The 72,089-nt window shown below is 42.3% G+C and overlaps 1 protein-coding gene across 3 annotated transcripts; it reads right to left on the minus strand.

Annotated features, from left to right (window-relative positions):
- Positions 1 to 3,594: 3,594 nt before the first annotated feature.
- Positions 3,595 to 34,922, minus strand: LOC105464855 (CDC42 effector protein 3). 3 transcript variants are annotated; one of them, XM_011712955.2, is made up of 2 exons: positions 33,553 to 34,922; positions 3,595 to 8,546 (listed from the first exon to the last, which is right to left on the minus strand). In XM_011712955.2, the coding sequence occupies exon 2, from the start codon at positions 8,309 to 8,311 to the stop codon at positions 7,547 to 7,549; it is 765 nt and encodes a 254-aa protein (XP_011711257.1). In that variant the 5' UTR covers positions 8,312 to 8,546; positions 33,553 to 34,922; the 3' UTR covers positions 3,595 to 7,546. The 3 variants fall into 3 exon arrangements, with proteins under 3 accessions (XP_011711257.1, XP_011711258.1, XP_011711256.1); XM_011712956.2 differs by having other exon boundaries at positions 33,529 to 34,922; XM_011712954.2 differs by lacking the exon at positions 33,553 to 34,922 and adding an exon at positions 32,895 to 33,148.
- Between the last annotated feature and the right edge of the window lie 37,167 nt (positions 34,923 to 72,089).

Consider the following 72,089-nt stretch of genomic DNA (forward strand, 5'->3'; position numbering starts at 1 on the left):
TGGTCTCACACAATCAGGTCTGCTGCTTGTCTATATTTTGCTATCATGACGCTTTTACAATTTTTTCTCTCAATTACCTGAGGTACCTGATGAATATTCAACATGTTTATGAAGTCCAGAGTGCCAGATGTGTTGAAAATGAGCAATTTTAATCAACGGTGAACCTACCACTATTTTTTTTTTTTTTTAAAGACAGCGATTACTGAAGCTTCACAAACAGTGCTTTATTTAGTCATAGGAGCCATGGTCTGGTACTAGGATGGGAGGACTTTATTGGCTGCTAATCTAATATCTAAGATTGTGTTTGTCTGCTTTTCCTTCTTGCCATTTATGGTGAAAAATCTGCCAGAGCATCACAAGTGTTTTGTTTCTTGTTTCTAGTCCCATCCCAATTTCGTTTTCATGCAATGGGAGTCAGGTTTGGAAGATAATTGTGATTTCCTTCTCCTACTTTTAACAATGCCCTGCTTACTGTACAAAGTTATGTCTGAACCTTACTGTTTATTCTGAAAAACTCAATATGCAATTTTTAATGTCGTTTCAAGCCTTCTGAAGTTTTATCTGTTTCTGGGGCATTGCTAATGGTTTACCTTAGAACGCAAAAAGAACTTATAAAGGAGATGTCAGGAGAAAATAATAATCTCCTCAATGCAATCATGTCATTAAGATGCTATTGTTAAGAGTGGGGGATGAGGCAGAGGAAAAGACCAGATAGTGACTTAGAAACATGAGCATTTGGCATTAAAGGCATTACTGTCTTGAAGCCTTCTAGCCTATAGGGTGTATGGAAACTTGTCAGTTATGGAGAGTTTTATATTAATCTCCTGTACCATCTAATTTGGTTGATTCAAAATTAGGTGTAATTGCAAGTACTCTTCTGGCACTAGGGAGACCAGCCAACAATAACCTTCATTATCTCTTCTGGTGAAGGCCACATTTGCTCCCAGGTAAATATCTTAGAAAAGCTCATCACTTCACTGCCCGTTTTTCTTTGGTCCCAGGCAAAATTATGTATTACATGAACTCACTCTTCATGCTTTTCCTGGTCTCTCTTGCTACCTTGTCCCAGGCCAGTTGCTAAAGACTTGTGCTCCCACAGTGGGCATCTGATAAGTGAGTTCACATTTCATTGTTGGTGGCTTGCAGATGTGTTAATCCTGGAATTATTCTAAGGGGACTCTATGCTTAATATAAAGCCTCACCCAAAAAGGAACCCATCTCCAAGGGTAGATTTTCTAGCCCTGGGGCAGCTGAGTGTAGAAGAAATTGTTTTGAGCAGTACTGTTTTTCTAGGGTCACACAAGTTCTGCCTATTTCACTTGTAGCAATGCTGGCCATGGGTATAAGGATGACATCCTTTGGAGTTTTAATGCACATTTCCTGGGACTTAAAGATGGGAATTTTCTATGGACACAGTACCTCAAAGGGATTCTTTGGGATTTTCAAGACCCAAAAGTAATGAAAGAATCTTTTCACTACAGATGATCCTTGACTTATGGTGGGGGCTACGTCCTGATAAGCCCATTGTAAGTTAAAAAATATAAGTAGAAAATGTGTTTTCAATTAAGAACCATCCTAAGTTGGGAACCATCTGTATTTTTGTGGGTATTTGTGGTGTAAACGTTGGGGACCATGTGCTATGCTGATAATGACCATCTGGTTGAAGTGCCTTGTAGGGTAAGGACTCACCCTGGGAGTGAGTGTGAGTTTCCCTGAGGGGTGGACAGTCCAGACATCACCTCTGGGAACAGGCAAGTCCTGGGAAGTCTGGGGTGAGCCTCAGTTTCATGAATCTGGACTTCAAGGAGTTTGAGATAACCTCTGGGGCTATTTGTTTCTACTCAATTGAATTGTTTTCCCTACTTTGTAAGCCAGAACTCCCGGCTCTCTTGGGTTCTAATGACCCAGGAGACTCTTCAATGACATTTGGATTCTCCTGTTTCCTGGGGTGCTTTTGTCCTTAATCCTGGGGATACTCAAAGTGTAAGCCAGCCTGGGAAAAGATGGATTGAAAGAAGTTCCAAGGCTGGAGAGATCATGAGGTCAGGAGATCGAGACCATCCTGGCTAACATCGTGAAACTCCACCTCCACTAAAAATATAAAAATAAACAAACAAACAAATAAATAAAGCCGGGCGTGGTGATGGGTGCCTGTAGTCTCAGCTACTAGGGAGGCTGAGGCAGAAGAATGGCATGAACCCAGGAGGTGGAACTTGCAGTGAATCGAGATGGCGCCACTGCTCTCCAGCCTGGGTGACAAAGTGAGACTCCATCTCAAAAAAAAAAAAAAAAAGTTCCTGGGGCTGGGCGCAGTGGCTCATGCCTGTAATCCCAGCACTTTGGGAGGCCAAGGTGGGTGGATCATTTGAGGTCAGGAGTTCAAGACCAGCCTGTCCAAGATGGTGAAACCCTGCCTCCACTAAATATAAAAATTAGCCAGGCATGGTGGTGGGCACCTGTAGTCCCAGTCACTCGGGAAGCTGAGGTAGGAGAATCAGTTGAAACCAGGAGGCAGAGGTTGCAGTAAGCTATCGCGCCACTGCACTCCAGCCTGGGTGACAGAGTGAGACTCTGTCTCAAATAAAAAGTTCCTTGGGATACTGCTGGTGGAACAGCTGCCCAGTGTGTTCAGCCCAGGGACTGTGATACCAGCTTGCTTCATCTGGAGTTGTTTCAGGAGACACTTAGTCCCTCTCACTTCCTTCATCTTCCTAAGTGACTTACCCTGAGCACCTCACATCAGCCTCACTATTGAGGTGTCCCTACTCTGGCCTTCAGGTCTCTGGGCACTATAGACTGGGCATGAGCTTTCACAAAATGTTGTCTAATTTTATACAAATATCTATCCTGGGAACCACCTGTTCAGTAGTCTGATTCCAGAATCTTTTCTTCTTCCACTGGAGTCTTCTCAGGAGTGGGTCCCAATCTTGCAGACCTAGAAGTGGGCATTTTTTACACCAATTCCTGTTCCTGGACTGTTTTGAATAGAAGCACTACTAGGATGTGAGTGTATCCTTTGGTTTGCTCATAATATTCTTTTCCTTCCAAGAATGCCCCTTCTCTCTCAAATGATCTCAGCAGACCCTCAAGGTACCTTTTGGGTCCTTCTTTTCCACAAAACTGCCCCAGGTCTCTCCCTCCCCAGAACTCAACTTCCTTTTTTCCCCCCAATGATCCTTTTGGCAATGAATCACATGCATACTTTGTGACATACTCCAATAATCACTTTATGGTGAGCATAATACCCACTTGACTTAGCTTTGCTCATTTTGATGTAAGGCAGACATCTCTGAGTGATGAGTCTCTGGAATATTAACTCTATTCTGCACTTAGCTTTGCTCATTCTGATGTATGGCAGACATCTCTGTCTGAGTGATGAGTCTCTGGAATATTAACTCTATTCTGCATGATGGCTTTGGTTTGGGCAGATGTTTTTATCTATCACCCGTGTCGATCTGCTTTCCATGAGGGAAATTTGGCTGACCTTTAGAGGATGGATTACTGACCTCCATTGGGAGCCAATGGAAGTGACATCATTAACGGATTTTTTTTTTTTTTAACAGCAAAAATGGAAGATAATTAAATGCAGCACAGTAGTTGTAAAACAGATTTCATTGTGTTATACATCACTTCATAAAGTAAGCATAGTTCCCATTCTTCCACGTTTTTTTTGCAGCATTTTACCACAGAATAATGACTCCCTAACAACTCAGCTGAAAAATATTTAGATCTACTTGCTCTAAGAATAAGGTCAACATTAAACATTCTCAGATGAAAAGCTTGCTGGATGAAATAGTGCACCATCAGAATAAAGCATGCAATATATTTACAGTCAGATGAAACAAGTATGTCCATAAATCTACCAGAAAGACCATCTCCTTCTTTAGGAAATACATGTATTGCTTAGCCAGTACCAATAAGTTAATGTGGTGTGAGTAATTTTGGGTATTCTGGCCTTCCTGAATCTCATACAGCCAAACCAACCAGAAGGTTTCCCCTCTGGGTTGATGGTGGCTTATCATTTGGCATCTGGAAACTTCTCTTATTTTGCTGGATATGGCTCTCTAGTGGGTGGGGACACAGGGCAGCACCCAATAACCCTGATTATATGGCTTACTGACTTGCCTAAGAAAAATAAGTCAATCATTCAGATTAATCTGGGAGGCTACTTCTAAAATCAGATTTTATGAGAATTGCTACATTTGGGGCTATGTTAACCTCATTTCCAAAAGAAAAACTCTTACTGGAGAGAAACCATCATGTTGGCTCATTCTATTGTGTTTATATATTTCACAGTACAATGATTCAGTCTTGCCAGGTTCCATATTAGGAGGAGGATTAGAACTACATCATTCAGTATTTTCTTTTATCTGTTCTAAAATATTTATCAAGTTAATTTATAGACTTACAAATTTTTTCCATTCCAGGACGTCATTTGCAGGGAGCCTTCAGAAAAAACAGGTCACTTGCAGTAATATAGGACTAAACTGTGATTCTGGAGACCCGGGTTTCTCTTTGCTGTTCAACCAGTATAGTCTTTTGTGTATGCTGTTAAGTGATTTCTGGCTCACTGAAATGTGATAATGACTTCATATTTGTGAAGCGCTAAGTATCCTGATATTTTGCTCTTTTCAAGCAGATAATTTCAGGCAGAAATAATATAGCTTATCTTTTGCTAGATCTCACTAGGGGGAAAAAATCGCTCACAAGAGCCTTGCCTACCTCAACAAGAAGGGTCTCTACTTACACAAATGGCTTGGTTTCTTCTCTGGTTATTGGGTCACAGGTGGCTCGCCATTTGCTTTGAGTTTGCAAAAAAAGTACATCTTGGGTTTCCTTATCTTTAAACAAGTAAAGATAAATTCGGTTAAAGTGTGAGAAGGTTCACAGGATGAGAACATCAATTCAGCTCATAGCAGGTGTAGGTCTAAAGTGCCTCTTTGCAGGAAAGCAAGCCAGCACCAGCTGTCCACCTGCTCTCTGGGGAAGGGACCAGGCATTGGAAACGCTGCCTCGGGAGAAGTGACTCAACAAAATCATTTATAAGCCGGAGTAGCTTTGTTTCCTCTTTCTAATATGGGCATATTTATTGCCATTTCAATTACACCTAATTCAATTAATGGAAGAAAATGTATATGAAAGGACTCCCAGAAACTAAAATGGCTAACTATAGGCAGGATGCCTATAGTTCACTCAAATGTCTGAGTGAACAGTGATTATTTAGACTCTATCAAACAAACCCAGTACTGGCAAGGCTGTTCTCTCCCCAGTACTTACCAGAGAGGGAGCAGAGATAATGCGCAGCCACATTCCTCCCCATTTCATGAAATAGTTTCATCTTTACCTTGAGGTCACGCTACAGATGAAGAGTAAAATGAAAGACTGAATATGATCAGTACTAATTAAAATGGGGGGAGGTATTGAAAGAGTCTAAAATTGGCTACAAATAATGAGATACATTGGACTCTTCCTCATTAACAAGATTTAAAATAGGCTGGGAAATTTCTACTTGGAACTGTGAACTGCGATGGGTGTGGTCCAACAGAAAAAGAACACTGGAGAATCATGGATAATAAAATACAACTGGGAAGTTAAGGAAAGCATGCAATGCCCTAGGACAAGCTTGTCCAACCTGTGGCCTACATGAAGTCCAACACAAATTTTTAAACTTTCTTAAAACAGTCTGAGGTTTTTTTTTTGTTTTGTTTTTTTGTTTTTGCTTTTTTTTTGCAATTTTCTATTTTTATTTTTTAAGCTCATCAACTATGGTTAGTGTTAGTGTATTTTACATGTAGCCCAAGAAAATTCTTCCAATGTGGTCCAATAAAATATTGGACACTCCTGCCTAGGGGAACTTGTTTCGTCTACTTGATTAGTTGTCCTAATTGCATTTCACCTGCAGTCCAAAGGTTATTTTAGATGATAGAATTGCAAGAACCCCAAACCCAAAGAAAGAATCGTTGAAGTGGTTGGGAGAGGAGGTCATTTCTGAGATACATTTCAAGGAGAAATACCAGTTTGAGAGAAGGAGCTGGTAGTTATTGTGTGCAAGTGTTTTTCTTTGATGGGGAAGGAGTGGTTGGCAAAGAGACAGGAATCTGTGTATACATTTCCTGCTCCTGTTTCCTTAACCACCATCCTCAGGGCATCTCTGGCACCTTGGGATGGGGTAAGTGCTCTCTACTGCCCTCGCTTTAGCTGCCTTAATCTTGTCTATATGGCACTTTCTGCATGAACAGACATTTGCCTTACAGGGATGAAACTGGACTTGCAAGAGTTTGCTGTAGAAGGGTTCAAGTCAGGAAGATGCTCAGAAATGAGCACTGAGAGGGTGGCATCAGTGTTGACTTTAAAAAAAAAAAAAAAAAATCTGACCTCACATGTTCATCTTTCCTAAAGTAGAGAGGCTCAGTTTCTAGCCTCTCAAACCATAAGGAAGTAATCAAAATTAGAGCAGATGGAAAGCATCTCTTACCTTAAAGGCTCATGTACATTTCAGAGAAGCAACTTCTCTAGCTAGACTTATTCTTTTATGGTCTTGTTTATTACTATAAACAAGCAAGTTCACTTTATCATTTACTCTTTATTGTGTTGTTTGAAGTACCTATGTAATGCAAGTATGTACGGTACTAAAATACCTGTATTTCCAAAAACAACATGTGGGGTAGCCCACAGTCTCTGCAGAAGCATCATGAGTAACCTGTGCCTTTATACTTTACAAATCGTTATTGGTTGCTGTTAAAGGTATGATAACAGATGAAGAAAAAAAACTAAGTATGAATATACTTTTCCAAACACACACATACACAGCTTACAGTGGAATCCCAATGGAAACAAGTCAAGTGACATCTGATGTAGGATCTATAAAATGTAGACTCTGCAATAAAAAGCCAAAGGCACGTAAAAATATATTTTAACTTTAAAAATAACTTAGTTACAGTAATACTTTGCCTGTGTCTTACCAACATGTAGCTGACAGTCAAAAGTTTGCAATATAGATATAGAGGGATATATAAGAACTACAAGAAAATCCCCAAAACCCATAAGTTCAAATGTGAAAACAGAAAAGTTTTAACACTGGAGAATTCGCTATGGTGAGCCCAAGCAGTATAGAAAAGAGTCTACAAAAAGGCTTAGGTGTTAAATAAATTTTGACTTCCTCTTGCTCAGAAAATGTTGGAGTGCTGTAAAGTTCCATAAAGTTCCTCAGTGTGACTCGCTCAGACCTTCATAGCTAGTGCCAATCCTGGCCAAGCCAGATTTCTTGTGTGTCTGCAAACAATGTGTGAGCCGAACATCACCAATGCCTGCTGAAAAATGGGCTCTGACTCACTTCCTCTTTTTGCCAAGATAGGTTTTGCTGTGTTGTTTTTTCCTAAATTGTTTTTGCAAGGAGGGCATACCAGGTAAAAAAATACTTTGTAAGAATATTATTTTAGAAAACCCATCACAAAATTGCAAATACAGCTCCGGAAGCCCTTCTCTTCAACTGTGGTTAGTTTAGTTTTTGTACCTTTTACCCCAAAGGAAAAAAGTTGGCATCCTGTTACTTATTTTTATCCATGACATTCAGCACCTCATCCAAAAGTGAGGGCCCAAGATCAAGCTGCAGGGAGAGGAGGGAACCTGTAAGGTCAGAGAGGGACTCCTCTGACTTAGTCTTTCCCTTGATGAGCTCGCATGGGGCGGGATGGTCAAACATGTCCTCAGCTGGCCAGTCGGGGTACTGTTCGGACAGGCTGGAGGAGTGGCTGTCCCTGCCCTGGCTGGACTGAGATGCAGAACCGCTGGAGCCCCACGAGGTGTCTCCCTGGTGGTCTGTCCCATTCTCCAACAGACTGCTTTTCTCCTGAGCTTTTTCCTCCATGACAGGCTCGCAGCTAAGCCTGGGCAGCTTTGCTGGCCCAAAGGACTCCTGTTTGGAATTAAATGTCACCGGTGACAATAAGGGCAGCATGAGAGCTTGGGACCCTCCAATGGTCGGGAGGGAGATGGCATTTTTGAGCACCGGGGAGGGTGTTTCTGTGAACACAGAGTCCGAGGTGCTGTTGGCCCGGAAGAACTCGTTATGCCCAGGGAACTGGCCCAGGTGTGCTTTCTCCTGGTTTCCAGGTAAAAGCTCGTAGTTCCCTTGAAGAAAGGAAATATCTCCAAAGACATCGTGCTGGCCCTCTTTGCCGATGTGGATGGTGTGGCGAAAGTCTCCAAGCGGGGGACTGATCATGTCGGGAGACAGAATGTCCCTCAGTTTAAATTTCTTTCCTTTCTTGTTATTGGCTGCTTTCAGGTAAATTGGGGTCTTGGCTGGCATTTTGGAATTTGAGAATGTCTATTTTGCAAGTGGAAAAAAGGGCCACTTTCTTCACAGATGGTATATGTTTCTGAATAATCCTTTTTGATAGGAACTGTCACATCATTTTTTCAAGTGGCTTCAGAAGTGGCTTTGAAATGAGATGGGGTCAGAGAACTTTCCTGAGGTTACGGCCAAGTGAGGCTTGCTAGAGAGCCAGTTACATCATCCAGTCTTGACCACAACCAGGAGAAACCTGGAGAAGAAACCAAAGCAGGTTATAATCTAAAGACTCATTTGGGTGCCCTAGGGCCTCCCTTTTCACAAGAGCCTGTAAATAATAGCAGGGCCAGTTCCAACTAATGCGAACTTATTGTTTCCCTCCAGTAAGTGGATAAAAATTTTCACCTTAATCTTAAAGAGAAAACAAAACTAAAAACCCCAAATCTATGACACCAGTACTTTTTAGACATAGCCATGAACACATCTTCTGGACATGTCTACAGTTGTAGTCATTTTCCTCTATTCTAAGAATTGCTGTAAGCATAGGATCAGTGATTTCAGCTCCTTAAATACAACTGGACTTGTTTTAAAATACATTTTCCTTTTGCTTTGATGTGCATACTAGCAAGACTAATGATATTTCATTGAGTTCCATACGTACATAAGTTAATGCAATAAAATGAATAGTCCTACAAGGGAAGGTACTGGAATTATTTAATAAGTGACAATAACTTACATGCTACTGTCCTATAAAATATTAGTGGAATACATTCTTACAGATAAGAAAATGGAGATTCAGGATAAGCCCTTCCCCCAGAAAGTTACCTTTTCTCAATAACATATAGCCAATAAACAAGACAGCTAGAGTTGGAATTGGGTTGTGGCAAAGTATTGGGCTGTCGAGGATGTCAGGATTTGAAGGCATTCTGAGGTGGGAGGAGATGAACAAAACCGCTGCACCTCAAAGAGACAACACTGTGATTTTCTATTATAGGCTGGGCCTTCACTTGGGAACACCTCTGAAACATTACTGATAAGGCTATATCCTCCCTGCAGTAGGCAGAATTCGAGGGGAGCCCCCATGATCTGCCTCCTGGTGTTAATGACTTTGTAAGTAGAACCTATGACTGGCTTCTAACCAAGGGAATATGGCAAAGGTGACAGGTCACTCCCTGATTAGGTTACATTATAGGAGATTCCATCTGAGCTGACAAGGGAGAAGACTTGCCGGCTGTGGGGAGGTGAGCAGTTATACTGTGTGAGGGCCTATGGAAATGAAATCTGCCAACAAAGTTGGGGAGCTTGGAAGTGGATCTTTTCCCCAGTTGAGCCTCTGATGAGACCATCACCCTGGCTCACACTGAATCACAACTCAGTGAGATGCTGGAACTCAGCCCCACCCAGATTCCTGACCCACAGAACCTGTGAGATGGTAAATGTTGTAAGCCCTCAAGTTTGTGGTCATTTGTTACCAGTGTAGAAAGCTAACACATCCTCCCTGCACATACTATATGGTAAGATTAGGAGGGCATGAGCTATAAGAAGGCATTGGGAATGTAATGTCCTCTTTTGCCGATGAGATGCTCTTATCTTTAGAAAATGATCCTCCACCTCTGATGCTGACATAGAGAAGCTAAACCCTTCCCCACTGCAGGAACTCCCCAGATGACTCTACCATGACCTCTTCCCTCAGGAGCTCCTCCCTCTGGCCGCAGAGCCTGCAGATAAATACTCCAAGGGCTGGGTGGGTTAGCTGGTGTTTTGAAGGGAGCCACATTTGCTCTGTAGCAGCTGGAGGCTGTCTGCATCTGCCCCATATTTCTTTCCTTTCAGCAAGAGTTTTAAATTCATTTACCAGTGGCAGGTGACAAGAACTGTGCTCCACCACCCACTGGCTCAGTAACAGCTAACTCAGTTTGGGAAGCAGCTAGCTCAGCGTGTCAGCATGCTGGCCAGCAACCCAGGCCTGAGAAGCCTGAGAACAATGCACAGGAGACAGCCAGCCCCACTCTGGCTTTGGGTGTGGGGAGGAGGCAGAGGAAGTACCAGGAGGTTTGCACTCATGCAGAGTGGGCTGACCATGGAGCTGCCAACAATGACATGATCGTGGGTCCTGACACTCGCTCTCATAGTTTTAGCTCTAATTTGGGTCTTGTTGTGGTAACAAAAGTTAAAGCTCACGTTCTTCCTGTTAAAATCGCAGAACTTCCTTCCTGTATGAGTATACAATGCCTAGTCCTGGCCTAGGACCCCTGCTGTTCAGAGGTAGCCTTCCTGCCCTCTGGGCACAGTGTGGCTGACTGCCTGCAGGAGCAGCTGGGTGGCCTGAGGAACAGCTGCCCACAGGAGTGTTGTTCTCAGCACACATGGCCAGGAAGGCAGCTGCCAGGGAAAGATACAGTTTGTCCACCACAACTCAAGGGCATGCCAGGACTGCCTGGGGTCAGCCGATGGAGGCAGGGTTATGCAAGGCCAGGTCCCAGGGTAGGGTGTTCCAATTATTTAAAAAAAAAAAAAAATTGATCACTTAAGGCCTGGAGTTTGAGGTCAGCCTGGGCAATGTAGCAAGACCCTGTGTCTATGAAAAAAAGTAGCTGGGCGTGGGGGCACCTGCCAGTAGTCCCAGCTACTCAGGAGGCTGAAGCAGGAGGATTGCCTGAGCCCAGGAGTTTGAAACCAGCCTGGGAAACATAATGAGACCTCATCTCAACAAAAACTTTCTTAAAAAATTAGCTGCGCATGGTAACACACACACCTGTAGTGTTAGCTACTTGGGAGGCTGAGGTGGGAGGGCTGGGTGAGCCCAGGAATTCAAGGCTGTGGAGAGCTATGATTGTACCACTGCACTACAGCCTAGCAAGGCCCTGTCTCAAAAAAAAAAAAAAAAAAAAAAAATTCCCATGAAAATGTAGCCGGAGTCCCTGCCACTCTGACTGGATCATTCACATCCACCCTTTAAGGATTTGGGACAGTGAGGAGGAAGAGCAAAGGGGGAGGAAATGCATGCTGTTCTCTGAGGGTGCAGGGGAGGAGGGCCCAGTCTGCAGGCTTCCTGGCTGGGCACCTACCAGGGAGCACGATGCTGGTCAAGTCCCAGCCTTTGGTCAGTCCTTGCCCAGCCACAGGCACTAGCACCAAGGGCCTCAACCAGAGGCTCGCGCGTCTTGAAGTTGGGCTTCATGTCAGTGGCATGGAGGCAAAGGTTGGAGGGAAGCAGCAAAAAATAAAAAGGTAAGAAAAGGGTTGGTGGGGAGGCTACCTAAGCTGTAGTGGGATTCTGGTGAGTGGGAGATACTAGAGAAGATACCTTCAGAGGCATTTTGCTTTCTTTCTACAAATATTTACATCATATTTAACGCATGATAGGGCATAGACTTCTAAGACTGTAGAAAAAAATAATTTGAACTGAATTTCTACTGTGTGCCAATCCTAAGAGCTCCCAAATACTTTGAAAGTTAAAACAAAGTGTTTTGGGCAAAATGTCAGTTTTACAACTCTAGGTATGTTGACGTTTGTGCTGCTGGGAGAGTATCTGGCAGCTCTGATCTAGTCCCTCTATCGCATCTGTTCTCTTTCCTCCCCAGCTCAGGGGCAAACATGCTTGATCCCAGCAGAGGCAATCCAATGCTGATAATCCAATGCCCATAATTTCTTGAACTGACCACTTCTTCCTCTCCTTTCTGAACATTCTGGGCTAAGTCCATGCAACTTGATCAGTTTTCCCTTCTGCTTCCTGGGTTCACCGCTCTTTCAGAATCTTTGCCAATTACTTATCCAGAAACCTAATGGGATGGTTTCTTCCCTGGAAAGAAGTGGCTGCTCCTGGAGAGGGTATGAGCATCTCCTGGGTACCAGCAGCACTTAATACAAGTCAGTATTTGTTGAGGACTTCTCTATGTACCGAGCATTGTTCCAACCCCTGACATGGACTAGCTGAGGAAACCATGAAGCTGTTACTGTTACTATCCCCATTTTACAAATGGATCACTACGGAAGAACTGATGTCTGGCCACTGCCAAGGCTGCACGGCTACCAAGCACGAAGCCACATGTCTGGGCTCTGAGCTTTGAGGTCTTGACGTGACATTTAATGAGTACCCTCCTGGGAATTCTCTCTGCTCCCAAATTACGAAAGGGGTGCATTCCAAAGCCTGTTTAAAACACAAATGTGTGGCAATGTGCTGGGCTGATGACGATGGGAAACAGGCCCTGCATACACTGACAGTTGAAGTACGAACAGGTCCAAACTCAGTAGAGGCAGTGGGGCAATATCTATCAAAACTGCAAATCATATGCCCTCTGACCTCAGACGGCAATCACAGGGATTTACCCAACTCAACTTGTTACTTCATATGTAAGAAATAACAAGGCTGTTCAAACCAGCACAGTTTATAACAGTCAAGAGTTGGAAACAACCTAATTGTCCACCTATAGAGGACTGGTTCAATTAAGTGCATCCATACAAATAAATACTATTCAGATCTAACAAAGAATGAAGAAGCGCTTAATATGCTCATCCGAGAAGAGCTCAAAGATGTTCATCATCAAAGAAAAAAAAAAGAGAGGGGCAAATGCGTGTATTTATATTTGTACTGGCTTATTTATAAAGTATTTCTGGAAACACACAATAATACTGACTGCCCACAGAGAGGGGAAGTAGATGGAGGGGGAACAGGGTGGCAAAGAAATTTTTCACTATCCTTTTATGATTTTGGATTTTCAAATCATGTGAATGAATTGGCTATTTTTTAAAAAATCACAAATGTGTATGCAGGGCTCAGATTAGGCTTTCTTGGAGAGCCAATTTTATACATGGCTGTTAGGTCCTGAAAAGCCTACTAGGAGTTACTGATCATAACACAAACATCGGGAAAATGTGTCCAAAAGCATCTGCAATGGCAGTGTGTGGGTATACGAAGACTTCAGAGAAGGCCTGAGCCATGTCTCCCCTGAGCTTGGCTATGGGACAGATTACTTTTTCCTTCTGTGATCAGGCTTTCACCAAAGAGGCAGCAGGGATCTGTACTTTGTAAAAGGGAAGAGATCTCAGAAGAGAAACATTTGTAGTCGGAAGGGAAAGTGAGAAAATCCAACAGGTGGGAGAGGATGCAGGAGAAGCTGCAGGCCAGGGCATGTGCGAGGAGGGAAGTGCAGGCAGGTGCAATTGCCTGGGCCCATGAGGACAGCTTCTTGTGCAAGGGTGACTAGTGACACACAGATAACCTTTGATGATGGAATGGGCCTAAATGCCATGACATGAAATCCTATCCCTCCTCTTTTATTTATTTATTTATTTTTTTGAGACAAGAGTCTCACTCTATCGCCTAGGCTGGAGTGCAGTGGCGCAATCTTGGCTCACTGCAAGCTCTGCGTCCCAGGTTCACGCCATTCTCCTGCCTCAGCCTCCCGAGTAGCTGGGACTACAGGCGCCCGCCACCACGCCCAACTAATTTTTTGTATCTTTTAGTAGAGACGGGGTTTCACTGTGTTAGCCAGGATGATCTCGATCTCCTGACCTTGTGATCCACCCACCTCAGCCTCCCAAAGTGCTGGGATTACAGGTGTGAGCCACCGTGCCCGGCCTCCCTCCTCATCATTTTAAGAAGACACCTGGGTTCCAGGAGACAGCTGGTGGATGACCAACACATCAGAACAGTCAGCATGAGTCAGGGGAACCCCACGGCTTTGCCTTCTGCCCAGAAGGAAGGACCTGCTTGGAGAAAGGGATGTTGGGAAAAGAGAAAAGGAAGAGCTAAACAGGAAGGGCTTACAGGCCGGAAGAGAATTACCAGACTACAACTAGGGAGCGGGTCCTCCTGGGTGTTCCACAACCCAGATGAGAGAATTTTAGCTTTCTGTCTCAGTTAAAACTCTAACACCAGCATTAACCTGTGGGTACTGAGCCATCCAAGGGTGCTGGGCGCACTCATTTGTGTCTGTCTGTCCTCGTCTTGAACCCCTTTCCTGCAACCAAGGGTCAAGTCACTTGGTCATCCAGGCTGGAGTGCAGTGGCACGATCACAGCTCACTGCAGTGCCGAACCCCTGGGCTCAAGCCATCCTCCTGCCCCAGCATCCTAAGTAGCTGAGACTACAGGTGCACACCACCATTCCCAGCTAATTAAAAAAAATTTTTTTTTTAGAACAGGGTCTTGCCATGTTGCCCAGGCTGGTCTTGAACTCCTGGCCTCAAGAAGTGATCCTCCTGCCTCACCCTTCCGAGTAGCTAGGATTACAGATGAGCCTCACCATGCCTGACTCTCTAGTTTTCTTGCATTTCTCTACACCCACTCTCTTACCTAAATCTTAAAAGACAGACAGACAGGTTCTTATAGGTAGCCCTTCCTCAAAAACCTTGACCCTGAAATTTGAACTTTCCACAATTATTCCTGGTTTCTTTCTAGTTCCACAAACGTTCTCCTAGTTCTTGGATCACGGTTTGCTCCTCTTTCCCTTCGTAGATGATGTTGGATATAATATTCATCTCAGAAATTAGATTCCTTTAAAAAATGCTCTAGTTCCTGGGGCATTAGAAAAGATTTGCCAACAAAAGTGTTCGGCTTGCCAGTCAGTCGTGGCAGGTCAGAGAGAACATGTGGCAAGCAGACAGGTGGGCACAATGCTGCTGAGAACGGACATGCTCCCTTACAGGTTTTCTGAGAAATCCAAGGGTTTCAATATACAAAAGGACCTGAGAGGAAGCTATGGCCATGGTTTTGATAAGGAAGAGAGCAGGGTTGCACTAGGCTAGACAATTCTAGTTTCTTGTGACTGACTGAAGTGTAAATGACAGTGATAATAATAGAAATAATCACAGCAGTAATAAATAATTCAGTTAAGAAAAAAACTGAAGCAGTGCTTTGCTTCATTTCTTACCATCCTTTTGGCAAACAGAATGATGCTGAAAATACCAAAACAGGGCAGCAGCCAGGAGGAGGAGAAAATCAAGGGGTTATAAAAAATGACAGATAGAAAAATTGGTTCCTAAGTTACTTAGAGTTGACGCACTGGCAACTTACAGGACTGTGAAAAGAACAAAGGGGTTGGGATATTTTAAAAATTCCATTTATTTTAAAGGAATGTTTGGTTTGCCTACTAATTGTTTTTAGATTAATTCTTAGTGGAGAGAAAGAATAAAAAAAAAAAATTTGCATCCTGCAAAACAGGTTGCAGTGTTAATTTAAAACACACGTGTATAAAAACAGGGGCAGGTGGGGTGAGGGGTGCTACTGTCCCCAGGGACCTGAGGCTCTGTTCTTTTCTCCTCCTTGCAGGAAGTGAGCCTGCATCCGACTTCCCCTTTCTGGCTTGGTTGTCACATCCTTCAAGGACATTCCAGCTTCTGATCACTTTTCGCTTTGCCTCAGCATAGTCGCATCGATGCAGCCAGCCACGGCACCACTGCACCATCTGAGCCCCATGCCGGAGTATCCAGTGACTCCCCCTGCATGTTGGAACCAACAGTCCTAGGGGAGGATGACAACTCGGCCAAGTAACCGCCGCCACTTCCCTACCCCCGACCATCTGTGGGCTATGTCTCTTTGCTACCAACCAGAAGATAATTCCACGGTGCCAAGCGCCCAGAACATGATCCTGGACTCCACATTTAGAAGGGATAAAGGCTACCTGGAACATGTCCCCGCATGTTCAGAGCAGGGCAAATGGGAGGAGGTGAAGGAGCTCGGTCGGGACATGTGAGAAGAGGCTGAAGGAATAGAGCAGCTTAAAGAAAACTCATAGAAAGAAAACTAATCTTAAAGGATCTGAAGGATTCATTTAATTGTAATGAAAAAGGAATTAACTTGTTCTGCGAGGCCCTAGAGCTAAGCAGAAACTACAAGGAAACAGATTTTGGCTCCTCTGAGTAACAACTCAGGTTTCTCAAAAGATGGAATGGGCTGTGGTAGGGAGGGGACAGCAAGTATGGCCATGGGATGAGGCTCTCACAGAGGCGAGGGCGGATACCCTGCACCTCCCCGACAGTGCGTGAAGGGAGGTGTTCACGTTCCCATTTACTCTGAGTTTCCTATATGGGAACATGATTACTGCCAATTTCCTTATGGTCCCAAGTCACTTTCCCATAGGAAAATGCACACAGACTTTCCCTTGAAAAGGCTTTCTGTTGCAACATGGCAGTCTTCTTACTAATTTAGAAATGACCAGCCAATCTTTGGGATCAGAAACACTAAAATATTTCTACAACATGGGCGCTCACATCAATCCTTTCAGAAACCTCTGTAGGAGTGCTTCTCCGAATAATTTTAAAATCAAAGGGGAAAAAAACCCCATGGTGTTAGATTTTCATTTAAGTTCAATGTTTAATATCTAAGGCGAAAATCAGTGTAACCAGAAGCACCCAGTAACCAGCATCCCGAAGGGGATGTTTTACATATTTTCAGTCTATTTAACTCCACCCATTTGAGAAGATAAGATGCCTTTTCTATTTTTAGATTCTTACCCTCTCCCCATATCATCTCAACTGAGGACATAGCTCTAAGCTTCAGACTATGAAACTCTATTAGCTGGCTCCCCAGCTGCTGAGCTGTTATGCAAATGAACTTAGCCAGAATGAGCAGGCGGTATTTTACAGACCCATTTAAAGTCTGATACATCTCACCTTCCATGATTTTAAAGGGACTTTTTGTTTGTGATTCAGCTACAGCTTGAATTCATTGTTCTTTTACCACCCTGATTATATACAGACCCACAAATACCATATGTGAGACTCAGTGCTAATTTGTGTACACGTCTCACTTTTATGGGATCTAATTTGAAAGATCTTTTAGAAGCAAAATTGGAAGACAGAAGGTCCACCTTACATAGTACCAAGTCTGCACTTTTGAACAGAGGCCATTAGGGCCTTTTTTCCTATAAAAATGAGTTACTGGGGAAGAGTCAACGTGGACATTGATCTCCGGCAGTTACAACAAGGCAGGAGGAGGGCAAGTCCTTTCATGCCTGCTTCATTTATCAGGATGTGTTTTGCATGGCACCAGGGCTGGTCAGAAGCACCCAGGCAGACATTCTAGTTTCACGCATGTGAATCTCTGATAAGGCCATTGCTGCGAACTGCTCACGTGCTTCCATAACTAATGGATCTGACTGGGTCTGTGATGCTGCAAGGACAATATCAATACAGGAAAAGAACTTGACTCTGAAGTTTTCAGCAATATTCTGCCAGGATATTCATTCTAATCTCTGCTCAAAAGCAAGGAACGTGCTTAAGTTGCTCACAAAATAACTATTAATATTTAAGTCAGCAATTATTCGATGCAGTACTCCAGTTCTGGTAATGGTAATTTCAAATGATCCCAAATAATAAGCTGACAACGTCCAGAAATTCATATTATGGTCATTTGACCCATACTACCTCGGAGAGCAAAGTTCCTAACCATTTGCCTTTATGCCATATTCTCAAGTTTAGGCCCCTTGAATATTCTAGTTCTCTGATGGGGTAAAGGGACAAATACAGGACTTCCATGCTATTCTGTCACCCTGCTAAGGGCTGTCTACAATAATCCATGTTCCTTGGATGGGCTGAAACATGGTTTTTCTGTATGATACCAGCACTGGCTATATGTGGAATCTGGTGGTCGTCATTCTACTCTCAACCTACTTCCACTGCCAACATCCTTGTGTTATTTGTATACGTGTTAGTACACATATATTTGCTGAATGATTTCCCTCTAACTAGGCTGAAAGCTCTTCTGTGAGCATGAGCTTATTCATCTTTTTGCCTGCCACAACACATGGCCCACAGGAAACTTTAAATTCACAAGTGTTAAATCCATAACCCCTGCTAGACTTTCCATCATGAGAGCCAGGTTGACTTGCTCCCGGGGGCCAAACCCTAGAGCAAGTCTACAGAGGCTCTCTGGAAACTGACAAATCTGAAAGGCTTTGTTCTCTAAAGAATTTACACCTGTAAAGAGTAATAGCTAGCATGAGTGCTTTCTGTGGGCCAGGCAGGCATGTAATGCTCAGAGCATACCTCTTAGGAAGCAGTCTTAGATGAAGCCTGTGTCTCTGGTCAATCACCCAAAATGTAGAGGAGCTAGGATTCCAGCCATAGCTGCATTCTGTAGCCACTGCCGATTTGATAACTCGAGGACTGCCAACCTGAAGACTACGTATCTTGAAGTCTGACAGCACCAAGAGCTCAACACTGAAGAGAGGTGGAGATGCTAACCTGACCACGTCAGAAGCCAAGAATGAGTAGAAAGGGTCCTAGACAACAGTCCCTCCATCTCTAACTCACTAGGACTTTTCAGTATTTTGGCTATTGTCAAAAAGAATCTCAAAAGGGATTTGACTTTGTGGTAAACGTCAAAGGATTAGAATTCTTTGGGTATATACCGAGTTAATGGGTACAGCACACCAACATGGCACATGTAACAAACCTATACATTGTGCACATGTACCCTAGAACTTAAAGTATAATAATAAATAAATAAAGATTAGAATTGTAAAGTAACAAAGGCCCCCTGATCCTCGAGGAGAAAAACAAACATCCTGTTCTTAGAAAATCGTGTTAAGTGCGGTTCATTCTTTTCCCAGAGGAAGCCCATTGCATGCAACAGTGAACAATCACAGCTTTCACTGGGACAATAGCTCCCGAGCTTCCTAACTGACACTGCGTTTCCCTCCTAACCTGAAACTAAGAACCTTGTGTTCCCTACATGGAAAGCTCTCCCACCTTCTTACCATCAGCCTCTATTCACAACATCCTCTGAGACCTGCTCCAGACTCATTTCCTTCCTGGAGGAAGTCTACTCCAATGCACCTCACGTAATCCAGCCTTGCTACTGCTTTGCTTGGGGGGTTTCTTAGGGGTTGTGGAGGGCTTGTATTACGTGATTTGTTGTTTTCCTGTTTTGTGGTTTTCATGCCTGCTATTTCCAGGTGGGTGGTGAGCTCAAGAATAATAAGGTAAGCAAAAGGTCTATAAATGAGTGCTACTGTTGAGAAAACTTCCCTCCTCTTTAGGCTGAGCCACTTACAGAGCCTCCTCTTGAGCTGGGGACACAGAAGACCCTCAAATTTTACTGAATAAGCTCTTCTAGTTTTCTTTCTGACCATCTCTTAAGTCAAGGGTCTACAAGCTACAGGTAGGCCAAATCCGGCCCTCTGCCTGTTTTTATAGATAAAGTTTTATTAGAACATACCTATGCCTATTCATTTATGTACTGTCTACAGCTCAGTGGGGTTCTTAACTGAGGGTGATTTTTGTTCCCTATGCAGTATTTGGCAACGTCTGGGAATATTGTTGATTTTCATGACTGGGGGTGGTGTGCTCCTGGCATCTGGTGGGTAGAAGCCAGGAATGCTGCTCAACATCCTCCAGTGCACAGGACAACTCCCCAAAGCAAAGAATTATCTGGCCTCAAATCTCAGTAGTGCTGAAGTTGGGAAATCCCAGTAAAGGTGTTTTTTTGCTCTATCAGGTCAGAGTTGAGTAATCTGTGACAGAGACTGTATGTGGCTCTCAAAGCCCAAAATATTAACTGAGCCCTTACAGAAGAAGTTTGAACCCGTCTTAAATGTTGGCATTTTCATAGGGTTGGATGGCTGCTGCCCATCCCCTGCTCCTCAACAATTCCCCCGGCAATCACATACCACCTCTACAGATAACTTCCAAATCAGTACCTTCAACCCACATGCATCTACTTAAGTCCAGACCAGTGCTACTCAAAGTGGGTTCATGCAGTCCATGATGAGATAAGTACAGCTGAAAGCAAGATCTTTTTGACATTGCCATAACATCAAACATGTGACCAATGGATTTTTTCTTACTGAACAGGCTATTGACAAGTTTGGGAGCTGTATGCTGTTGACCTTGCATGGGGGTTGTGTGTGGCCCAAGCTCCATATTCCTTGTGCACAGTAGTACTGTACAATGGATTGGAAATGGAAACAAAAAGACAGTGGCCCTTCCCAGAGAGTTTGAGAAGCAGTGGCCTTTTCCTTCCTTTATATTCCAGATCTCTCTACTTTGCTTCCCTCAGATACTCATAAACCTTGTCCCAGACGGGATTTGCCATCTTTCTTCCCCCTGCCTGCCCCAGGCATCTGCGTCCCACACTATGCTTTCTTGGTAAATGGCAGAAGTCACTCAATTCCAAAACCCAGCTATCATCCCTTCTCCCCGCCTCCCTCTCTACATCAAGTCCTATAGTCCTATCAGTCTGTCCGGACTGTCTCTCCTCATTCATCATCCCTGCTCCATCAGCCTTACTCCTGGCCCCATGATCTTTCTCCTGCACAAGGACATTTGCCCTTTACCTACCTCCCTGCCTCCCCGGGTCCCTCCACCTTATCTTCCAATCTACACCAGAGTGAGGAACCTAGAATCCTCATGTAACCTTATCACTCTCTGCTTTAAAACCCTTTCAAGGGTTTTAAGGGCAGGCCTGCCCCTACAGCCTGGAGATAAGATAAAATAGCTTGTGAAGCCCACCTCAGCAATCTGGGGGGCCTGCCCCACTTGCAGCTGAATCTCCTGCCAGTTCCCCATGGCATCCTATGTATACCTCAAACCTAGCAACTATCACACTGGATTGTCATCACTACTTATTTAACTCTTCCCCCACCAGACTATAATCTGGGAGAGAGAACGGAGATCTTCTTCATAGCAGGTACTGAAAAGTTGAATGGATAAACAAATGAGAAAGCTTGAAAGATATTGCTGTGCCTCTTCCTCTTCAACCCTGCCTGCTCTGCTGAAAATGCAAGCTGGAATCTATGATTCTTACAGAAGAAAACAAACATGTAACAAGAAGCTGTCTCCTCTTTTCTTGTGGCAAAGGCTATCTTCCATTTTACCATCTGTAAGCCATTTTAACCTTCCTCTATCCATGCAGGGTAATAGTTTAACAGTGTATCAGTGCAAGCCAGAGTAATTCTACAGGACCATACAGATCTTTGGCAAATATACAGATAAAAAATATAGATCTTAAGGCAAATATTTGTGGACATGCTGTTTGAAAGAGATACGACTCCTATCCCTGACTGCAATGTGCAAATAGTGTCTTAGGTAAGACTCAAGGAAAATTTCACAATACAGTCCCCTGAATTCAAACTCACTGATTCTACTTAAATCAAACTTAAAGAGGCCCTGGAGCAACAATGAACTTACTCTTTTCTCATTTCAAAATGAGATGTGTTAAGGGAGAACTTGGCTCATTTGGCCTAAAATGTACAAGGGAGCCTCAAGAAACTATAATGGACAGTCTACAGGAAAGTGTTGTTTGGAAGATCAATACATAACTGGCACAGATCAGATACATGGGGAAAAATAAACCTATCAAAACATTTGCCAAACCAAACCAAATGAAACACCGATTGTATGGGCCAAGCAACAGCTAACTCACTGCTGTTCCTGGCCTTAGAGGGGAAAGAGCTGGGCCAAAACTATGAGCCAGTCCTGTAAGATGCAGAAGCCCTGATACACTGGGTACCAGTTACCTTCCTGTAAAATGGAGATAATCATCCCAAACTTTATAATAACCACAGGTTGTCAGAGCCGAGTGTGAAAATCTACAGTGCTATGTAAACACAAGGCAGTATCTTTTCCCCAAATGAGAAACCAGATTGTCTACTGAAATACAGGGTGGAGGGGGAACTATTCTAATTGCCAAAATAAACACTTCTATTTTCTCCTTAAATTTCGCCTGTATCACTCATTAATAAGATGGTTCCTATTGATCCTGTGGACAGTCTCCATAACTGGAAGGGATTCCTACCACCAGCTTGATGAGAGGTTAATTCCCCTGTCCGTGGGACATAGGGCTGGGGCTATCTTCTCATTCACATCTACATGCATCGGTTATCTCCAGTTGGAGCTCTTCCAGCCTTGGGAACAAATGAGACATCCCTGAGTTGGGAAAATTACACCAACTGCTATATAGGTCAGATAAAAGCGGTGTTTTAATACCAACTTGGGATCTCTTACAGTAGCCCCTGACCTTAAGACATAAATAAATACAAACAATCTAACATTTTTTTCTCCTAAATTCTCTGGTGACTTACTTACTTTACCTTATGGATGATTTTAAGAGGAAAATCCTTTTACTTCCATTTAAAGTTAATTTTAAGTTCATTTGGTTTTACTTTTTAAAGGAAGCTGAGACCAAAGGGGGGAATATTACCTTCTCTGATTTATTCAACTTCTGTTTTGCCTCTACCTTAAGGTTAAAAAAAAAAAAAAAAAGGAAAAGTAAATGGAATGAACCTCAAAGTGGCAAGAGCTGGAAGTGATGGGATCTGGAGGGTGTAGGGTTAGGGAGTGGTTAGGGAGTGGGCACAACTAACCCTGTCAAAGGGAAATGGAAGGCCAGACTGGAGCCGTAATCACTGGAAGGGACTTCATACCATATGGGAGTCCAGATTTCCAGGCCTGATGAATAAGGAAGAGCCTAAGGTTCTAAAATCACTTGTCTCCTTCTGATCATGAAACCATTTATGAAAACCTTTTGAAAAACTATAGGGAGTAGTATGCATTTATGTATATGTATGTATGTATATTACATATAGTGTGTATACTGTGTGTGTGTGTGTGTATATATATATATTGTGAGTGTATATATATATACACACACACACAGGCAAATGATTTGATTTTCCAAAAGGAAGAGACAATTACTTGGTGACTACTATCACATCTATCTTCAATAAAGGTCTGGGTTTTGAACACTTAAGAGATACATGCTCAGTCCGCACTGATAAAAAGTTCACTGGCACCTTACTTGCTTACGCACATGACACAGTTGCTAGAAGGGTCGATTACTTGTAATCTGCCAATTTCAGCCAAGTCTTAAAGGGATCTTATTGATAGGGCAAGTGACGTGGAAGACACAGAAGATGCACTTATCAATCTAAACTGGAGACCCAGAGGGAGCCTCAATATGCCAATGGCTAACTGGGGTCCAGAATTACCTGGACCGAGAGCTGGGGCTGGATGAAGTCCACAGGAATGAACTGAATGATGATAAATAGAAAGTCCTGCTTTTGGGTTAAAATAAATTCTATAATTCCATTTGCGCAGAATGGGGCAGGCTCTGGCTGCTGGTGCTTATAAACTGGATGGCAAGGCTACTGGGAGCTGACAGCACGAGGAGGTGGCTGAAAAACTCATAGCCATCTGGGAGTCTCTGGATAGATCCCACCAGAACCGGTGATGTGTGAGAGAAGAGAAAAAACAAAAGGGCATATTGTTATTTCCCTAAATAGTTGATAAGTAGGGCCAATCTCTCTTCTTTCTAACCAAAGAAATTATGTTATTATCTGCTTATATATCAGGCTTAAGATTTTCTTTTCCTTGGCCTAAAAAAAAGTTTGACAGAGAGCTGGGCCTAGGAGGAAGATTCATACTCTGTGTCACTTAAACAATTAAGGCCTTGGTTTTATCATGTCAGAATGAGACTGGGGCTGAGATAAGGTCCCTTCCATCTGTCAAATGGTAGGGCTCTGTCATTCTATTTGCAGAAACATCTAGCTTCTAGGAAGTTTCCAAAAAAGAAAAAAAAAAGCATTATTTTTAATGAAAGTAAGACTACCCTTAAAATCAAAATACTTTCTACCAGCGAATATAATTTTCATCCTCCTTTCCCATCCTTCCTGGTATTCAGTTAAGGGTCCTGAGCCATGCTAGTGACTCCCTTTGGGAGCTTCAGTTTCCCCATCTATGAAGTGCAAACAGCAATGGTGGGAATCTTCTTAGGTGACACTGAGCATAAAGTGCTTGGCAAAGCACCTGGCAGGCAATGAGCCCAAATCAATTGAAGGGGTAATGTTCATTATTAATTACTCCAAAAAGCTACAGCTGCATAAGGAAGAAGATGAGCTGGAAGCTCATGGTGGGGATTCCTTCTAACCTTACTCCTTTTAGACCTTGGGATCTGGCTGCCTCAACTGATTGTTTTACATATAGTGTGAAAAACTCCCAAATGTTCTGGGTCCAACAGTTTAATTCCCCATTCTGAGAAAGGAACGGAATTTGAAAGAAGTCCCTGCTTTACTCCCTGCACCGCCCTGAGCGACATCTCTCTGAAGCTCGCTCTCCCAGGCCGGCAAGTAAAGCACCACCATTCCCGGGTGAGCCCACAGGGAATACAAAGCAAAGCCCCATCACCAGCATAAACTTTCGCTAAACTTAATAGAAGGCCAAAAATCAACACTCTTTTGGAAGACATTTCATTCTGAAGCCATCTGAGAGCAAGAAACCAGGCTCCAGTTGGTGCTGTGACATGCATAGAGTGAGCCACATGCCTGTCGCCGGTTCAACCCATGAGAAGCCGGCTCTAGAAAGTCTTTCAGTTAGGCGCGGTGGCTCACACCTGCAATCTCAGCACTTGGGGAGGCAGAGGCGGGTGGATCACGAGGTCATGAGATTGAGACCATCCTGGCTAACACGGTGAAACCCCGTCTCTACTAAAAAAAATACAAAAAATTAGCCGGGTGTGGTGGCGGGCGCCTGTAGTCCCAGCTACTCAGGAGACTGAGGCAGGAGAATGGCGTGAACCTGGGAGGCGGAGTTTGAAGTGAGCTGAGATCGTGCCACTGCACTCCAGCCTGGGCGATAGAACGAGACTCTGTCTCAAAAAAAAAAAAAAAAAAAAAAAAAAAAGACTTCTATGTGCCTCCCCAGCCCCTGGCTGGTCCCTCATGTATTCAACAACAAACATCCATGGAGGGCCTACTACGTGCCAGGCACTATTCTAGATGTTAAGGCTGCAGCAATGATGCACTCCACTGTGGAGAGACTGACGCTAATATAACAAATAAATAAATGGCTCACGTTTATTCATTCGTTAATGGCTGGCGAGAGGTCTAGGCAGCACTAGGAAACACAAGGACCCTTACTCTGTGCTCTAAGTGGACACATGGGTGCCAAGTTGCCTCAGTCACTCCCAGGGCATGAGAAAGCATTGGTGGGGGTTGCCAATGTCTCCGATGAGATCTTGAGAAGGTTCCAGCAGGGACTTGACCTATTTCCACAGGGCCCTCAGATGACCTCTATCACCAAACCAAATGACTGGGGGTGATTCCCCTTGCATTTGAATGTTCTGTAGCCTGGGAAGGAGTAACTTCACTACAGCAGGACTTAAAAATAAGCTAGTGTGATGGTTAATACTGAGCGTCAACTTGATTGAAGGATGCAAAGTATTGATCCTGGGTGTGTCTGTGAGGGTGTTGCCAAAGGAGATTAACATTTGAGTCGGTGAGCTGGGAGACACCGACCCATCCTCAACCTGGGTGGGCACCATCTAATCAGCTGCCAGCGTGGCTAGGATAAAAGCAGGCAGAGGAACGTGGAAGGACTAGACTTGCTGAGTCTTCTGGCCTTCATCTTTCTCCCGTGCTGGATGCTTCCTGCCCTCACACATCAGACTCCAAGTTCTTCAGATTTTGGCTCTTGGACTTACACCAGTGGTTGCCGGGAGGCTCTCAGGCCTTTGGTCACACACTGAAGGCTGCACTGTTGGCTTCCCTACTTTTGAGGTTTTGGGACTCGGACTAACTTCCTTGCTCCTCAGCTTGCAGACGGCCTGTTATGGGATTTCACCTTATGATCACGTGAGTCAACATTCCTTAATAAACTCCCCTTGATATATACATCTACCCTATTAGTCCCGTCCCTCTAGAGAACCCTGACTAACACAGCAAGGTAAGTGACAGAGATTTCTGACCTGCCAACAACTTAAAGAGATACGCCACAGAAAGAATCAGGTAGTATAGCAAGGGCTATACTGCCCACTTTGTCATTAAGTCCTATTGCAGAAAAGATGAATGACAAGATAAATGAGATTCAGTCCCTACCCTGGAGGAGCCAGTAGTCCAATTAGGCAGCCACTCGTGTCAGTCAGGAACATGGATGGAGTTGGAGGCCATTATCCTTAGCAAACTGACACAGGAGCAGAAAACCGAATACCGCACACGCTCACGTGTAAGTGGGAGCTAAATGAGAACAAATGGACACAAAGAAGGGAACGACCGACACTGGGGCCTACTTGCGGGGGAAGAGTGGGAGGAGGGAGAGGATCAGAAAGAATAATGATCAGATACTATGCTTAGTACCTGGGTGATGAAATAATCTGTACATCAAAACCCTGTGACATGAGTTTAGCTATATAACAAACCTGCACATGTAGCCCCGTACCTAAAAGTTAGACCTATTATGGGATTTCACCTTATGATCATGTGAGTCAACACTCCTTAATAAACTCCCCTTTATATATATATATACACACACACACAATATATATATTATTTTTATATATAAATATGTATATTTATATATATGATAATCTAAATGTAATAAGTGTTACAATAGGAGAAGGTACAAGACACTAAGGAAATGCCTGTGATAGAAGAAAAGAGAGGAACAGAATCACAATTGAGGGCCAGGAGAGGGCCTAGAGAACATCTACACACTTCTCTGGCCTCCCTTCCCATCCCCATCCTTCCCACTCTGCCATTTTTTTTCACAGGTGATGGGATGGAGCCTGCCCAAAGAAGGGGAAGGATTTGTTTTGTGACTAACCAGCCGGTCAGCCAAAGGCTTAGAGCCTCATCTCCCACTGTGTTAAAATCAATGTTTTAAGTCTGAACTGACCCTTGGCAAAACAAAAGTTTAAAAAAATAAATACAAAGGTTGAGAAATCAAACACATTCTGAATGGCAAAGCCACATTTCACCAAAAATGCCTCTGCTTGTTTTAAAAAATATATGTAGCCTAAATGATTATGATGTATTTGGACAGAAAAGTTCTTTTTCAACTAAACTCATGACAACGATCTATCATTGGCATGATGTGTCTACAAATAGGACCTTCAGGTTGTCACCAGAATGTGACGGATTCCCAAATGTGGAAGCTGTCTAAATAGAGGCCTGACTTTGAAGTTCCCTGCCTTCCACACTTGCTCAGGCTGCTCTGCCAGAGATCTGTACGGGTCTGTTTTTCAATCCAGAGTCTTATATTATTAGTAGTAAGATAGCTATGCTAATAGGTGCCACTGATCCTGGCTCACTGATTCTAGAGTCAGAGATTATCTGAGATCATCTCCCACCAAATGCCATGTTTTAGGGATGAGAACAAGAAAACCCCAAGAGGTCAAGGTTACACAATTTGGGTCAGAGCTAAGACCAGAATCTGTATTTTTTAAAATCTCTATTCCTACACACACACACACACAGACACCCCTTTTGATTGCCCTCGCTTAATTCTCCGTTAGTTTTATCAGTGTTCACCAGGATCTCCTGGTACATCCTCACGGCTCTCTTTCTGTAACGCCTGTGGTTCTCTAACTAAAATGTCCCTGGGTTGTTTCGGCTCTGTAGGGCACACTGTGGTTACGTAGCTTCTGTCCTGCGTTTCCCAGAGTGTGTTTCCTGCCAGGCTAGTCCTGCAGCTGCTCAGTGGGCAAAACCATTTGAAGAACTCTGGACACTACCTCCCTGTGGAGATCCACTGTACACACTGGCTTTTTAAATGTTCTGAAAAGTCCTGCAGAAAGGGACCTTCAGCAAACTGGGGTCCCACAGAATATTTTTATGCCATTCATGGCTCGAGGTACACTTTAGGTGGTACCCTGTTATCTAATTGCAGGTGTGTGATCTCTGCAACATGGCTTAACAAAGGGCCGAAGGCTAGAAGGCTAATAATTTTATCCAATATGGAAATAAAACCCAATCCACTGAAAATCCTTTTTAAAAAGTTTTAAATTTGGGATTCTAGAATTCTTTTAATTCATGACTTAGGCAAGTAGTAAGGAATAATCAAATACTAGTTTGGAACTCATCAGCTTTCACACAATTTACTGGGCTATTTAGAAATAGTAACCTTTTAAATATCAATATCATGCTTTGTATTATAAAACTGTATGGTTAAAATTTGAAAACTGCTTTTCTACCAGAGGTATTGTCAAATTCAGTCCATCATCATGTGACTCTGATGAAACTTGGCACTGAAGTATATCGAGGCCAATGAAAGCTTTTTTTTTTTTTTTTTTTTTAAAAGGAAAGAAATGTACCTGACTATTGCTTTAGAACTACATGGCTACTTACTCTGGTTTGTGGGGTATTGTTTTGTTTTGTAGCCTTTAAGGGGTGGGGACAGGAGAAGATTTCAAATGGAATTGGACAGCTCCAAGGCTGTAACCCCTGGCTTTGAGGCTACCTGAGTTACTTCGGGCTGTCCTTTCCAGAACCCTGTTGCAGTCTGAGAAGTCTCTGGAGCTGATCCCCACAGCTAATCACAAACCCAGAGCATCAAAGCAGTGGAGGCCAAGGCAGGCCCTCTGGGTTTTCCGGGGCACCACTCTAGGTTTCAAAGGTTTCCTTGTTCTGTGTTTCTTATCTAGCAGGGCCCACGGCATACGCCGAACTGTAACAGGGCTTGACTTCTGCCATGGACAGAGCCCAGTGCCTTTCTGTTCACCTTACCTGTAGCTCCTCTTCTGCTGAGTTCTTGCAGCAACATCAATAAACATGGACTAAAACGCCCACTGAGTGCCGGGACTGAAGGCCCAGGTAGTGTGGTTCCTGCCTTCAAGGAAGGGATTGTCCAGAGGTGGTTACCGGACTCTGCAACCCCTGGCTCCCCAGAATTTTGAAGCAAGCACACGGTCTACACTAGAGCTTCCCTTCATCCCCAGCCCCCAGAAGTCCTTGTCCCTGGCTGTGTCTTGGCTTGCTTTCTCACCATAGAGTCCCACATTTTCACCTAGTAAATATCTTCGTTTATGGCATAAACTGCTTATGTTAACCCTAGCAGTGTTCATGCTAGATCCACTTTCATGCCATATATGTGGGATTGAATCATCTTTAATAATAAAATAATTTACACATTGTTCCTCAAGGCTGGCAATTGCTGTCATCTTCAACTGTGAGATACAGGGTGATACGAAATTATTTCCTTGCCAGAGGTCGAAAGTCATAACAAAAATCAGATTTAACAACTTCTCTGCCCCTCCTCCCTGTTGGTGGGGGTGTGGTATTTAGCATAAGGTCAAAAAGACCTGAGTTCAAACCCTGCTTCTGCTATTTAGCTGTGTGACCTTGGCCACATTACTAAACCTTTCTGAGCCTGTGTTCTCATCCGGAAAAGAAGAGCAATATATTATCTGCCTTATCCTCAAAGGATATGTTCTAACACCCCCAGTGGGTGTCTGAACCTTGGACAGTACTGAACCCCATATATACTATGTTTTTTTTTTCATACATACATACCTGTGATAACGTATAATTTGTAAAGTAGGCACAGTAAGAGATTAACAATAGAACAATTATAACAATGTAATAAAAATTATATGGATATGGTCTCTTTCTCTCTCTTAAAATGTCCCGTATTCACCTAATTTCAGACCATGGTTGACTATGGGTAACTGAAACCCTGGAAAGAAAAACCACGGATAAGAGGGGACCACTGTACTGTCTCTCTCAAAGAATAGTTACGAATATTACATGACAGAACCAGTATTAAGTACCTAGTAAAAAAACAAAAGCAACATTGAAACCTCAACCTTTGATTGTGGCTACTCTGGGCCAGGCACTGTTCTGAGTACATAATCTTTTTTGACTCCTTTAATCCTCAGGGAAATAATATTATCCCCATTTTACAAAGGATAAACTGAGGTAAAGGCGAGGTAACTTGCCCAAAGTCACAAGGTGGTAAGCGCCAGAACGAGGACATGTGCCCAGGCAGCCTGACTCAGAGGCTTCAGACGTTCAAAATTGTTTTTTTTTTTTTTTTTCCCATCCCCTTAACTCAAAGACCTGCTGACTTTCATCTAGGATTAGCCACTCATGCCTGCACATATTGTGCTGTTAAACTGCACATGAATGTTTAGGTTTTTCTTATTGTACAACTTTGGGTAAGTTATATAACTGGTCTGTCCTCAGTCTCTACACCAGCAAAATGGGGATACGAACGGTTCTTTCATAAGATGATTGCTAGAGACAAATAAGATAATCAAAAGGCTGAGAAGAGTGCTTGACACATAGGACAGGCTCCACTTAGGAAGTGCTTTTAACATCCAAAGTAATGAACAATGTAATATATTAGGAAAATTCTTGGTCTTCTGTGGCTTGGTAAGGCACACAAGATTTTGTGGCTGGCTGAATCCAGTACTTTCAAATGGCTATCCTTGTTCTCTAGCAAACATACTGCATTTAAAAATAGAGTGCTCATTCAATCAATAAAAAGAAAAACAGGTTCACAGGATTCTGGTTAGTAAGAAATGAGACTGGATATGGATATACTGAAATGAGGCCTAGATAAAATCAGACTGAAAGCAAGAATCTTAATAATAATAATAATACAATCAGAGCAGTCTTCTTGGAGGTTTTTAGGTTATAAATTGTATTCCACCCACTGGATAAATGTTACAGTTAATGGGCAACGAATTTGTGAAAAATCTATGGCCTGGTTAAAAAAAAAGAAAAAATCTTTGGGTGATACAGGTTAAAGCAATTTTATCCCCAACACCGTTGAATACCAGGAATTTTATACGTAAAAAAGCACAGCTTTTGTGAGCATGTTGGACATAAAACAAAACACCACATTAAAGGAAAGGCTGGAGGGCAGACAGGGCAAATGAACTCACGTGAGCCCTTCTGCAATCATTGTTACGGCTTTGTATTACCCATCTTGCACCACACTTAAATGTACAATAAAAAGCAAAAAGTGTGCAACACGCATTACTCTAGCTGCTTTTACTTGTTCCATAGAGATATGCGAAACAATTTCACTGCTCAGATTGAGGGAAAGAGGAGCTCATCTTATTTCAAGCCTGTAGCTGCTGCCACAGCCTCAGCACCACGTTCTAATCATAGACTTCATCATGTAAATCTCTAGCAGATGATACCACTGGAAAACAGAAACTGCCATGGATCCAGAAATGCTTCCAAATTTCTCCTCTAAAGTTCTTATCTGTGAACTCAGAGGCTGACGCTGGGTGAGGCCCACTGGGAAACCCACATTATTTGGGAGACTATGAAGAACTTTCCACCATTCCTTGACTATATAAAAGGCCTTTATCACGTATTTCATGATACATGAAAATGCTAAATATTTCACAACTACTCCAACTTATTTCTGAGGGTCTAAATCTATTCTGAAAAGGGTATGCATCACACACCTACCTGTGTAGCTTATTAACTACCAATAAGAACTCACACAAATTGCAGGGGGTATGAAATAATAGACTTCTGGAACTGTCCAGAAAAGAAGAGAAGGGACATTTTTCCCGGTTTTAAGATGAAAGCTCTTGTGTAAGTTAGAACATTACAGGAGTCGTTTAAATTCTCTTAGGTATACCTTTGGGGCATCATCCCTGGTTCCTGGCGAGTCTTTTTTCTCCCTGTGATGTTAAGAGGAAGTCCCTAAGCCTGGCTTTGCTATTAAAATACAGACATCTGCTGCTCTCCTAATTTTTGTTCTTTTTAAATGGGAGTACTCCCCAGAAACTCTTGGATATTGTGGGAACTAAGATCTGGGAGATGGGAACGGAATCTTTGTCTCCCTAACACATTCATCAGTTCCCTCCCTAGAGCCCCCCATACCCTCAGCACACACCAGCAGCCCACTCCTCCAAAGACGCCAGGGCTGGAAAGATTCATGTTGCAATACCCTCCTGACATTCCTCATTTTAATTCGCTCACTTTTTTTTTTTTTTTTTTAAACAAAATGTAATTACTTGACTGTCAGCCTGCGCTGCACTCTGGGGCTTTTACTCCTTTCAACACAGCTGCGCTCCCGGCTTTGATGCTGCTGTCCACGCAGCTCGTCCCAGCCACAGCCTGGCTCTCGGTAATGTAACATTCAAGTGCATATTTATTTTTAAACTGACCTCTCCTAGACTGCACAGTATAAAGGAGATCCTGCCAAAAAATATGCTACTTTCTATTTATAAGATGAAACACATGCCTCCCAAAGTCGGAGGGGGATAGAGTATAATAATTCATAACGAAAAAACGATTGGCCAGATCCACTCGTCCTCACGTCTGATACTTGTCTGTGTCAAGCCACTTGGTTTCAAGGAGAAAGGGAGGAAAACTACAATCAAAAAACCTTGTAAACGTTTCAGCTGTTCACCGTCAAAAAACAAAAAAGTCAATATCCAGATTTCCAGGTTGGCGCCCCACTAACAATGTCCTCCATTAAGAAAGAGGAGGGCACCGGGCAGGCGATGCCACGGCAGAGCTGTGCGATGCACCCATGTGCGGCCCTGGTACCAATTCACGACGCGAGGGGCGCGGTAGCCAAGTGCGGCTTGTTCTCAGATGGAAAAATGCTATACGCGCCCAGAAGGGCTCTGTCAATAGCTCGGAGGGAGCAATGGGGCCGCGCTGCCCCACCCTGAAAAGTGGTGGGCACAAATGGTGGAGCTCTGAGTCCCGGTTATGCCGCCCGCCCCACTCCTGGCTTGCTTTATGTCCCCTTCGGTCCGTTGGACACTAGATGTGAAAGCGATGCCCTCGGTATCCCGGCTCCCTGCTGGTTTCCCAGCCTAACACCAGCGCACGCCGGAAGCGGCCACTGCGCGGGCGGGACAGACTCACAGACAGGTAGAGAGGAAGGAACCCTGGATTACCCAGACTCACCGGCCGCCGCTGAGAATCCCAGCCGCTGCCCCGGGCCTCCCGCGGGCGCACGCAGCCCCGGCCGGTGTGCGCAGATCCAGCCGAGTCTGCCGGCGCGGTGCCTGCTCACCGCATTATCCGCTCCGAGACAGCGTGAAGGCGCCCCAGGCCGGTGGCCGGGTCTCCGGGCTAACCCCGCACTGCGGACCCTCGGCCGCAAGAGAAGGTGCGCGCAACTGAGAGCTGGGCGGCCGGACGCGAGGACTGAACCTGCGGAGGGCGGGGCGGCGCGGGGCGGGGCCGGCGGCGCGGGGACGGACTGGGGCGGGGCGGAGGGCACAGGCCCCGGGGCCGACCCTCCCGGCCGCTGTACCTGTGCCCTGGCCCGGGGCCAACCGGCAGCCGGGCGCGCGCGCAGGGGGGGTCACCGTTGGACCCTCGGAGGACAACGGGCGCCCATTGTTACCTCTCCAGCGCTACCCCCCAGTAGGCGACTTCCCTCGGAGAAGACGCCGCTTTCGACTCCCTAAGCACAAAGAAAGGTCGCCGGACGCTCGTTTTAAAGAGGGACCCGGAGGTGCTGCCGCCCGGGTGCACGGGGACAATAGGACTCCGCCCGCACCCCGGACTCCCGCACTAAACCTCGTGCGCCCACCTCTCCCGATCCCAACAGGCCGACCTAGCTGTGCGAAGTTCTGGTGTGGCGGGCGGTGACCGGCAGGGAAGCGAGGCCACCTGAGCGCGCCTCCCCGTTCAGGCCGCAGCTCCCCAGGTCCCTCGCAGCCAGTGCTCTGGTGGGCGCGGAGGGGGAGGGTCGCGTTCTGTCAGTTTCCAGCTCGCTCCCCTTGGAGCTGCAGCCAAAACCCGGAGCGTGGACTTCGCGCCCTGGAGATGCCGGAGCTCCGGGCTGAGCAACTGGACAAGCGACGAACAGCAGACGCTACAGGTTCTCCTGTCCAGAGGGAGGCGTTTCCTCTCCCTCAGGGTCTTTCAAAAGGATTTGCCTAAAGCTGAAGCAAGCTGGTGGCGGCTGCCCCAGACGCGTGACGAGGCGCAAGTGGCGCAGCTGCCGGCCCGGGAGCGTAAAATTCCGCCCGTGGTGGCACCTGCGCCCGCCGGTCAGCGGGCCACAGCCAGCGCCGCCGACTGGCGCACCCCTCCCCTCCGCCGGGGCACTAGCGTGAACCGGGTTAATGAATGCTAATTTTCTTAATCGGCCTCCGTCTTTTCCTCCTCCGCGAGTCATCGGCCTGGGGAAGGAGTAGGCGACAGGAAAGGGCGGTTTTTTCCGGCTGGGAGGTCCCAGCCCGCATGATTAGCCTGGGGAGGGGGCTGGGACCCCGGGGAGTCGGATGCTCGGGGCCTGGTCTCTGCCCTGAGACTCTCAGGTTGGATGGAAATCCCGGCACAACGCGGAGAACTTTCCGGGCACCTTGGCTTTGCCGAGAGGTATCTAGCTTCAGTCATCACCGCGGTCCTCTAGGTCTGTCTGAAACCCTAGAGGGTGCACCTTAAGCCGATGTTGTAAACCCAGGCTGACTTTAAGGTGAAGTGAAAAGGAAACGGACACAATCTGGAAAGCAAAATACTTGGGTGGGGTGTTAAAAGCTTCAAAGAAAAATAATAGTTGGCAGGTCAAATGGCCATGAGGTTGGAAGTCAAATAAGAAACTCGGCTGAAGTGATGTTAGAAGTTTGACAAGCAAAACAGTCCATGAAGATAAGAGACCCAGCATTGTTTCCCTTCTTCAAAAGACAACTCGTCCAAAGTTTCCTTTGGCAGATACCTGGATTCTACTCCAGATTCCTGAGCATTTTACTTGGGTTTCATATTTCAAAATATATGTTCCATTTGGCACTAATGTATATATTTTATATATTAATTTATTGAAAAATATTAAATGTTGCTGGCCTACTTAGAAAAAGGTATTTTTATAAATATTTATGCATAGTTTTCATTACATATGGTATTTTATAAGCCCAAATAATATGTGTGTATTATATGTATAAAATACCACATGAAAAATTCCCTTTGAACACATAAAGACATTCCTGACACACGTCTTGTATGTAATTTTTTTTATGTGATCTATTGTTAGCTGCTGTTAAAAGTACTTTATTTCTACATGGCCAAATAAGTTCTTTACAGTTTGTGCAAATATAGAGTGGCAGGTTGTCTGAAGTGGCAGTTTTATTCTAAAACCTATGTTTACTTTTCTGCATTATTCCTTGCCTTTTAGAGGCTTTCTCTCCCTCTGCCGTTTTTAAATGAGACTTCACTGCTGGACTCTGAACAGTTATCCAGGACCTGCTCATTCAAGGGCCTGGTGGTTTGATTTATCTTGGTTCCGTTGCTGCCTTCCCTCCCCACCCTTCCCCTCCCCTCCTCACCCTTCCCCTCCCCTCCCCTTCCACCCCTGCCTCCCCTCTGTTCCCCTCCCCTCCCCTTCCTTTCCTTTCCTTTTTTTTTTTTTTTCCAGGGTCTCAAACTCCTGGCCTTAAGTGATCCTTCTGCCTCAGCCTCCGAAAGTGCTGGGATTACAGGCATGAGCCACCACACCCTGTGCCTTATGTTATTTCTTTGTATTGAACATTTTTAGTGAGTAAATGATGCCCTCATAGAGTGAATTATTATTCTAAATGAGTGCGTTTCCCGTGCTAACTATAATAGCTTGTAGAGTTGATGGATTTAAGTTTCAATATGTTATGGGACTCTACTACTGGAAGAGAGGAAAAACTTCGCTTCAGAAAGATTTTAGGCGTTTTGAGATTCTGCTGTGAATTTTGGAAAGGTTTAGCCTTAAACATTTGGTAGTAACCTTAGAAGCCTAGTTGAGACTGCTATCTGTAGAACACCTGTGAGGCCCAACAGTGGACTGTTTTTCTATTAGTCCCTACTTGGGAGAAAAGCCAAGTAGTATTGGCGGTGCCCTTGCTGTCCAGAAACCTGTGATCTACCTAAGTGCAGAGAGCAGCTTGCCGGTGTACACAAGCAAATGCTGACCACATTCTAGTCTCTTGCTACCACGTGCGGTCCCAGGACCAGCAGCACCAAGCCTCACTCCAGGGCTACCGAATTGGAATCTTCAGCCTAATGAAATGTGGATAGTTTGCATGCAGAGTTAATGTTTGAGAAGCACCTTCCATGAATGCTTGGTGGTTCTCCACCTTTTAAAGCTACAAACTCATTTGAAAATCTCATGGGATTTATGAACACCCTTGGAAAAACATATTGAATGATACACTAAATTTTTCATATGCAGTTTCAGCGTTCCTGTAAATAATCTATCGATGCCGGGGAAGTCCTGGGTTAAGACCCCCTAGTCACAAAGAAGTCACAAAGAAGATTGACTCAGCGTCAGCTGGAGGAGTTAAGAGAAGATTCTCACAGGGGGCAGAGCTTAAATTAAACTTGGGGGAATTTGATAGGAAGAGGAGTAAAGAAGAGTATTTCAAGCTGTTGAAATGCAAAGGTAAAAGGGAAAACAGAGAATGTCCATTTTTGTATGTGTTCATGTGAAACCTAATGAGGAGATTGTTGTTTGATAGCAGGCTTTCCTTGCAATTCCTTATCATCACTTGAACATCCAGAAAATGAAGCCAGACTGTGGACTCAGTAGTCATTCCACTTTGGGTGTGCAGGAACCCTATGACGTGGGGGTTTCACGTAAGGTCTCATTTCCTACTCTTTTGCTCGCCTCTCACTCTGCTCCAGCCACACTGGCCTTCAGGCTGTTCCAGGCACTCCCGACAACAGAGCCTGGCCCAGTCTGTCTGCGTGGGGCAGTTCTTCCCCAAATCAGCAGAAGGCTCAGTAAGATCTTTATTCAAATAAGACTTCAGGGGAGAGGCTTTCTTTCTAAAATAGCGGTCCCTCCCACATTCCCTTTCCCTAAATACAACAGGAAGAACAATTGCTTCACTACTTGGCATTGTATTTATTTATAAATTCATTTATGGCCTGCTTCCTTAAATATATGAACTTTATTTGCTGCTGTATCTCCTATGCCTAGAATAGGGCCTGGCATACAGTAGGTACTCAATAAGTGTTTATTGAATAAATGATCTTTTAACTACCACCAGTAATGAGCGTAAAAGCCATGTTTACAAACTCTATAGCTACAGAAATCATAATATATGAAACATTCTTGGAATATACCGCATGTTTGCTGAGACTGAATTTTCAACCACTTCTCTTTAGTCTAATGAAACAAGAAATACTAAACACATGGAACATTTTAAGTTTGAAAATTCAAACATTTTAAAGTAAGGCTTACAAAAAATGTCTGTAGAGTCCATGTATAATGCATAACTATTTTTCTTCTGGCAAAGCCGAAGCACACTCGTGTGTACTCAGCTGGGGTTTTCCTCCAAAATGCCACATCCAGACTGAATTCGTGTGTGTATGGTCTCGATTATCGCCCTAAGTTAGATTTAAGGAAAATGTAGGAGAAGCTGGAAGGTTAGAACATTTTGAATGAGAATTTCCTTAAAACTTGAGTATTCCCCTCCTTGCTACCCAATTAAAATTTCACCAGTCCTGGAAATATGTCAACCTGTGCTAATGAACTTGATTGACTAATTGCCAAGGCTAAGGAATTTTCTAACCAGTGATTTCCTTGTAAAGAAAGAAATTTAGGTCACATCTTGGTTGGGAGATTTCAGCTTTGCCCAATCAAATGCAGCAGGAAATGGTATACTATGAGATATACTACGAGAGGCTATGTCTGCATGGGGACTACGGGCCTAGGATACAGTTCTAAGCAGGTTACACAGTCACTCACCATAACCACCAAATATGTTTCTGGCATTTGTATTAGCTCTTGAACTTGGGCCAGCACCAATTTAATTTGTGCATAAGACCTTCAAATATAGATGCATACTTGATCCTGTTAGTGCAAACCAGTGACTCATAAAGAGCATTACTGTATATTTATATAGCCTTCTATACTTCCAAAAACACTTTTTCATTTCATCTTCATTTTAGGTCGTTTTGTTCTTGCTGGGTAGGTAATGCTTTTATGGTTGATTTACACATTTCTTCTTTCCGGAAGGGATTTGAGGCAACGTAGAAGGCTTTTGTATAGAATGAGTCATTCCTTTTTTTCCCAGCTTTACTGAAGTATAATTGATTGAGTCATGCCTATTGTACTCTTTGTTATGTGCCCTTTCCCCACATACCTGTATGTCTCCCTCCTTATCTTTCTTCCCGTGTCTACTTAAATCTGAGCTCCTAGAGGACTGCCTTCCAAGACATCCTAGATAAAGTATCACCCATGGCCTTCTTTATCCCAGTACCCCCTTTATTCTTCTTCATAGCACTTAACACCTGACATTGTTGATTGTCTATTTATTTGTTTATTGCCTCCCTGCTCCCCATACCACTAGAATATAAACTCCATGAGGGGTAGACATATTGCCTATTTTATTCATAGCTGTATCCCAACCCCCTGATCAGTGCTTGGCACATAGTAGGGATTTAATAAATATTTGTTGAATGAATAAATGAATGAAGCGCCAGTGCTTAGGTCAAGCGCCTGGCATGTGATAAATATTTGTAGAATTAAACAAAGCTTTAATGAATGAGCTTGAGAAAGGCCTGTGATTCATTCAAGGTTATGCAGATAGTGATAACTTGCTTAATCTGGATGCGAATCCCCACTAATTCTTTCTCCAAGCCTTCTTCATTTGTATACCTGTTAGTAAATCCAATCTATTGTAATGTCAAAATTTCTTTGTTCATCTTTTCTGGCACCTGACAAAAATTGAACATTATACAGCTTTGATAGTGATTACAGGATGAGCAAGAAAAAAATGATTATTTCCGTTAATGCTCTGAGTTAGTGAGAAACAATAAAAAAGAGAGAGGTTGGCCGGGCGCAGTGGCTCATGCCTGTAATCCCAGCATTTTTGGAGGCGGAAGCAGGTAGATCACGAGGTCAGGAGTTCAAGACCAGGCTGGCCAAGATGGTGCAACCCCGTCTCTCCTAAAAATACAAAAGAGTTAGCCAGGTTCAGTGGCAGGTGCCTATAATCCCAGCTACTCGGGAGGCTGAGGCAGAGAATTGCTTGAACCCACAAGGCAGAGGTTGCAGTGAGCCAAGATCATGCCGCTGCACTCCACCCTGGGTGACAGAGGGAGCCTTCATCTCAAAAAACAAAAACAAAAACAAGAAGTCTGCAATGATACGCCCCCTCTCACTTCTGCTTCCCTGCATGCATTCATGCACATGGATAGAAGAACACATACTCACATACCACCCCCAACACACACACAAAACACACACCTACACCTACCAGTGTGCACCAAGGACAGATGATCTTTTGAGGGTTAATTACAGATCACTTCATTTGGACTCCCATAAAGAGAACCAGGAAATGTGCAGTGGAGGACACCCAGGATTGTTCTTGCATTTACTTCCCAAACAATAACCCGTAGGGATATTTGCAAACTGCATCAGACAATTGTCTCCTCCTCCTTTTAGGGCCCCAAGGTGGCTTACACTTAGGGCCATCATCCTTCCCTGTGGCTCATGTCTCTGATGTGCTGGGCTGTTGAGCATGCCTCTTCAGCCTGGTACTGTGGATGCTCTGAAGGCCCCTTGTTGGCCATGCCTGATTTTCAGAAATGTTCACCTGGTTGTCAACTCTGTAGAAACAATGGTTGTGATGCCTTCCTCAACAAAGATAACAGATAGATAGATGCGGGGCCTTGACAGTACTTGGAGCTCCCTGGCTGCTGACTGAACAGGTTGGAACCAGAGAGAGGGGAAACCATTTCGCACATTTAACACGTAGTTATTGGGTGTCTACTTCGTGCCAAGGATTGGGCCAACAGTGCTGGCACTCTCCTTGGACTGACCTATATTCCTTTTATTTTTCAACCCTGTGGACTAGATGTGGAAACTATGTTGTCAAAACCCTCCATCTGAACACTCCAGAGACATCTAGATGCCCCTGGCTGTAATCAGGTCACTTGTCTGAGCATCAGGACGTGCACCCATACAAGAGTCAATACTTGGTCATCCTGTGCGTTGCACCTTAGTGTGGAAATGCTGTTAGACTGACACAAGTGAGCACTGAATGCTGAGCTGCTTCTTCCAAGGTAGTCGTCTCCTCTGTGTCACTATATTAAAATCTTTGTGCCTAAGAGTGCTCTAGGACTTCCTTTTTGGTTTGTGAAGTCTTATCTTTAAATTGGTTCTAATTATGGGTTTGCCTAGAAAACAAAGGTAGAATTTTGCATGTTCATTCTATTATATTGTAGCCCTTAGAATCTGCTGCATGGATCTGTTTGCTAGTGAATATGATCTAACACTCTTGTTGTCATTCAACTTATATTTATTGAACACCAGAGTGTAAGGCATTGTGACAGGTACTCTAAAAGGCACAAAGATGAATATGCTTCCTATACCTAAGCAGGTTAAACTTGTGCAGATGATAAAACAAGCACCCAAGTCACTATAAGACCAGATAATATATAATAAATGTTATTAATTCCCTGTTTTCCAAATGCCAAATAGGGACGCATATTCTGATATGTTATCTGACAGTGGGACAATATGTATTGCAATTGGGATTATCTGGGATGTGTGGCCCACTAATGCTGATATTTCACTATACACTGGTGGTTTTGAAGTTTTCTCCCTTTTGAATGGAATCGTAAGCAAGACCTCAATGCTTATTACAGGTGAATGTGCAGCTGCTCTGGTTGAGCTATAGTGAGTGAGGAGTCCTTCGCTCTTAGTCCCCCTACTCCCATTCTCTCGCCAAGGGGGTTCTTGACACTCCTTCTTGATTCTCATTGGCTCGCTTATGGGCTGAATATTTGTATCTCCCTAAAGTTCATATGTTGAAATTCTAACCCCTGAGTTGATGGTATTAGGAGGAGGAGAGGCCTTCAGTAGGTGATTAGGTTGGAGCTCTTATGAACAGGATTGGTGCCCTTATAAAAGAGACCCTAGAAAGTTCTCTTGCTGTTTCTGCCAGGTGAGGACATAGCAACAAGGGTTACCTATGAACCAGGAAGCAGACCCTCATCTGACACCAATCTTGGCCTTGATCTTGGACTTCCCAGCCTCCAGAACTGTGAGAGATAAATATTTGTTCTTTAAGCCACCCAGTTTATGGTGTTTTTGTTGAACTAGCTTAAACAAATAAGACTCCAAGAAACAGCTGAAACCACAGAGAGATGATCAGTAAATAAAATACTTCTGGTTAGAGTAACCAGGATGGCCTGATTAACATGGGGTGATTATTGGGCTTTCCATTGTATAGGGCTGGGGCGTGTGGTCTGAGTGCACCTGTTTGTGGTACAGATCTTTATGACTCAGGTAATGACCTCCATAGAGGGTGTCAGTGAGGATCCAGGACTTGACTGGTGAGTTTCACAGCCTATGTGGGTTTCAGGTAAAGTGGTGAAGGATCCAAGGCTCATTTCCAGCCTCCTGTGGCCTCCTCTTCCTCAGTCCTCCCCTTTCTTCTCTCTGTCCACTATAGGTGGCTTCCTGCCATCCGTTTCTCAGCCTAAAGCCCTGGCTCCTCTGGATATTTGTCTTTTGTCAGCAGCAGTACTCATAGTGGAGCCTAACATTTCTTCTTTAGCAATGGATCCCAGAAGCACACACCCTGGGCACTGCAATGTCGGATGAATAGTGCCATCCCCAAGGATGGAATGCTGGGTTTGCTTCCAAAGAGGGCTGGCTTGGGAGGCATGAACTCCAGAGCCATAGACCAATAAACTAGAACCCTAGTCCTTTAGTGTAGCATTCTGGCTAATCAAAGTTTTATACCATCTTGGAGTAGAGTTAACAAGCTTCACACATTGCTTGGGAGGGAGGCTGCGTACTTTGAGGTTCATGCTGTCCTGAAATCTCCAAATGTTAGGATTATGATGGAGGAATGATGAAGTCTTAGATACCATTCCCTTTTTTAATTGATTTATTATTCCTTGTCAATGACCTAGCTCCCTATAAAGGAAAGCAGGGCTGATGGAAAACCCAAAGATGGAAGCCATACTCATATTTTCAAAAATATGAGGGCTGTGCAGAAAATTCAATTCAATTAAAAACTGTATTTTTGAGGGGTTTCCTTTTAAGTAAACTTTATTTTTTTAGGGCAGTTTTAGAGTCACAGCAAAATTAAGCAGAAAGAACAGAGTTTCCATAATCTTCCCACCACCCCCACATATGCACACCTTCCCTGCTATAAAATCCCACAACAGGGTGGTACTTTTGTTACAACTGATGGATCTACATTAACACATCGTTATCCCCCAAAGCACATCATTTCCATTAGGTTTCATTTGTTATGTTGTGCTTTCTATGAATTGTCAAATGTAAAATATGTATCTACCATTTAGTATCAGAACAGTTCTATTGCCCCGAAAATCCTCTGTGCTCCACTTATTCATTCCTCCCTTCCTTCCCCAATTCCACCCCAGTGGTCCTGGCAATCACTCCTTTTTTAACTGTCTCCATAGTTTTGACTTTTCCAGTATGTCATATAGTTGGAATCATACAGTATGTAGCCTTTTCAAATTGGTTTCTTTTACTTAACAATATGCACTTAAGATTCCTCCATATCTTTTCATGGTTTGATAACTCATTTCTTTTTAGCACTGAATAATATTTCATTGTATGGAGGTACCACAGTGTTTTATTTGTTCACTTATTGCATATTTGTGAAGTTCTTACTCTGAATGAGGTATTAAACTATATGCCATTGGGAGACATAATAACATAAGACACTATTTACAAAACAAGGCATTGTTCTGTCATTCAAGGAACTTACACTCCTTTGGGCCTTTGTTAAGTGGTGGAGTGGAGAAATGGGGTCTCAAGGAAGGAGAGATTCCAGCTGGCTGAGTTTCATGCTTCCTGAAGGGAAATGCATCTGAGGAGGATTAGGATGGGTAGAATTCCAACACTGCATGGACTGAATGTGTCTCCCCCAGTAAATTCATACATTGACGTCCTAACCACCAGTACCTTAAGAAGACTGTATTTGGAGATACAGCCTTTAAAGGGGCTTAAGGTTAAATGAGGTCATATAGGTGGACTCTGATCCAATGTGACTGGTGTCCTTACAAGAAGAGGAGATTTGGACACACACACACAGACTCCAGCGGTATGTGTGAGGGGCACAGTGAGAAGATGGTTGTCTGCAAGCCAAGGAGAGAAGACCCAGGAGAAGCCAGTGCTGCTGGCATTTTGATCTTGGACTTCCAGCCTCCAGAACTATGAGGAAAGAAATTGCTGCTGTTCAAGCAACCTAGCGAAATACCTAGTGATTATTTCAGTTTGTCTTTCTTTTTCCTAATTGCAGACTCATAGCAAATAGTGATATTTTGTTAGGGCAGCCCTAGGAAATGAATAAAATTGTGAAGACAAGAAGGATAGTGATGCAGCAGTGAGAAGGGCATAAAGAATGTTCAGAGGTTGGAACACATGCCTGTGTTCAAGATGGAGCCCGGGTTGGCTGGTAATTCAGGGCTATTTCACCAGGCTGTTGTTGGCCTCGGGGAGGCCGGCAGAGGGCAGTCCATGAGGGTGCTGGGATGGAATGACCCCTAGGATCGCCCTTGTGAGTTCGGTCAGCCTTGGAGGTGGTGGCTTGGTAATAGGAGATGTTTGTATTTTGCATGTTTTCAAGTCAATGAATGCCAGTCTTTAAAATGTCTTGGCTCACTTTTTTATTCCTGGTGTCAGTATACAACGGTTTTAGTACAGTAAGTTTGCAACACTAAAGGACATATTTTGTCAGAGAAACCAGCTAAAAATATTTCAAGATGTTTCTCTTCACCAAGTAAGCTCCTTGCCATCCTTGGCTTTCCTTCTCCTGTATTCCTGAACCTCAAAGCAAAATGGTTATTTAAAATAGAGGCGCAGATGTAGCTGATCAATTAAAAGAATATCAGTGCTTAATGAGATCTTAGAGGTCAACTAGTCCTGCCCTCTCATTTTACAGCAGAGGAAACAGAGACTAAAGGAAATGAGTGATTTTCTCAAGATTGTCCAATTAGTTAGTAGCAGAGGCTCCTACTGTAGACAGGTTGTTTTGCTAAATAATTTTGTTTCTGTATTAAAAAGGAGGTTCATCCTTGCAAGGGTTAGGATGGGAAAGTGCTCTGAGTTATGTCTGCAGGAGGCTCATGGAATCCAGATGAAAAGCAAGTGCTCTGGTGTCAGGCACCTGGGTTCAGACCCCTGCTCTCCATCAGCTAGCCCTGTGACCTTGGGTCATTACTTAAGCTCACTAAGCCTGAGTTCTTATTTGTAAGAATGGTGGTGGTACAGGGAGGTTATCACAGAACCCACCTTGAGTGTGATGTGAAGATTAAGTGAAACTGAAACAATTATTACCGACGTGACTGACACATTATCAGGCCTCAAAATATATGCTCTCATCTGTTCTTCCCACCACACAAGGATACCATATTTGTCTCTGTCCCCGGAACCTGGCACAATTCCTGTTCCAGTCTGTGTGTGACAAAATGTGTTGGATGAATGAAGCATCAGGAGTGGCCTAGAGGGAAGGATAGCACACGACACTGGGAACGAAAAAGGAAGCAGAATACAAGATGATATACAGATAAGGGAGATCTGTAAGTATTTAGATTCTCAGGCAAGGGGAAAGATGTGAGAAGTGTTAAAGAGCAATGAAAGTAAAAAATGAATTCTCCACCTCCAGGGGGTGGCCACAGGGGGTCAGACAACAGGTGTACTTGACATGCATTGCAAAGCATGAAGTGCAAAACAGGTGTGTAGGAGCCATCAATACCAGAAGCAAACACACCTTACTAAAATTTCAAGAAGACAATGTTGCCTCAAGCATCTGGAGAAGCTTACACTGCTCAGATCTCAGGAACCAGGGAGGTCAAGGGGGAAGAGACTGAGGACAGTCGCCGGCAGCTTCAGCAAAAATAGACCCAACAATAAAAATTATGTAAGAAGTGTATTAAGTATGTCTTTTTAGTCTGATTCTTCAACATCTTCGAGTCTAGCTGACATTGAAAGGAACTGCCCCTCCCAGGGTTATGAAATTCCTAGAGATAGCAATTTGCCTGGGAGCCTATCTTTCATATGCAAACCAGCCAATCCAAAGTCCACACCTCTACCACCTCCTTTATCTGGCTCTTATATGCAGACCCACTATCCCGCTGTCCTAATCACCCTAGGCCAGCACAGGATACCATATGACCAGAGACAGCCCCTATGCCCCAGATCCTGCTGAAATTATTCAAACGACCCAATCCAAAACCTGCTTACTCTGCCTTTCCCTTCTCAATAAAGGCTCTTGTCCATGATCCCCCCTCACTCCTTCTTTCTCTTGACTCACCCTTCTCCATGTGGCCCTACCTAGGGTGCTGTGCCTCCTGTTATTAGGTATCTGTAAGTACAAAAACTTATTCCTTCATGACTGTCTTTTCTGCATGTCTTACCATACCTGATTAAAACAAATCCCAGGTACTCTTATATTAATAAAAAGGAGCCATCAGGGTTTCTAGGATCATCTCCTCTATCTAGATGACAGCCCTCTCTTCTCTTTTTGGGCATGTTTTTCGTTTTGGTTTGGAAAGGATAATCTCTTCTGTGTTCTGAGAAGTTACTTTGTGCATTTCTCTCCTCTCTTTCTCATTTATTTTCTGTAAAGCATTATTAGCTCCCACAACTTTGTTTGCTCTCTTATTGGATAATGGAGCACATAAGAGCCAAAGTCAAGTGGAGGAAACAAGTGGTGGTTTCTACATTCTGCTTCTTATAGGACCCGGAAGAGGAGCACCTCTTCTATAGCCTGAGCTATCTCAACACTGTTCTCCATGGCTCATGCTGGTGACTCAGATTTCTTGTTTAGTTTTTAAGTTTTACTCCCCACTCTTGACAAACTTTTAATATTTTTAAAAGCGGTCAAACAACAATGAAGTACCATTATACACCTATGAGAATGGCTAAAATCCAAAAATAACTGACAATACCATTTGCTGGCAAGGATCAACAGAACTTTGTGGAACAACAGGAGTCTCATTCATTGCTGGTGTGAATTTAAAAAGGTAACAGCCACTTTGGAAGATAGTTTGGCAGTTTCTTAGAGTTAAACATAGCCTCATGATAGGACCCAGCAATCATGTTCGTAAGTATTTACTTAACTGAGTTGAGAACTTATGTCTACACAAAAATCAGCGTGAGAATTTTATAGCAGTTTTACTTATAACTACCAAAAACTAGAAGTAAACTTTAGTAGGTGAATGGCTAAATAAACTGTGACACATCCGTACACTGGAATGAGCTGTCAAACGACAGGAAGACGTAGATGAATCTTAAATGCATGTTGCTAAGTGAAAAAAGCCAGTCTTAAAATGTTACATAATGTATAGTTCCGTTTAAGTGATATCCTGGAAAAGGCAAAACTCTTATGGAGACGTCAAATAGACCAGTGGTTTCCAGAAACTCTTGGTGAAAGGAATTGAATAGGTCAACTACTGGGGATTTTTTAAAGGGTGGTAAAACTATTTTTTAATATACTGTGATAATGCTAGATGCATGACACTATGCACTTGTCAAAGCCCATAGAACTTTACAGCATACAGAGAGAAACTTAATTACACAAAATTTAAAAAATATTTAGAAGGTTGGAGGATTCCAGGATGAAATGCAAAATATGACAAAATAATCTAACTGTATTACAAATACATGAAATAAGCTTACTGAAGGGGATGTGGGAGAAGATGCTTACCTAAGTAAGTTTGGAAATGAATCGAGTCTGTAAGATTAAAGGCAAAAAGAGCTCTATATAAGCACTCAAACTTAAAAAGTTTTTTCTATGTGGGTATGGCTTAACAATTATGGAAGTACCATACAGGACACTGGAATTGAACAACGAAATAAATGAATGAAATAAATTTAACACTTCTCACATCTTTCCACTTGCCTGAGAATCTAAATATTTACAGATCTCCCTTATCTGTATATCATCTTGTATTCTGCTTTCTTTTTCGTTCCCAGTGTCATGTGCTATCCTTTTTATTCCTTCTGACGGCAGAAGCCAGGTTCTTCATTGTAGGAGGGGGAGGAAACAAGCAAGGGGGAGAAGGTTAGAATTATCTATGTGCTACTGGGTTGGGATTGGAGACATCAGTATCAACTCATATTTAGCTTAATATAGATACAGATGGTTAAAAAGAGAAGGATTTATAGATATATGTGTATAGACATGGGTTAATTTACACACATAGAAGTTATTTCTCTGTCAGCTGAGCCTAGAAGCAGTAACACCTCTGCAACAAGGAGTACGTCTAAGTCTTGGTTTCTAATACCATTCTCCAATAAAAGAACCAAGCTCCTTGGAGACGTAGACTGTAGGATGGAGCAGGAAATATACAAGAAGAACCTAGAGCATTCTGTAGCTCCTAAAAGTAAGAAAGTGCTCAACCAAATCCAATAATGACAGGGCTATGTTACAGGGACACAGGAGCCAACTGGATGTATTCTCCATGGCCACGGCTGGAACAGCTTGAGTAACAAAATAAAATAGTACTGAAAGTGCAAAATAAATATCCATGAGACCAAACTGATACAAATAAATGATTGAATAAATAAATCAATGGGGGACAATAGACAAATCTCCTGGGTAGAAGAATTTCAAATAATTTCTGTAGATATTTTGCCATCAAAGAGTGGAGTATAAATCTCTGCTTCTTAATTGCGTGCTATGCATTGTGACTTCCTTCCAGAGTATATTATAAAAATGTGGGGAGGTGCGGTGGGGGAGAAAGGCTGTAATCCTAGCACTTGTGGAAGTCAAGGTGGGAAGATCACTTGAACCCAGGAGTTCAAGGTTGCAGTGAGCTATGATCACACCACTGCCCTCTAGCCTGGGTGACAGAGTGAGACTCTGACTCTAAAATAATAATAAATAAACAAATAAATAATAACAATAATATAAAATACAAATAAAAGATGAGAGGAGTAACTTGACAGTGGAGAAAACTAACAAATACTACCCCAGGCAGGTGACTAAGGTCAATATCAGCAGTCATAAATCTTGTTGATAGTATGCAGCCTTGATATATGATGAGAATGACATTTTACCTCTGTGGTCTTCATTTCATAAATCCGTAACCCCAGCCTAATCACGAGAAAGCCATCATATAACTGCCAATTAGGGGACATTCTACAAAATATGCGAGGAGAAATGACAGGAGTACTCCTCAAAACTGTCAAGGTCATAAAAAGCAAGGGAAGTCTTAACAGTCATGGCAAACAAGGGCCTAAAGAGACACGACAACTAAATTTAATGAGTTATGTTGGATGGGATCCTGGAACAGAAAAAGAATATTAGCTAAAAACTAAGGAAATCTTAATAAATAATAGACTTTAATTAAAAACTATATATCAATATTGGTTCATTACTTATCACAAATGGACAATATTAATGTAAGATATTAATAGGTGAGAATGGGTATAGGATATATGGGAACTCTGCATTATCTTTGTAATTTTTCTGTTAAGTCTAGAAATATTTTAAAATAAAACACTTCTTTTTAAAAAAAATGCTGGGAAGAGGATATGCCCTTAGTTATTTTGCTGAAAGCTGATTTCTGTCTTTAATCATTCTATAATTTGTGGTTGGAAATTTAACTTTTTAAAAAATATTAATAAAATGATTACATTTTAACTCAGCATAAAGAGCTAAAACATCTTACATAAATAATAAACAAAGAGCAGAAAGCTGGGAATAAATGATTAAACCAGTAAGAACATGGGTTAGGACTAGATAATTTCTTCTATACTGATGATAAGGGTTGATCATCATTGTGGTTTGCATTACTGAAATGAAAACATGAAAGTTCATGGCAAAGACAGACATTGCATTCAGCTAGTGTATATTGCAAGATACCTTTCATATACAAAATACTGGCCGGGCGCGGTGGCTCAAGCCTGTAATCCCAGCACTTTGGGAGGCCGAGACGGGCGGATCACGAGGTCAGGAGATCGAGACCATCCTGGCTAACATGGTGAAACCCCGTATCTACTAAAAAATACAAAAAACTAGTCGGGCGCGGTGGCGGGCGCCTGTAGTCCCAGCTACTCCGGAGGCTGAGGCAGGAGAATGGCGTGAACCCGGGAGGCGGAGCTTGCAGTGAGCTGAGATCCGGCCACTGCACTCCAGTCTGGGCGGCAGAGCGAGACTCTGTCTCAAAAAAAAAAAAAAAAAAAAAAAATACTGTTGGTCTTGGAACATGTTTGCAAATAGATGACTTTAGAGAATACTGGTGACCCCGAACCCTCAGATATCAATAAATAGGTGAGTGGGTAACTTGAAACTTTGGCAAGAAGGTCCTGTTGACTTTGGCCCTGCCACTGACAAGCATGTAGCTCTTGTGGGTGACTGACTCATAAATTCAGATCATTTTCTAATGTTCGGCAGTCTACTTTAGAATCTTCTAGAAATTATATAGACTCTAGTACCCACCATCTCCAAAAAGATGGTCAGCAGGGATGTTATGAAACCTTTAAAAGTTTCTGGTAGGCTGTAAATGTCTTATGGATGTGCAGTATGGCATAATGAGTAATCTCTCTGCAAAGCAGGGAGTTGAAGGGCTTTCTCTTGGTTTAAATACTGACTCTGGCCCCACTCCCCCCACATAAATTCTGTGTTTCTGTTTATTCAATATATATTTACAGCATCATTGATATGTGCAAGATCTGCGCTAGAAAGTGTGGGCAACACAAACATGAATTAGACACAGGTCTCTCTGATCTTCCTTCAAGGACCTGATGATTGAATAGGGGCAATAAAATTTGCATAAATAATGAAAAAAGGTACCGAGTAGTCATTGGATAATAATATTACTGAAGGAGAATTATTCTATTTTTTTCTCCTGCCTAGTGAAACCTATGAGATCACATGAGGCCATTTATTTGTCAATTATATCTTTGGTTGAGGCTCTCATCATATCTCACCTGGTTCCTTTACACCTCCTCCCCAGATCCCACTAGTCACCAAGTCAAATAGATTGGACCACCTCATGTGGCTTCTTATAGCCATCAGGATAAAATACAAAGTACTCAGCTGACTACAAAAATATTCTGTTATGCCCTGGCTGTGCCTACCTCTCTAACCTCATCTTCTACCATCCCCAGTGTCTTACTCCATTTTCACGCTGTTAATAAAGACATACCTGAGACCAGGTAATTTATAAAGGAAAGAGGTTTAATTGACTCACAGTTCAGCATGGCTGGGGAGGCCTCAGGAAACTTACAATTATGGTGGAAGGGGAAGCAAACACGTCCTTCTTCACATGGTGGCAGCAAGGAGAAGTGCTAAGCAAAAGAGGGAAAAGCCCCTTATAAAGCCATCAGATCTCGTGAGAACACACTCACTATCACGAGAACAGCATGAGGTTAATCACCCCCACAATTCAATTACCTCCCAGTGGGTCCCTCCCATGACACATGGGGATTATGGGAACTACAAGGTAAGATTTGGGTGGGGACAGCCAAACCATATCACATGACATCCCACACTGTCATGTTCTTTCACCTCACTCTGTGCAGTGCTGCCTCCTCTTTTTTGAATGCCCTTCCCCTGCTCTCCATCTGACTATCTGCTACCTCCATATCCTTCAGGTCTCAATAGAAGCATCACTTCGTCTGTGAAGTGCTCTGGGGTCCTTTTCACTGGGTGATTTTCCTTCCTTGTCCATGACTCTGTTCCTTTTCATATCTCTTGGGATGTACACTCCAGCCCCTTCCTTCATATATTCTCACTCATCCTTTAAGATTCCCCCTGGTCAGCCCTCCTTTCCTTAGTCAGAGTTAATTATCCTCTGCTCTGACCAGTCATTAATACTTTGTTTATTCCTCCATTATAGTACTGAGTTGCATCTGACTTCAGATAGTTGCTAGCATGCTTTGTCTGGTGTTTTCACCTGATCACAAACCATTTTAGAATAGGCACTTATCTTCATCTTTCATTTTAGGACAATGCCTGGCACAACACTTGTTGATTAAGTTAATTACCTTTTCTGTGGTTACCTGGGCCTCTAATCGACCAGACATCGCAAATCTGACACAGAGACTGCCCCAGTTAGCCTCATTTCTGAACATTCTAACAGGCAGGCTATGTCAGTCTGTATAGGACTTAATGAGCCTCAAACACCCAAAAAATGGAATTTACAGCATGTTTATTTCTTCTCTCTAGATATATATTCTGCAATCATGACCAAACGGAAGGACTAAATCTGGATCAGAATTTGAAATGTAAAAAGGCTACTTGTCAACCACACCATTGTTTTCTGTTGGAGCTAGCAGAGCAGCCTCGGCTGCACATTCCTGGGACGTGAATAATATCGGTTGTGATTACACTTCAGTATCTCATCCATTACCAGCCCTGTGAACACTGAATATAACCTAATTAGGAAATGTGAAGGGCCCTTTGCTAGGGATGAGTGCTGGGGCAGCAGAGGTCCACATGCCTTCCCGACACAGGGATTCACTGAGTTTCACACACAGGTTTGGATCCTGCAGGGCTCAAGGACAGACTTTACTGGTCTAGTCCACATTCCTCGTATAATCACCAGTAAGCTGAGAATGTGACACCTTGGATTCCATCCTATGTTATGCTCCTCTCTAAATGCATTGCAAAGGAGATATGCCAAGACTGATAAGTCAGTCAATTGCAAATAGGCATTAAAGTATTAATGAAGTGATTAACTCCCTCTAACACATTTTTTTGTTTACTAGTTGCTACTGGCCTTGAATAGGAATTTTGAATTTGTTGTTGACAATTGGCTTCTCATCTTTCACTGAATTCTTCTAAGCTTGTCTTTTCCTACACAGCTCTTAAAATGCTTTCAGAGGACTGCATTCTGTCTTCCAAAGTGCAGAGAGCAGAGCACTAAGGATGTCTGCAGGCTTAATTACAAAGGTTGTGATTCTGTTATTTTTATGCCATAACTTTTCTTTGCAGTAAAAGCTGCTGCATTCATTTATTCAATCCTATGTCCCTGCATTCATCTGACACTTGCTGAGCACCTGCTATAGTCAGATTCACCTCATGCCCATGGTGCTCTGGCATCCTGCATTTATAGGGTAACTGGCAGGAGAAAAGAAGAGGCCTGTGGCCATAAGGCAGTGAGATGGAGTCATCTGCTCTGGGAGTTAGCACCCCGCCACCCACACAGAACCCAGCCAACTGAGCTAACTGATAAGTCAACCTTAATTCTGCTCTAAATTATTTTTCATCAAACCACCCTCTGCTGAATCAATGTACATTCCTATAACCTGTATCTTGCCCTGGTAATGTGTGAACTTCAATGTCATGGTCCAAGGTTTTGCTGCTGGGACATGTGGTCTCAGGATGATCATCAGAATCCTTCACTAGATGCTCTAAACCATCACTAGATGCTCTACAGTTTGCCACTTGTTTCCAAGTGTCCTATGTCCACCTCATTTTACAGAACTGGGCTTCCCTTGAGTTCTCATTCTGGGTACCTAGTCTATTTCCCTGCAATTCTTATTGCTGGGTTCTCTCCTCAGGGAATGGAGCCTGGCTTTGGTATTGATTTCCATGAAGTACTAGGATTCCAGACGGCACCCACTCAATTTTGTTCACCCAGCTCTGACCATGAGTGAACCCTTCTGTAACTTCTGCCTTCTAACCTGGTGTTTGCCTGCATTGTATCTGGACATTGCTCAGTTGCCTTGGTTGCTGTGCCCCACCTGCTTGTCTGAATTTCTGTTGTTACTCCAGTCCCCGCCTGTCCCTGCAGCTCCACACTCACTCCCACCCCCATTTGTCTTAATGTCAATGCCTTACTGAAAAATCTTGAAATGTGATAGGGAAGATAGTGGTGTCATTGTTATTACTACTATTGCCTTACCATTTGGAAAACTGAGGCTCAGAGGATTAAGTGACTTGGCCAATTACTTGTCTAATAAAGAGCAGACCCCCGTCTGTAATAGTTTGCTCTTTGCCCAAATCCATGCTGTTTGCTCTGAAAAGTCTTATGAGTAGCTTTGACAATTAGATGCTTTACAAAGGTAAAAAATACACAGGATATAAAGGTTTTATTGTTATTATGAGCAGCACGTGGGCTTTCTCCAGTATGTAGCAACGCATTTCTTCTGTTGCTAACCAGGTCTTTGAAACATAAAAGCTTTTGCTTCATTCTCAGATGAAGCTTGCACGTGGGCGGGAAATTACGACAATGTCTACAGGTGCCAGTGTGAACAAGTCCAAAACTTCATTTGTGGTTATTTAGAATGGAAGCCTCATTTCTAAACAGATAATGCTATAAAAGGTGGTTAGATTCTTGGGCTAGCTCACAAAAGCAGTTTAACTAATAATGCAGCTGGAGTACATTTCTAATTCATAAGATAGCTGAAGTAATGTATATGTTATGCTCTTGCAACATAATAATCAAGGCTCTGATTAATTAAGGAATGTGTATTTGGAGTCCTGGTCTCTGTAGAACTGTCTCCTGACAGCAGTAGTGATTTCACCACTATTGGCTCCAGAGTGCTTAGGGGTTGCTGGGAAATTTTCCTGAAGTTTCATAGCCCAGAGAGCTAGTCTGTTAGGTGGGAAGTCAGAAGTTACTCTAAAGAGAAGTCAGGAGTTTTTGGAAAAAAAAAAGCGTAGATGAAGAATAGGAAAAGGGCAAGAGAAGAGGAATACTGGAGAAAAATGGTATAAACAGAGGAGTTGGAGGAAAAGAGAAAGAAAAATTGATAGAGTCACAGCCAGCTAAGGATGAGACGTAAACTCTGACAAGGAACTGGGAACTAATAAAGGGACTTAGACAATGTGGAGTTAGCAGATTAGGAATTTAAAACGCAAGAGATAAAAGATGATTTTGGCAGATCTTGAACGACTTTGGATAGAGAAAGATCAGTTTTAGAGAGACGTTTTAAATAAAATGCTATACTAGTAAAGTTTATGGAACTTCAGGCATAAATAATGAGCTGCCAGATTAGCCGGGGATTCTCACTGATGGGGGACAGGGTGCAACCCAGGAAGAGCATGAGACCTGAGGACGCATGGGAGAGAGAGACTTGTAGGGAAGCTAAGTATTCCTCCATGCCCAGCAAAATAGAAAAACGGCAATCCTGCAGAGAAGGAACAGATAGCTTTGGTGAAATATGTACCCTTATGTCTGTCTTTGCTCTCTTACAGGACTAGGATGGGGAAGAAGTCTTGACTAGAATAGGATTGGGTCTAAAGAAAAGAAAAGCTAAGAATGGCAATGAAGCAAATGGCACTGATGTTTTCAAAGATACCATAAGGGGCTTCTTTGTTAGTTGGTTTACATCAGGAAAAGCCTGGACAAGGTCTGGAAACAGAAGAATATGAAAAAGGAATTGAAGTCTCTGTGCCAGTAATTTTAAAATGCTATCTTCATTGTGACCTCAGGCAAATTCTGCAGATAATACTCCTTCAGGTCAATGTTTCTCTCTTTTGTATTTGTAGAGGGATATTTTACTACACTTGTTCTGGAGAGGTGAGTATGTATTGTTTGGCTGAAGGTCCATAGCGTTGTCCCAGATTGAACAACTCAGTCTTTGGGGAGACGCCGTAATGAGCTATGTCTCATGGCTGTCCTAGCAGGGACTGGGCCATTGTGTTTTAGGGGACGACCAACCCCCTTAAGTAGGGGAATAAAGTTTTCTAGAGGAAGGTAGAAGCTCGCAACATGATGGATTTAAGAATATTCTTTCTTGGCCGGGCATGGTGGCTCATGCCTGTAATCCCAGCACTTTGGGAGGCCTAGGCGGTGGATTATGAGGTCAAGAGTTCGAGACCAGTCTGGCCAACATGATGAAACCCTGTCTCTACTTAAAAATACAAAAAATTAGGTGGGCATGGTGGCAGATTCCTATAATCCCAGCTACTTGAGAGGCTGAGGCAGGAGAATTGCTTGAACCTGGGAGGCAGAGATCACAGTGAGCCGAGACCTTACCACTGCACTTCAGCCTGGGCAACAGAGCGAGACTCTGTCTCAAAAAAAAAAAAAAAAAGAAAAAGAAAGAAAAGAAAAGAAAATTCTTTCTCAGCCTGGTCAACATGGAGAAAACCAATCTCTACAGACAATACAAAAAGTATCTGGGTGTGGTGGTGCAAACCTGTAGTCCCAGCTACTTGGGAGGTTGAGGTGGGAGGATTGCTTAACCTGGGAGGTTGAGGCTGCAATAAATTGAGATCGTGCCACTGCACTTCAGCCTGGACGACAGAGTGAGACACTAAAAGAAAAAAAGTTATTTTTATATTTCTGAAGGACAGGAGAGCAAGGCTAGGAGAGGGTGGAACTCTTAAGAGCATCTATGCAAAGGATTTAACTTGCTACTTGATTGTTTCATAGATCCTGGGATCACAGTCATTTTTAGGGTCATTAGTGATGATTAAGGTTAACTGAATATTAAAATTTTAATATTAAAAATTATAATTACATGTATCTCCAAACCCTTAGTTAAGTCCAACAGCCTTGTGTTATCGACGGACTGGGGTGAATGAAGGAATGTGACAATAGAGGGAAGTATCACCTTTTGCTGAGGTCAGTCTGACAGCAGCAGAGTTCTATGGAGGGGACAGTATCCTGGAGGTCCAGGGGGTGAACTAGCAATGAGGAGCCAGAGGCTCAGGCAGAGCTGGGAGAAGCAAACTATAGTGCTGGACTACTTCAAAAGCACATGAATTGGAATACACAAATGAAACAATGGAGACTTTTCTGCCTACTCTTCCATTAATATGTTGGAAAGGCAGATTTCTCAGGATCCCACATAGCTGAGTACATGTTTGAGGCTGTCACAGGAACTCTATGCGTGGATTCTAGAAGGGTTGGAAATGCATGGAGAAGGTGAGAGCCAGGAAGGACCCATCAGAAGCCAGTGGGGAAGCCAAGCCAGAAAGTCATTCTACCTCATCAGTCACTATAGTGCAGTGGAAAAATGCATATATAAAGATGTAGGATTTTGGCAGGATTAGGAATTGCTTTTTCCATTCCCCATTTACTGATACTATTTATTATGTGTTGCTTCCTGTTAATTAAACTTCTATTAAAATAATCTTGTAGTGAGAGTGTTGGCAAGAGAAATATCTGATCTTTATTTCAGATATTACTAGGCAAGTTGGGGCTGTGGGCAGAACATTCCAGCAAAAGCAATATTTTATGAAACTAATTATCTAGGGAACTTGTGGAAGGGTTTGCTATAGCAGTGTTACACTTAGATGTGGAATTTTTTAGTAGCTGTGGAGGTCTCAGAGGATTTATTTTTGAGATGATATGGCTGCAAAAGTAGGAGTTAGCAGTTTAGGGTATGCAAAAGGAAACAGAGCCTGAGATAGTGTTGTTGCTGCAAAATTAAAACAAATCTTTGCCAGTGCTTCCAACCATATCGTAGAATTAGGCTGGAGATTTGGTGACAGGAAAGATTGGGAATTTGGCCTTAATTGTATTGCAATTTTGCTGATTCTTCTACTACATAACATTCTACAGATTAACCTAATTCAGGTCTTCATTACCCCTAATTACAATTTTATTTTTTAAACAAAATTTACATTTTATTTAGATTGAAATAAAACTATGCAAAATTGATTTTCTTCACCGAAAATGACAGCAATATTTTCCACATTATTTCTAGATAAACTACAAAACACTTATTTTTGTATGTTTTCCAGGTTTTGCTTATAAATCAAGCTGAGGTAGTAGATACAGTAATGGAAAAAGACAGAAAAAACAGACACATCAACTGTCAGCATCCAAGGCCTCTGATTCTGTCTTAACCATGAAGCAGAAGTAAAAACTAGATAATTTTTGTTTTGTCTTAACTTTATGTGTTACGTCGTATTGTCAGCAGTTGACTGAATCTTCTTCAAATATCATTTTCCAGTTTCATCCACATATCCCATCTCTGACTTCAGTTAATTCATTCATTGAGCTTGTGTTTTCAACATTAATTGCTTACTGCTTTATGCCAGCATAATCACTTGGAAATAAAGAAACACAACATCTTGTATCAGCACATTTCTGTAATGGAAGTTAGCTTACATATGAGTGGTAAATACAAGAATGATATCAGAATAATGCAAAAGTAATGTTGGTTTCTGTGTTTCCCATATGTTCACATTTTGTGCCACTAAGTAATAGGATTGAACACTTTACAATGGCTTTTCATGTCTTTTGCCCATTTTCTCATTGAATTTTTTTAACCATTGGGTTTTGAGAGTCCTTTATATATTCTAGATTCTAGCACTTTTGTCATATATGTGGTTTGCAAATATTTTATCCCTTTCTATACTTTGTCTTTTCATCCTCTCAACAGTCTTTTGCAAAGCAAACATTTTTAATTTTAATGAAGTCTAATTAATCATTTTTTAAATGAATTGTGCATTTGGAGTCAAGTCTGAGAACTCTTTTCCTAACCCTAGATCCCACAGATTTTCTATTTTTTAAACAAAAGTTTTATAGTTTTATATTTGACATTTAAGTCTGCAATCCATTTTGAGTTAATTTTTGTATAGGGTATGAGTTTATGTCAAGTATTAATTTTTTGTCCTTAGATGTCCAATTGCTCCAGCACCATTTGTTGAAAAGGTTAGCCTTCTTTCATTGACTTGTTTTTGCACCTTTGTCAAAAACCAGTTGGGTGTATTTGTGTGAGTCTACTTCTGGGCTCTCTAATCTGTTCCATTGATCTGTGTGTCTATTCCTCTGTGAATACCACACAGTCCTGATTACATACCTTGAAACTGGGGAGACTGATTCATCCCATTTTCTTCTTCTTTTTCAAAATTGTTTTAGCTCTTTTAGTTACTTTGCTTTTCCGTATAATTTTAGAGTAATCTTGTCTACATCTAAAATAAAAACTTGCTGAGATTTTTATAGAAATTGTGTTAAACCTATTAACTTGAGGGGAATTGACCTCTTTACTATATTGCGTCTTCCAATCTATAAACACAGTACATCTCTCCATTTATTTAGATTTTCTTTGATTTCTTTTATTAGCATTTTGTAATTTCCAGCATACATGTGCTTTACACATTTTGTCATATTTACACCAAAGTATTCCAGGTTTTGAGCAATTGTAAATGATATTGTATTTTCAATTTCTATGTTTCTAGACTTTTCCTTTCTTGGTTCTTTGGCTAAAAGGCGTTTTGGGGGGGCTTTTTTGTCTGTACCCGTGAATGTTTCTAGGATTGCTGGCTTCTTCAGTTTGACATATATGAAGTAAAAAGAAAACCTGGGGAGTTTATCACTTGTCATTCCTTGGGTCTCAGTGTCCTTAGCTAGCTCCATAATTCCCGTTTCATTTTTGTGCATAATTTTTGCAAACGTCAGCGTTTTCAGCCGTGTCTATGTTGCATTATGGCAGAAATATCCATATAGTAAACCTGAAACCTGCCCTTCAAGAACTTACGGTTTGGAAGACTTTACATTCCTCCCACATCTAACCTAATATGACATGGTATATTAGCTGAAACAAAGGCAAGTTTCTTGGTTGCTAACTGTCATTGTCCTTAAAGCTTCACTATTTGTTTTGCATTCTGGTGAACTTTTTTTCTTTTTCTTTTTTTCTTTTAGATAGAGTCTCGCTCTGTTACCCAGGCTGGAGTGCAGTGGCGCAATCTTGGCTCACTGCAAGCTCCGCCTCCCGGGTTCACGCCATTCTCCCGCCTCAGCTTCCCGAGTAGCTGGGACTACAGGCGCCCCCCACCACGCCCGGCTAATTTTTTTTGTATTTTTTTTAGTAGAGACGGGGTTTCACCGTGTTAGCCAGGATGGTCTCGATCTCCTGACCTCGTGATCCGCCCGCGTCGGCCTCCCAAAGTGCTGGGATTACATGCGTGAGTCACCGCGCCCGGCCTGAACTTTGTTATTTTTACCAATAAAATATAATTACTACAATGTCTCAGAAGTATTCAAACAAATATGCCTATCCAGGGGAAGAAGGAGGAAAGCATCGATTTGGAGACTCCCTATCACACTTGGCCCTAAAGACTAATTTCAGCTTCATAGATGTATTTTGTGCAGTTCCTGCATACCAACAACCTGTTCTGCTCTGTTTCAGATTCGTCATTCAGCCAAGTAAATGGGCCTGCTGGTTTGTTTTTTTTTTCAATAGAGCTTTTATCTTCATTTTTTTTTTCCCCTTTCATTTCTTGAAACTGAAATGCTATTTTCCTTCCTGTTAAGTGATTCCTGTTCACAAAGTCTTTACATTAAAAACAAACCTCACCTTATCTAGCTGTTTCTGATTAAATTGACCCAGTTCTGACCATTCTTTTTTTTCCCAGGTTCTCTAGAAATTTAGGTATTCGGTTTGTGTTTTAGTAATTTATATTTGCTGAAAGGTTTTCAAAAACTATGTATTACCAAACACTGCACATGTGCATAGTCAGTTCAGATTGTAAATTCCACTGGGACACAGGCAATCCTAGTTTTGCCTCTTCCCAGATCACCTATATCAGTTATTTTCCACAAGCCAGACACTGTAGTTTACATGTGAGAGTGCTTCTGAGTGAAACTGAATTTGGGGCATTTCAAAAAGTTACAGCATATCTAAACAGCAGAGAGGTCAAGAATGCTAGATGAATAAGATATAAATATTTAGTAGGTATTCTATTGCTGAATGAGTAAGAGAAAAAGAATGCCTGCATATATGAAGACCACTGGGGCTTGGCAAATCCATTTTCAGTGGAAATTATTTTGGTGCATCAATTATTTATTAAGTACCTAATGTGTTCCTCCTGTCACTTTGCTAGACCCACAGATGCAAATGTAAAAGATTTAAAAAATTTCACTCTCTGGCCCCCAGGAAAACAGACACAGGGGGAAATATACACATACTCACATGGATAATACAAGCCAAAAGTAGGATGCTGGGAGCACTCACGGAGATTGCAGAGCTTGGCAGGATAGCTCAGAAAATGATTCCTGGATAGGATGACACCAATCAAAGCTTAGTGTGTAAGAGTCAGCCAGTCCAAGAATGGGCTAGAGTGTAGAAGGGCATTTCGGGCCAAAGAAAGGCACAGGAGCATTTTTAGCATGATTACTACAGTGAAGGACAAGTTGTTTAGTATTATTAAAGTATAAAGTGGGAAGTAGCAATTTGGGAGAGTTAGGAATGGAGGGTAGGTAGAAACAGATCACAGAGGGCCTGTTTTTCCCAAGAAGGGGCTCAAGAAGGGGCTCAGCGAGGCTTGGAAGAGTCATTGGATTACCACAGGCAGAGGAGAGAAGGAGAAAAGGTCAACTCCGTGTTAGAGCAATTCCTTTGGCAGTCAGGCGGAGGATGGATTTCCTGAGTAAATTAAAAGCAGGAAAAGAGTGTGATAATCTAGGCAGGAGATAACTGAGGCCTTGAACTGGGCTGTGATGATAGAAACACAGAGAAGGAATGGATTAGAGGACTATTTAGCAGGAAAAATTGGTGGACTTGGTGGTGATAGAATATGGAAGATGAAAAAGAAAGATGAGTCTAGGTTGACCGCCAGATTCCTGCTTTGGGAGACAGGGTAACTTTTGCGTCATTGTGTCATGGAGGTGGAGAAAGAGAATGGATGATGTTGTGAAGACATCAAGTACAGTTTTGTACTTGTTGAGTTGGAGGTACCTGTGAGGATATTCAAGTCAGTGGAGGAATATCTTCAACTGGGAAAGGCTATTTGGGAATGCCATGTCCTTAAGGGCGAACCAGGTTTCAGTTAAGGTCAGGAAGTGAAGGGAGTGTCTGCAAAGAGATTGAAGATGTAGGATGGTTGGGCTGTCATGGAAAGAAAGTTCCAGAGGACACAGTTGATAGCTAGGAGGCAGGGGTGGGGAAAGAATGATTGGACACAGACAGGAGGCTTAGAGTCCCATGAAATCAGTGTATGAGACAGTCAGGGAGCATCAGAAACATCATCATCAAGCAGTCATCTTGGTCTGGTGCCTGAAGAAGACATGGCTTTTGTCTTGGTAGAGTCAGCTGGCCTTAAGGATCTTCCATGGAATTTAGGATTTTAGGCAGGACAGAGTCTGAATTTGTCTTTGGGTGGCTCCAGCCAAGAGCGGTTAATATTGGTAGTGACTTTGGAGTCTGTGATAGGGTCTCCAGGCAGCAGTCCCCATGAACTCTATAAGCTGTGTGGTGAGTGGAAACCAGACTGGCTCCAAGACAGCCATCTATGTGATTTTATCTAAAAATATATATCAATCAGAAAGTTAACCAGAAGGTTCACATTTAATTAATCAGAATATTTCAAATTTTCTTCTACACTGGTAATGGAGACAAAGTAAGGAAAAATAGAGAGGTCAAGAAAACAAATAAATGCTGAGAACCACATAAATTAACTCCTGCTTTGTTACTCAGAAATGATTTTGAAGTCATTTGCAGGAGTAAAATGAGTTTCTAGAATAGACACTTTTTCCTTATACAATCCAACTTCTAAAACCCTCTGAAATCTGATTATTTCTACTGAATGCTACCAATACGGATATTGTAGCTGAGCATTTGACTAATTAATAAGTTCAACAACAGATAAATGCCCTAAAATAGAAAGCCCTTTTATTTTATTTTACTGAACAAGTATGTGCTTTTTATTCATCATTACTCCCTAAACAATACAGTATAATAAATATTTACAGAGCATTTACACTGTATTGAGTATTAAAAGTAATCTAGAGATGATTTAAATTATACAGGAGGATGTGCATAGGTTATATGCAAATACTGTGCCATTTAATGAACTAATAATTTTTTCCATAAGTTATTGGGGTACAGGTGGTATTCAGTTATATGAGTAAGTTCCTTAGTCGTGATTTGTGAGATTTTGGTGCACCTATTGCCTGAGCATTATACACTACACCATATTTGTAGTCTCTTATCCCTTGCCCCCCTCATACTGTTCCCCCCAAGTCCCCAAAGTCCATTGCATCATTCTTATGCCTTGTGGCATCATAGCTTAACTCCCGCATATGAGTGAGAATATATGATGTTTGGTTTTCCATTCCTGAGTTACTTCACTTAGAATAATAGTCTCCAATTTCATCCAGGTCACTGCAAATGCTGTTAATCCATTCCTTTTTATGGCTGCGTAGTATTCCATCATATGTATATATACTACAGTTTCTTTATTTACTGTTGATTGATGGGCAATTTGAGTTGGTTCAATGATTTTGCAATTGTGAATTGTACTGCTATTAACATGCACGTGCAAGTATCTTTTTTTAATAATGACTTCTTTTCCTCTGGGTAGATGCCCAGTAGTGGAATTGCTGGATCAAATGGTAGTTCTACCTTTAGTTCTTTAAGGAATCTCCACACTGTTTTCCACAGCAGCTGTACTAGTTTACATTCCCACCAGCAGTGTAGAAGTGTTCCCTGTTGACCATATCCACACCAGCATCTACTGTTTTTTGATTTTTTGATTATGGCCTTTCTTGCAGGAGTGAGGTGGTATTGCACTATGGTTTTGATTTGCATTTCCCCGATCATTGGTGATGTTGAGCATGTTTTCATATATTTGTTGGCCATTTGTACATCTTCTTTTGAGAATTGTCTATTCATGTCCTTAGCCCACTTTTTGATGGGATTGTTTGTGTTTTTTTCTTACTGATTTGAGTTTGTTGTAGATTCTGGATATTAGTCCTTTGTCAGATGTACAGATGGTGAAGATTTTCTCTCACTCTGTGGGTTGTCTGCTTACTCTGCTGACTATTCCTTTTGCCATGCAAAACCTCTTTAGTTTAATTAGGTCCCAGCTATTTATCTTTGTTTTTATTGCATTTGCTTTTGGGTTCTTGGTCATGAAATCCTTGCCTAAGTCAATATCTAGAAGGGTTTTTCCAATATTATCTTCTAGAATTTTTATAGTTTCAGGTCTTATGATTAAGTCCTTGATCCATATTGAGTTGATTTTCGTATGAGGTGAGAGAGGAGGATCCAGTTTCATTCTCCTACATGTGGCTAGCCAATTATCCCAGCACCATTTATTGATAAGGGTTCCATTTCCCCACTTTACATTTTTGTTTGCTTTGTTGAAGATCAGTTGGCTGTAAGTATTTGGGTTTATTTCCGGGCTCTCTATTCTGTTCCATTGGTCTATGTGCCTATTTTTGTACCAGTACCATGCTGTTTTGGTGACTATGGCCTCATAGTATAGTTTGAAATCAGGTATTGTGATGCCTCCAGATTTCTTCCTTTTGCTTAGTCTTGCTTTGGCCATGCGGGCTCTTTTTTGGTTCCATGTGAATTTTGGAATTGTTTTTTCTAATTCTGTGAAGAATGATGGTGGTATTTTGGTGGGCATTGCATTGAATTTGTAGATTGCTTTTGGCAGTATGATCATTTTCACAATATTGATTCTACCCATCCATGGGCATGGGATGTGTTTCCATTTGTTCGTATCATCTATGATTTATTTCAGCAGCGTTTTGTAGTTTTCCTTGTAGAGGTCTTTCACCTCCTTGGTTATGTATATTCCTAAGGTTTTTGCTTGTTTGTTTGCAGCTATTGTAAATGGGCTGAGTTCTTGATTTGATTCTCCACTTGATCACTGTTGATGTGTAGAAGAGCGACTGATTTGTGTACATTAATCTTGTATCTGGAAACTTTGCTGAATTCTCTTATCAGTTCTAGGAGCTTTCTGGAGGAGTCCTTAGGGTTTTCAAGGTAAACAATCATAGTGTCAGAAAACAGTTGACAGTTTGACTCCCTCTTTACCGATTTGGTTTCCCTGTATTTCTTTCTCTTGTCTGACTGTTCTGGCTAGGACTTCCAGTACTATGCTGAAGAGGAGTGGTGAGAGTGGGCATCCTTGTCTTGTTCCAGTTATCAAAGGGAATGCTTTCAACTTTTTCCCATTCAGTATTATGTTGGCTGTGGGTTTGTCATAGATGGACAATAAGGTATGTCCCTTGTATGCCGATTTTACTGAGAGTTTTAATCATAAAGGGATGCTCGATTTTGTCAAATGCTTTTTCTGTATCTATTGAAATGATTATGTGATTTTCATTTTTAATTCTGTTTATGTGGTGGATCACATTTATTGACTTGTGTATGTTAATCCATCCCTGCATCCCTGGTATAAAACACACTTGATGATGGTGGATTATCTTTTTGATATGTTGTTGGATTCGGTTAGCAAATATTTTGTTAAGGATTTTAGCATCTATGCTCATCCAGGATATTGGCCTGTAGTTTTCTTTTTTGGTTATGTCCTTTCCTGGTTTTGGTATTAGGGTGATGTTGGCTTCATAGAATGAATTAGGGTTCCTTCTTTCTCTATGTTGTGGAATAGTGTCAAATGGATTGGTAGCAATTCTTCTTTGAATGTGTGGTAGAATTTTGCTGTGAATCTGTCTGGTCCTGGAAGTTTTTTTGTTGGTAATTTTTAAATTACCATTTCAATCTCTCTGCGTGTTATTGGTTTGTTCAGGGTATCTAATCCTTCCTGATTTAAGCTAAGGGGGTTGTATTTTTCCAGAAATTTATCCATCTCTTCTAGGTTTTGTAGTTTATGGACATAAAGGTGTTCATGGCAGCCTTGAATGATCTTTTGTGTTTCTGTGGTGTTGTAATATCTCCTGTTCATTTCTAATTGAGCTTAATTGGATTTTCTCTCTTCTTTTCTTGGTTAATCTTACAAATGATCTATCAATTTTATTTCTTTTCAGAGAACCAGCTTTTTGTTTCATTTATCTTTTGTATTTTTTTTGTTTTGTTTTTTTTGTTGTTGTTGTTTCAATTTCATTTAGTTCTGCTGTGATCTTGATTATTTCCTTTCTTCTGCTGGGTTTGGGTTTGGTTTGTTCTCATTTCTCTAGTTCCTTGATGTGTGACCTTAGATTGTCTGTTTGTGCTCTTTCAGACTTTTTAATGTAGGCATTTAGGGCTATGAACTTTCCACTTAGCACTGCCTTTGCTGTATTCCAGAGGATTTGATAGATTGTGTTACTATTGTCATTTAGTTCAAATAATTTTTTAATTTCCATCTTGATTTCATTTTTGACCCAATGCTCATTTAGGAGCAGGTTATTCAATTGCCATTATATTTGCATGGTTTTGAAGGTTCCTTTTGCATTGATTTCCAGTTTTATTCCACTGTGGTCTGAGAGAGTGCTTGATATAATTTCAATTTTCTTAAATTTGTTGAGGCTGATTTTGTGGCCTATCATATGGTCAATCTTGGAGAAAGTTCCATGACCTGTTGAATAGAATGTGTATTCTGCAGTTGTTGGATGGAATGTTCTGTATATATCTGTTAAGTCCATTTGTTCCAGGGTATAGTTTAAATCTATTATTTCTTTGTTGACTTTCTGTCTTGATGACCTGTCTAGTGCTGTCAGTGGAGTATTGAAGCCCCCCACTATTATCGTGTTACTGTCTATCTCATTTCTTAGGTCTGTTTCCTACTCAACATACTTTCTGTGACTTCTACTGTCTATGAAGAAACTCCAAACTCCTTAACTTGGTGTGTCCATTGTGTTCAAGTCACGCTAACTTGGGGGCTAAGATGGTCACATTTTCTTTAATGACCAATTATGATGATATGTTATTGGCAGGCAATCCAGGATGTCCCCAGTTTCTCTGCCCCTTGGAGCCAAGACTATCCTCTCCCAATCTTGGGTGCATTCTTTAAATCCTTGTTGTCTGTCTCTGTCTCTTTACATGGTATGATTCACAGGGACAATGGCCCAAAAAGATATAGTCCTGCTTTCCCCTGGATTCACGGTTTTATCCCAGGGATGTTTTCCATTGTAATTTAGCTTCAATTTGACCATGGGGTCTAACACTTCACGGTAATATTTGATATTTTCTGTCTCTCTCACATCCATTTCTTTAAATCCACATGTAATCATGGGATTCAGAACTGAAAAGAACCTTAGTAATCATTGAGTCAGATTTCCTGGTATTTTAGGTAAAGAGAGAGAAAATTCAAGTGACTTACTTACATGATAGTTACTTGGCAATAGAGTTGGTATTTATGATTTGTTTTCCCAATTTCCGGTTCAAAATGCTTCCCTGAGACCACCCAGTATCTTATAATTAGGTAACTTAAAAGGAACTTATAGGTAAATAAAAGATCTAGGTTTGCATGCTGGATAATTGTCCCTTCACTTATCTGTCTATTAAGATTTAATTTTCATATATTAGGTGCCTAATGACCAGATACCCCCATATCTGATAGAGGTAAAATGTATCATTTTTGAATGAGATTAAACAAATATAGCCTATATTGGCTATTCTCTCCACTGTCTACCTGTGTGACTCTGAGAATAGACTTTAGGGTCAATCTGTGCTAACAATTGTGGGGCTACAGGCTGGGGGGCACTTATGAGTGAGGCTTACTTTTCAGGTGTGTCTCTTCCCCTGGTCAATGTCCACATAAAGCAGGGGCTGTGTTCTATTCATTCTCATATTCCCAAAGCCTCACACAGTACCAGCTCAGAGAAAGGACTTGAGAAGTGTGTGTTGAGCGGAGAGGAATTGTCAAAGGAACATTCCCTTTTCCTCAGACAGAGATGATAGCACAGAAAAGGAGCATAAGAGATGACCAGGGACATACTGAGTTGGTGAGGGGGAAGTCGGAGAGTAAAGAAAGGGGATGTTTCACGTTTTGGTTATCTATTGCTGTATACAAACATTACTTTTAATGAGAAACCACATTACTTTTACACCAATGTCATACCACCAAACTTAGTAGCTCAGGGCAATAACAGTTTCACTATCCCGTGGATCTGTTGGGCTCAGCTGAGTGGTCCTTTTGCTACATACTATGTTGGCTGTCCTCACTCACAAGGCTGCACAGCTGGAAACTCCATCTAAGATGGCCTCCTTCTCCAGATCCTCTCTGAGCACAGCCTCATACCATTCCATGCTCCAGGCTGAGTTTCTTAAATGAGGGCTGGAACCTAGAGGGCAATAGTAGAACTGTCAGCTCTCTTAAGGCATAGACCCAAATGCTGGGCGGGGTGGCTCACGCCTGCTATCCCAGCACTTTGGGAGGCTGAGGCAGGCGGATCACAAGGTCAGGAGATCAAGACCGGGACCATCCTGCCCAACATGGTGAAAGCCCGTCTCTACTAAAAAAAATACAAAAAAATAGTTTGGCGCGGTGGCAGGCGCCTGTAGTCCCAGCTACTTGGGAGGCTGAGGCAGGAGAATGTCATGAACCAGGGAAGTGGAGCTTGCAGTGAGCCGAGATCACACCACTGCACTCCAGCCTGGGTGACAGAGAGATACTCTGTCTCAAAAAAAAAAAAAAAAAAAAAAAAGGCATAGGCCCAGAACCGGCAAGGCATCACTTCTGTAACATTCTATTGACCCAAACAAGTCACAAAGCCAGCCCAGCCAAGGGGTGGAAAGATAGACTCTACTTCCTGATGGAAGGAGTGGCATGCATGCACAGAAATGGAGGAATTGTTGCAGCCATGTTTTTTTCTGACAAACTGCTACAAGGGAGGAAAAGGTTGTAGGTAGTGCCTTGACTAAGGCCCCAGTGGATACATGTAATGCAGACACCTAGGAGAATGTCTGTCTTTAAGAGAAATGCAACTGTCAAGACTATTAAGGAAGCAAATATGCTTTATCACCTTATGTTTCTGAATTAAGAAATGCGTTACCCTGAACACGAATTTATGCCCCCAACAGAGCTTTTTGAGATATCAGCTCTGAGGGTAAGAGTATAATAAAGATACTCGGCTACTGCAACTTTTCTTTAGAGAGAGCTAGGGCTTTAAATGAAAGCAGTAAATTTTCCTTGTCTGTAATAATGAGAAACCCTCAAACCACTTATGTAGCATAATTCAGAAGTTACAGGACAGTTTACAATGAAGCATTTTTATGAGCAATCAAATACAGCAGTCAAAAGATTTTTCCTTCTTTCAGTTTCAAAATGCTAAGACTTCCCAGCCACGTTGTGAACAAAGGACAAAAAAGAGCAGAGTATGCAGGGGAAAGAATCAGAAGGCCTGAGCTCCTTTGCAGACTCTGCTGTTCATTAGCTCCAGGCCAGGGCTGGTCACCCAGCTGCTCCTGCCTCCATTCCTTCCTTTTTCAAGTAGGGATGGAAAAGTGGGATCTGCCTCACCTGGCCCTGCCTGCTTGGGAGGGTTACTGAGAGGCTGCTATACCATAGTAGGTGTAAACATTTTGAACACTTCAAGTGGATGTCGTTGTTGTTACTATGTGATCTCAGTAAATGACTAGATACATATGCTAATGAAATATCTCTCAATATCTAAGATCTGTCGATAGCTGTGAATATTGTTGATATCTTTGTAGAGGCTTTGTTTTCACTGTTAACTTTTAAATTACAAAGTTACACATGAATTAAGCTAATTATATAAACTTCACATATATAAAAGGCAAGAAATAAAACCTTTTCTACATCTCAACTGTCCCCATCCCTCTCCCTTCTCAGAGGTAACCACAGTTGCACTTGATGTATATTTGCATATTCTTCTAGATCAGTACTATACTTTTTATGTTGTTGTTGTTGAAGAGATAGGGCCTTGCTCTGTTGCTCAGGCTGGAGTACAGTGGCATAATCACAGCTCGCTGCAGTTTTGACCTCCTGGGCTCAAGCAATCCTTCTACCTCAGCCTCCTGAGTAGCTAGGATTACAGGCTTCACCACCACAGCCAATTAAGTTTTTAAATTATTTTTTTCAGAGGGGGGTCTTACTATGTTACCTAGGCTGGTCTCGAACTCTGGGGCTCAGGCGATGCTCCTGTGTCAGTCCCCCAAAGGGCCAACAGGCATAAGCCAGTGTGCCCAGCCCAGTTCCATACTTTTAGAATACATACAAACAGAAACATACAATTTCTACATAAATGGTCTATATTAATATGGATTTTCATAAAAGTTGTAGATAGTTTTTTTTCAGAAGTCAATAAAATGTTTTGCAAAGAATTTGCCAAATTAAAGTAATGGCTAAAGGCTTTATACCTTAACCGCAGATCCTCCTTGCTAATCTCATGCATATACATTGTTTTCCTCTTGTTTATTCCTTATTTGGAATATGTTTTATTTTGTGATATGGAACGCATCTTTGTGAAGGTTCTTTAAAACCTTTCAGAACAAGAATGGAAGCACACACACAAACTTAGCATGTGTCAGTGACTTCTGCCTCCCCTTTTCTTCCCTTGGCTACTTTGCGTTTTCTAAGGAAAACTTTCAAGCTGACAGCAACAACAACTTCTCCCTTCCTCTGCCTTTAATATGTTTCTGGGTCACTCGCAGTTCGCAGAGTGACTTTTACCTCAGAGAACCCCTTTCTCATACACACACCCAAATCCACCTTTGAATTCCTCCAATATTCTTGCTTAGTTACCTCAGGGAAACCTCTGCTTTTCAGCCCCTCCCTAGCTCACTCACTTGGCTAAAAAACATGGCCCCCTTTGTCTTGTGCTAGTGATAAATCTGTATGAACAAAACGTCTGTTTGCTAATTTACTTATGCTATCAATACTTCTGGAATGCCTACTGTGTGCCAGTCACCACGGACCACTGGGTTATGTGAGAATGTGTCAAGGGGCCTGGCCCAGTTTAGGGGGTCATGGAAACATTTTCTGAGGAAATGTGGGCTTGAACTGAGATCTAGGGAGGAAGAGAAAAGAAGGAGGAGGTAATTAGTTGAATAATGCTTGTGTGTGCATTTGTGTGTGTGTGTGTGTGTGTGTGTGTGTGTGTGTGTGTGTGTGTATGTAGGGAATAGAGATGAGGGAACATTCCAGACAGGGGCTGAGGATACCCAGTGGTTCTGCAGTGGGGAGAAACCTAGGACTTGTAGGGAACCAAAAGGACACTGTGATCTGACCATAGGGAGCAGCGGGGATGATGGTGAGAAATCAGGTTGAGGAGACAGGCAGGGTCATGTATCACGGACTGTGGAACATAGGTCAGCCGTGTTAAGGGTTTTAGCCTTCAAATGTGAGAATGAAAAGGCATCAAAAGATTTTAAACAGGAGTGTGTGTACCTGCATGTCAGTGTGCGTGCATCTGTGCATATGTGTGTATATGTGTGTGAGAGAGAGCTGATCAGATTTGCATTTTAAAACAATAATTCTGATAGTGTGGAAATCAAGTTAGAGGAATGCAAATGTGGATGCAGGGAGACCAATTTGAAAAGATTTGAGTAAACATAGACAGTAAATTATGAGGGTTAACGGCCTCTGGTGATCTTAAAACTACCCAGATATGTCCTTTAAAATCTTCAAAACTGCCCACTTATCGACTCATGCTGTGATAATTAAATGCTCTTCAAGCACTTAAGTATTTTAAGATAAAAATGTGAATAAGCCATTGCTCAATTTATGATCATTCATATTACAACCAGAGCATTGCCTACTATTTTCAGTATAAACCTCTGGGTGGGGGTCTTGCCATGGTATGTCTTTGCCAGGGAAGGGGGATGGGAAGGGTTCCAGTGAGGCGAGGCAAGGCAGGGTGCTAGGGGAAGGAGGTCCCTCTCTGAGCTCCTGGAGGCCCTCTGGGTGGCCTTACCTTGGTGTGCTTACCACAGCTTAGGGCAGAAGCCCCAATACTTGATTCATTACCTTCCTGCCCCGGCTGCCCTAGATTTCCCAATTTTATTTGAAATAATTTATTCATAATACAGATTTTAACATGGTCTTACTTATCATTAAATATGCTTGAGCCATTTTTTTGAGGAGGCAACAACAACAACAACAAAAAACCTATGCAATATGACCGAGAATTCCCAGAGCACATGATTTTGCAGTGAAAGAGGCATATGGAAATTAGGAGTATATTTCATTCTTGTCCTCAACCAAAGGCTTAACAGAGCAATATTAACTATAATAGAGATGAATGAGCTCTTGAAAACAAGAATCAGCAATTGCCATTTAAGTGTTGTTTTTGAGAAATAATTCTGATCGAATCAACAGATTAAAATATTTTAAGATAAATTCTGCTGAAGAAAACTAAGAATGGTGCTGTCCAGGTAATAGAGTTAAAACAAATCTTCACTAATTTTTGTTTCACAGGATAGTGAAAGAAAAATTATTTTATTTAGTGTTTTAACCATGGTTTAATGTATGTATATTTTTCAGCCTCCAATTTTGTTTCCTTTACTGTAGTATTTCTCGACTTTTCTTTCCAGAATGCTTGAATAATTTGTGATGGATTCTATGAAGAAATAGATTTCAAAAAAAAAAAAAAGGAAAAAATTTTAGATTGGTGAATGGTTCTGCTTGGAAATACATCTTCTACTGAGGTTGGAGACTGATGAGGGAAAGTAAAAACATTGAGGGAGGTAAAGCAAGAAAAGGAACAATACACTATGGATAAGCAATGAACAATTTTGGTACTGGGGGAAATGCAGAATTTTCTGTTTTCTAGAGATGTGGCCAACTGGGAATAACACCTTCCTTATCTTCCAAGTCACAGATGTGGACTTTTCCAGTCCTAACTTGGAGAAAAAAAATTAGGTTGAAGATATATACACAAAATTCATACTCTGGGTTTCTCACCAAAACATGGAACAGAAATGGGAGACAACAAGGTAGAGAGCATTGGCTCTGGAGTCATCGAAACCCGCGTTGACTACCAGTTATACAGTGTTTTGTCCTTCAAAATTCCTCAGGCTTCCTTTCCTCATTTGTAAAATGAAATGACTTTGCAGGGCTATGGTGAGAAAATACGTATGTATGGGAAGATAATCTATCAATGTAAGTGTATAAATATCTCTATAAAAATCTCTCTATATACAGATAGCAATATTTATCTTCATATCCGTATCATATAGTAAGCACTCAATGGCTAGATGCATTGGTTATTATTATTGTCTCGAGGTAAGATTGGTTTAGAGTTGTAGTGGTAGGCTGAGTAATGATCCCCCAAAGATGTTTGCATCCTAAAGCTTGGAACCTGTGAATCTTGCCATATATGACAAGAGGCTCTACAGATGTGATCAAATTGAAGATATTGAGATGGAGAGATTATACTGAATAATCTGAGTAGATTCAATGCAAACCCAAAGGTCCTCATAAGCAGGATGCAGGAGTCAGATCAGACAGGAAGAGGTGTGATGACAGAAGAGAGGGACAGAGAGAAAGAGATTTGAGGATGGGGGCTCTGAAGATGGAGGAGGGTGCCATGAACTTGTTGGAGCTTCCCCCACAATGACTTCTCTCTGGGGATTCATCTGTTGAAAGTCACAATCGCAATCTTATAGGAGCTGGAGCTTTGCGGGGAGACCCTGAA

The sequence above is a fragment of the Macaca nemestrina genome, chromosome 13 (assembly GCF_043159975.1).
Source record: "Macaca nemestrina isolate mMacNem1 chromosome 13, mMacNem.hap1, whole genome shotgun sequence".
Taxonomy (NCBI): Eukaryota; Metazoa; Chordata; class Mammalia; order Primates; family Cercopithecidae; genus Macaca; species Macaca nemestrina.

What these genes read in the sequence shown, in the direction of transcription:
- LOC105464855 (XM_011712955.2), bottom strand. Translation starts at nt 8,311, where the DNA reads ATGCCAGCCAAGACCCCAATTTACCTGAAAGCAGCCAATAACAAGAAA.